The sequence below is a fragment of the Malus sylvestris genome, chromosome 12 (assembly GCF_916048215.2).
Source record: "Malus sylvestris chromosome 12, drMalSylv7.2, whole genome shotgun sequence".
NCBI classification, from domain to species: domain Eukaryota; kingdom Viridiplantae; phylum Streptophyta; class Magnoliopsida; order Rosales; family Rosaceae; genus Malus; species Malus sylvestris.
In genome coordinates this window covers 15,680,595-15,752,683 of record NC_062271.1, presented here as the reverse complement: position 1 = coordinate 15,752,683, position 72,089 = coordinate 15,680,595, and the positions used below count along the sequence as shown (strand labels likewise).

The 72,089-nt window shown below is 37.2% G+C and overlaps 3 protein-coding genes across 5 annotated transcripts in view; all 3 read right to left on the bottom strand.

Annotated features, from left to right (window-relative positions):
* The window catches only part of LOC126593303 (intracellular protein transport protein USO1-like), a 7,194-nt gene extending 2,777 nt beyond the window's left edge, over positions 1-4,417 (bottom strand). The window contains exons 1-6 of one of the 2 annotated variants that reach the window (XM_050259339.1): positions 3,810-4,417; positions 3,196-3,393; positions 2,886-3,008; positions 2,297-2,334; positions 2,045-2,213; positions 1-1,687 (exon numbers count right to left, since the gene is read on the bottom strand). The exon at positions 1-1,687 is cut by the window's left edge and continues 1,607 nt beyond it. In XM_050259339.1, the coding sequence (XP_050115296.1) occupies positions 1-1,687; positions 2,045-2,213; positions 2,297-2,334; positions 2,886-3,008; positions 3,196-3,393; positions 3,810-3,890 (2,296 nt within the window). In that variant the 5' untranslated portion in view covers positions 3,891-4,417. The remainder of the gene's footprint in view (positions 1,688-2,044; positions 2,214-2,296; positions 2,335-2,885; positions 3,009-3,195; positions 3,394-3,809) is intronic. The other variant, XM_050259340.1, reaches the window with a different exon arrangement.
* Positions 4,418-22,220: 17,803 nt separating this feature from the next.
* On the bottom strand, positions 22,221-23,086 carry LOC126592654 (uncharacterized). The gene has a single exon (XM_050258410.1). The coding sequence runs from the start codon at positions 23,016-23,018 to the stop codon at positions 22,221-22,223; it is 798 nt and encodes a 265-aa protein (XP_050114367.1). The 5' UTR covers positions 23,019-23,086.
* A 14,795-nt stretch (positions 23,087-37,881) lies between these two features.
* LOC126593356 (nicotinate N-methyltransferase 1-like) lies at positions 37,882-43,653 on the bottom strand. Of its 2 annotated transcripts, none has more exons than XM_050259398.1 (4): positions 43,003-43,653; positions 41,260-41,605; positions 40,770-40,834; positions 37,882-38,432 (listed from the first exon to the last, which is right to left on the bottom strand). In XM_050259398.1, exons 1-4 carry the CDS (start codon positions 43,405-43,407, stop codon positions 38,133-38,135), a joined length of 1,116 nt encoding a protein of 371 aa, XP_050115355.1. In that variant the 5' UTR covers positions 43,408-43,653; the 3' UTR covers positions 37,882-38,132. The 2 variants fall into 2 exon arrangements, with proteins under 2 accessions (XP_050115355.1, XP_050115356.1); XM_050259399.1 differs by having other exon boundaries at positions 41,260-41,596; positions 43,003-43,646.
* Between the last annotated feature and the right edge of the window lie 28,436 nt (positions 43,654-72,089).

Here is a 72,089-nt window from a genome sequence, read left to right as displayed (position 1 = left end):
TGGAAACATGGGAATTCACACTTCTGCTAAGCACCATTAATTCATGCCGCAAATCATTCAAACACTTAGAGCTGATATCGCTTTCCCTTAATACAACTTCCATGTGTTCCTCTAGCTGTATTTTTTCCTTCTGAAGATCGGAAACCTTAGCTTCTAATTCATTCTGGACCCCTTTTAGAAGACTGATTTCTTCTTCATTGGTTAGCAAGTTTGCCTCAAGTTTTTCTATTTCGAACCTCTTCTCTGTCAATTCTTTACCCAGCTCTGTGACTTTACTTTCTAGTTCCATTTTCAAGCTGTCATGTACTTGAACTGAAACATCATTATTATTTGTAATCTCCCCAAGCACTTTCTTGTTAAGCTTCTCCTCCACATTTTGTATTTGGTGTTTATTTTCAGTTACTTCGGACTCAAAGCTGGTAAAAGAATCGAATAAAAGCTCACTGGATGGAAGTTCACCAGGTGCGTGTCCCCCTGAAGATTTTTTCTTCGATGCCTTAAGCTTGAACAAGAGCTCTAAGTTTTCTTCTGTCAGCTCGTTGCAATCTCTTTCTAGCTCCTGCACCTTTTCTTTCAAGTCCTCAATTTCTCTGATCAGATCTGCTTCACCCCCACTCACAGTGATGGAATCCATTTCTGTAGAATGCCTTTCTTTGAGAGACTCGGATACCTTTGCTTTCAGTTTAACAATTTCTTGTTCTTTCAAAAGCAGTTTACATTTGTATTCTGTCTCAATGTCCAAAACGGAGTGTTCGTTCAGACTTGATCCATTCTCTATCTCATGGTTTTTCTCTTCCACAGCTTGTTCAAACTGTTGCACCGCAACTTGCAACTTGTTCTCTGATTCCTGCAATTGTTGCAGCTGAAGCTTTAAATTTCTGTTTTCCTCTCTGGTTAATTTGATCAAATTTTCCATATCACCAAATGTTGACTGTAGTTCTGAAAGATTCTCCAACTCCACCTTTTGGTTTTCAATTGTCTCTTCCAGCTCCTGGAGAACCGAAACCAGCTCAATATTTGATTCTTGACTTCTCTCCAACTGCAGAGCCAGATTGGCAACGGATTCTTTCTGAAACTTCAGCTCATCTTGCAACGCCTTCTCAATCCCTGGCGTTACTTCATCCTGATAAGTTAAATTCTCACTGGCAGTTTGTTTAACCACTGAATTCTCAAGCAACAATTGCAAGTGTTCAACTTCTTTCTTCAAGCCATTGCGTTCTGCATATGCTGCTGAAAGCTCCACTTTCATATTTGCCTGCTTTTTGGACTGATCAGAGAATTCTGTCCTCAGTATATCCAAATCAAGCATTAGCTTCCTGGCGTTCCTCTCCCACATCTTAGCTTCCGCATGTAATTCTTCAATCGTAACTTCTGCCGCGTCCAGAAGGTTTTTAGAAGAATCAGTGGCTTTTAAAGATGATTCTTTAAAATCTTTCCGAGAATTCTGAGAATGATTTCCTGAACCATTAATCCTGGAATTAAATGATGAATTATTTGATGGAGAAGGGATATCAGCAGGAAAGTTTCCATGAGTTGTACTAATTAGGGAGGTGATTGAATCTTGTCTTCCTATCAGGTGGTTGCCTTCAACACTAAGGTTGCTTCTCGGGGACATATTATCCCTTCTTATGGAGCCCTCCGCTGAGTCATAGCTGTGATGTGAACCTGATGCAGAGAAACTGCTACCCTACAAAAAGTGAGGAAGACATATTAGTTTCATGGTAAGGATACACCAGTGCACAGCTTGTTCATAAGCATTTTAATCCATCGGGAGGTTCTGCAGCATGCAAACTAGAATGTTAATATGGTCTAGATATCAGCAACATGAGTACTAGACAATTGAATTAAATTTCAATGAAATCTTCATTAGTTAAATCGATGTGTCAACAAACAGAACGTTATTAAATCCAAGATCATTCTCTGGATTGAATGAAGCAAACACAATAAAGCCACCAAATGAAGCAGGTAGTGCTATATAGTATGAAAAGGTATGATTGAACAGTAAATTGGAAATAAATATTATTACGGAAAAGTGTAAACATACTCGACTCCCAGGCTCTCCAGGATTTGAGATCAAGCCAAAATCTTTTCCGAAGGAAGATCCAGCACTCTGTACAAATGAGGTATTAGATCCATCTGACTTGCTGTCTGCATCATGACCATTTGCATTTGCTTCTTCCAAATGATCCCTTGTCTCTTTTGACTCTTCATCACTGAAGAAAGTGCAGAAAGTCTTCACCATCAAGTAGAAAACTAAATATCTAAAGACTAACGCAATCAATTGTTTAATACTAACCTGAGCCTTTTTCTTGGTGTGAGGCAGTTAATTTTTACCTGCAAACAAGAAAGACAACCAAACACCGCTGAAAAGGCAGCTCCGAGGTGAATTTCTAGTGCAATGAGCGGGGAGAGAGAGAGATGTTGAGAAGAAAATAAGTACTCAAATCCTTATATTCATGTTCTTATGTAAATAACTTCAATATACACTTGCATCCACCCTTCTAGGTGTAAAATACAGGCCATGTGGCCAGTATCCTCATATAACCAAATATGGTATAAATTCGATAAGAATTATTCATAGAAATTATCTAAGTATCAAGCTCCCGCATTCAGTAAAAGAGAGGAAACACGACCATGCTTTCAAGATGATAAGCATCAATGTTTTTTAAAGATATAACAGAAACATATTCAGGTACTTTCAACATTTAGGTAGATGGCAGAGACCGTTATGAATTACGCATACTATGTACATTGGAAAAATAAGAAGCGCATTTTGACTCAACCCAACATACGGCTTTCTCATACCGAATGAATGAAAAGGGCGTTTTGTGCAACTTGTCAAACATCCACTGAACATAAATAACAAAAAAAAGGGTAAAACGCACCTGCAGAATTGCCCCAAAACTGCATTTTTTCAATGGAAGAGAAACTGGAGCAGAAGAGGTTGAACTTATGTAATCCGACATATTGACTGAAACCTCTCCAAGGATACCGGATCTTGCTGATCCCTACGATAAAAATTTCATTTAGAACCGATAAGCAATTAACAACAAAAAAAAAACAAAAAAATTCGATTGTGGAAATGAGTCATCACATCAGCAAGTAGATAAACCAGATTCCTCATTGATTCACATAAAAAAGAAAATTAATTGCCAAAAACAGCATAGTGTGATAAATCAGTGACAATGACGGTACCATTGAAATAACAAGCTTGATGAAATAATCTTCCATCTCCTTGGACGACTCATCTTGGGAAATCCATATAGATTCGCAGAGAGTCTCAGTCCATTGACAGTTTCCGTTGCGCACCACTGCTTTGCTTGATTTCGCAATTGGTTTCCCAGTTTCTACAGAGACGATAGACACAAACAGCTTGTCCCATCCTCTGGGGACCTGCAACCACATACATCATCAGCAAGCAAGCAAAAACTCATATCTACTTGCTGATAGAAATACATCGAAAACTCCATCCACTCAAAGAACAAACCGATACAACACAACATAATGATACATTCCTAGATATCTGACGTGTTATGTTGCACGAATTAGGTTAAGATTAACACATGATTCCACACCCGATCAACAGTCTTGATTCACAGTCTGGCAACATAATTATCCCGAAAGCACAAAATATGGTTCTTGTACAATCCATATCTAGAAATCAAACACAATAATCTATTGTTACTTGTTAATGGATCATTTTACACTCTCCAATTATAGACCTTGAAATAAATGCTACATTTTACACTAAATTGTCAATAAAATTAATCAAAATATATGCAATTAAAGAGAAGGAATTAAATTAACACCTGGAGGGCCTTAAGGTGGGAGAACTTGAAATCAACCCTCTCCCCTGACTTAGCAGGCCTGTTCTTGTGCACCCTGAACATTTTCTCTCTCTAAATCTCTCTCTCTCCACTCCTTGTTGCTGATAACTAATTGATTCCCCCCCCCCTCTCTCTCTCTCTCTTAATTCATTCTCTCTCTCACAACCACCATTACCAGCTAGAGAGAGAAAGCAAAGGATGTCTGATTGCTCAATTTTTCAATGAAGCGAGAGTTACAAAGAAAGAAGAGAGAGAAAGCAATGAGAGAGAGAGAGAGAGAGAGAGTGCGTTAGCTAACTGGTCATTGTTGCGAAACTTGCTGTTTGTTTTCCTTCCAACCTTTTGGCGTTTCTTCAATTTCTAGAGAGAGAAAGCGTAGAATCGAATTAATGCGGCCTGAAACTGCAAATCCAGAAACAGCTTTCCCTCGTTAATTGCATTTCCTACTACACAACTACTACTCTACACACAGTAGAACCCCTCAGTCTCAGTGTACGCGCTCAGGGATGATGATCCCTTCGGATCTTCTCTTTGAGGATTCCGAAGATTATTCAATTCCATTTTACCGTTTATCGTACATTGTACGATCAATTTTTGTACGATCAATTTTTATCGCGTATATTTTTGGTTCAATTTAAATAAAAATTTCAAAATACTTTTTAACAGTATAATGACAATGAACGAATCAGATTTACACGCGAAGTTTCTTTACTCGCACTCTCCACACGACACGTTGGAAATAGAAATCACCGATGCATTCGGTTTTTAGCGTGTCAGGCGTTCATTGGTTAGGAGAAGAAATGTACTTTCGTGTTTGTAACGGCAAATAGGAATACAAGTACAAGTGGTGGGGACTTAGAATTTGATATTAATGTAACGGAGGATTCAGAGCTTCTTTGTAAACAGAAAAATTAAAATTAACGAGTTTTATTTTGTATTATTTTATATATTATAATTAAAGATAAAGATATAATTAATATATCTTATTTTAAAGGTATAATTGTTTTTTTATCAGGCGTCTTCTACCTCGATGCTATCGACCTCTGGATCTTTCCCAGATGTTGCTGTGTTGTGCTCAAGGAAGAAAATATCGGTAATATCGGAAATATCGGTAGTCCGAAAACACGGAAATATCGATGGAAATATCGGTAAAATATCGATATCGATAAAAATTACATGGAAACCACAGAAATTGTAAGAAAAACTTAGAAATTTTTAATGAAACTTTGTAGGATGTTTATTTAGTCAATTATCTATTAGTTTATCACAAAAAATTGGAAGGAAATGCATTGCATGATGGATTTAACTGATTTAAGTTGATTATATAGCGAGCTGGCAAACATTGTGAGTGTAGAAAATATGTAGTAATTAATGAAAGAAGTTTAAACACACCATAATCATTTATATATAATTAATTAGTACAATATTTGGAGGTTTTATTTAGGATATTAAAAAAAAAAAGGGAAGTGAATAAAATGATGAAGAATAATGTGTCGAATTTGACACTTTAAATTTCTTACACATAAGAATAAGACTAAACTTTAATTTGGATGCCGATTATGTTTTTTCAAGTTTATATAAAGTAAAAGAATTGAATTTTGGAAACCAGGAGTGTGTCAATTGAATTTTGGCCGGCGTGCAAGGTATCAATCTCTTCGTCTCGTCGAGTAGTACAACTTTCCTTTTTGTTTCACTCAATTTCGTTGAGTATTGAAAAAGTTATACTTATTTGAATCTTACCCAGTTTCCGGCGACCTCAGTGGATTTCGAGGCAATTTCCGGCCAAACCACAATGAGTCAGACGTTGTGTAAGGTACCATTCTCTTCGTCTCTTCGAGGGCTACAACTTTCTTTTTCGTTTCACGCAATTTCGTTGCGTATTGAAAAAGTTATACTCATTTGAATCTTACCCAATTTCCGGCGACCTCAGTGGCTTTCGAGGCAATTTCCGGCCAAACCACGGCGAGTTGGCCGGCGTGCAAGGTATCAATCTCTTTGTCTCGTCGAGTAGTACAACTTTTCTTTTTGTTTCACTCAATTTCGTTGAGTATTAAAAAAGTTATACTCATTTGAATCTTACCCAGTTTCCGGCGATCTCAGTGACTTTGGAGGAATTTTCCGGCCACACCACGACGATTCAGACGTCGTGTGAGGTACCATTCTCTTCGTCTCTTCGAGGACTGCAACTTTTGTTTTTGTCTTGCTTGATTTCGTTGAGTTTTGACAAAGTTATGGCCGTTTAAAGTGGGTGTAAATATTCGGCCGAAATTCTGATTTTCTTCCTTGAGTGACTGAGTCCCACATCGCCCAGCGAGGGCAGTGAGCAAGCCAAAATTTTCTATAAAAGGCACATTCACCTCCTGAGAAAGCTTGTCTTTATGTCTTGGTTGGCCTTTGGGCTTTGATCAAGTGTAGTATGTTGAGATTTCTCAACATATTAAGTATTTTTGAATATTTTATTATGATATTATCGATAATTTTAAAAATATCGTGATATTATCGATAATATCGCGATATTTTGATGAAAATTATTTGGATAGTTAAAAAAATATCGGATCTTAAAAAAAACGATAATATTGGCGAAATATCGTCGATATTATCGATTTTTTATTCCTTGGTTGTGCTCATTCCGGTGGGCCCACTTATGTAGACACTGCCTTCACTTGTGAAGAGAGAGGACAAAACAACCACCTACGAGTATTTGGAAATTTTCGTATGTTAAAGGTGCTGGAATGGAATTTGGAATGAAGATGGAATCAAGCAACGGCTTCAAATAATTTTATTGTTTTGGTCAGGCCCGACTCTCAGATTGTAGAGGCACTGTGCAAGACTCAAACAAAGCCCATTATAAAATCTAACATTTTGGTTGCTGTATTTTTTTATATTTTTAATTGTGCATAAATTGATTTAATGTAAAAGAAAATAAATAAAATGATGCGTGGTGTGATGGCTAAGTATCTATCTGCATCCTCTGTATTTTTGGGTTTGAAACTCCTTGCTTTTAAATATAAGAGTAAATTATAGCAATGGTTCTTCAACTTTAATCAAATTGGAGCAATGATTCCTCAACTAAAAATTCATTACCATCTATTACTACAATTAGGTTAAAGTTGGAACTCATTGCTTTTAAATACAAGAGTAAATTGTAGCAATAGTCCCTCAACTTTAACCAAATTGGAGCAATGGTTCAACTAAAAATTCATTACCATCTATTGCTATAATTGGGTTAAAGTTGGAACTCATTGCTTTTAAATACAAGAGTAAATTGTAGCAATGTTCTTTCAACTTTAACCAAATTAGAGCAATGATCCCTCAACTAAAAATACATTATCATTCATTACTACAATTGGATTAAAGTTGGAATTCCTTGCTTTTAAATACAGGAGTAAATTGTAGCAATGGTCCCTCAACTAAAAATACATTATCATTCATTGCTACAATTGGGTTAAAGTTGGAACTCCTTGCTTTTAAATACAAGAGTAAATTGTAGCAATGGTCCCTCAACCTTAACCAAATTGGGGCAATGGTTCCTCAACTAAAAATCTATTACCATCCATTGTTACAATTGGGTTAAAGTTGAGGGACCATTGATACAAGTTTTCTTATTTGATTTTCCATATTTACCCCATTAATCTAGCCTCATGTGCATGACAGGTGACTCGTTTCGATGAGTTGAGGGACCAATGATATTTGACTTTTAGTTGAGAGACCATTACTCCAATTGGGTTAAAGTTGAGAGAATGTTGCTACAATTTACTTTAAATACAAACGAACTTTAAATAAAATAAAAAAATGTGTTGCAAGAGGTATTCGAACCCAGTTGGAACTACAAAGATAAGAAGCGAGAGAACACTTATGCTAAGAACTTATTTGACCTTTAAGTAGATATACTTTATATACATGTAAAATAAAATCATAAATCGAGGGCCCTCTTGAACTAGGGATTTGTGCGGTGGCACCACTTGTACACCCTTAGAGCTGGCTCTGATTTTGGCTCTGTATCTTCCAAATGTTTAGAATTGTTGCACTGTGATGTATAGGGACCTTCACCTGTTCTTTGAGTGAGTGGTTATAGATACTATTTGTTTATAGTTGATTACATCAAATATAGTTCGTTTTTCCCTTTGCAATCTAAATATGCAGTGTATTCAGTTTTTGTTGAGTTTAAGCGTTATATTGAGAAAATTATTGGTAATAAAATAAAAGTTGTCTGATCTGATTCAAAGAGTGAATTTACAAGCAATATTTTCAAGAGTTTTCTTAAGTCTCATGATATTATGCAACAATTTAGTTCCCCCATACTCCTGAGCAAAATGGTTGTGTTGAAAGAAAACACATACATTTAGTTGAAACAACTAGAACTCTTTTACTTGCATCTCAAGTACCACACCTCTATTGGGTAGAAGCATTCTCAACTGCAGTTTATTTGATACCTATTGGGGGTTTACTTAAGTCACCTTGGGAACTATTCTTTCTTACTCATCCAGATTACTTAAGACTAAAAGTATTTGGGTGTAGCTGTTTTCCTTGGCTTAAACACTATATTGCTTCAAAATTGGATAGCAACAGTAAACATTGTGTTTTTTTTTTGGGCTATAGTCTTCGTCACAAAGGGTGTCGATGTCTTGATCCTATTATACAAAGGATTTATATCTTAAGGCCTGTGGTTTTTGATGAACATCAATTTCCATTTCAAAATAAGTCTTAAGATCTTGCAACTAAGTCTCAACTTGATTCATCTCAAGCAAGTCCTCCCATTGATTTGGCATTCTCTATACCACCTTTTGTCTCTTCATTAAGCTTAAATCAAACTACAATATGCACATCATCATCTTCTATAATTGATTCATGTCAAGTGCCTCAATCTCCCATAATGGAGTCATCCAATGCAGCAGCTTCAACTCCACTCCCTGCTACCACCGTTACTATGTAACCATTTATTAGTGTCGCTATGATAACTGACAAGAAACGTATATTATTGTAAGATATTAAGCAAAATTTGATAGAAAATGGATGCAGTGGCGGATATAATAAGCGACAGATTTGTCAATGTCAAGAAATGAACTTTCCGACCAAAAATATTCCAAAACCGATAGAAATTGTCACATATAACCGACAGATAATATATTAATAATGAATAAATAAGAGCATTCTCTGTCGGATAAAACCGACAGAAATTATGTCGAATATAACCGACAAAGAATTTATTAATAATGAATAAATAAGAGCATTCCCTGTCGGATAAAACCGACAGAAAATATATTAATAATAAAAAAATATAAACCACTTTCAAATCCAATCATTGTAATTAGGTTCCAGGTTGGTAGAACAAGTTGTTTGAGGCTTGGGTTCTACAAAGAAGCGAAAATCAATACTAGTCACGAATATCAGCATTATCAGAAAAATTATGTTTCAAAACAAAACGTTTGTGATGAATACAGAGAAATGGAAAACCAATATCTTTAGGCTGCATAGATCAAGTGGTCATTGTTTATTGATAAAAAGAAACGGAGGATAAATTTCCACTATTGAAAAGTAAAGCTTTCTCCAATATTCCCCTCGGTCTTTTGCTTGATTCATCATGGAACAAAGTTGTAATGCCCCAGCCCCGAAATATTTATTTTCAGTGATTAATTTTGTTTATAGGCCCAAACTTAGGGCATTTGGGATAACACACACAATTAGAAGATCGTTATTAGAGTGACACAATAGCTAGGTCACAATTTTTTTTCCTTCATTCTTCCACCACTAGATATTAAACCTAACATAACCTCGATTTATGGTTTCCTTCAGCTTCGGTTGTGATTTCATTCCCTTTCGTAAAATCATCATGATTTTTATAAATATTAAAATTTTCAACCATAATTATCATTGGCCATAAGATTTTAAAATTTCTAGCCATAATCATCTTTGGCAAAACAAAGATTTCTACCATCGATTTACAAGAAGTGATTTGAACTACTCCCACCAGTCCTTTTATAATGAATAAAGTTATAAAATCATTCTACGAGTTTATTCAAACTCAAAATAAAGAAATCAACGAATAAATCATCGTGATTTCCACCCACATTCATAGATTCCCAGCCACAAATAACATAAATTAGCAACTCACACTTCTAAAGCACCATTCGCATTCTATTAACCAAAGAAGATAATATATATATATATATATATATATATATATATATATATATCACAATTCAATTGGCCAACACAACTAAACCTTGTTAATCGCATAGCCATGAGAATATGTGTTCTTCATTGGTTCAGTTCATAATATCGAATCCAACAACGACGACTCATGAATATAGCAACCAAAGCAATAAATTTTGTAATTACAAGCTTTCCCCATTCATTCTTTCCATCAAACATAAAAACACAACTGAGGAAATCATTTATATTAAACGAATTCAAAATCTCATTCCATAATTTGTTTTTTCACCATTAATTCAAAAAGGAAGAATCTCCATGGTCTTTCCACCATTCCAATTATAATGACCAAACCATAACTTCGATTTTATGGTTTTATTCTCGTTCCATAAACCATCATCACTTTCATAAATATTAAAATTTCCAACCGTAATAATCATTAGTTATACTATTTTAAAATTTCTGTCTGTACTTATCATTGACAAAACAATGATTTCATCACTTTTTCCTTTTGCCCCAAACAGTGGCTAGTAAACTGGAAAAGATTGTAATATACTTTGCCAATACATTTTTTTCCATTCTCTTTGTGCCCATTCAATTCTCACATTCACGGGCCTTTTTCGCTCAATTCCACATCCACGGGCCTTTTTTTCGCCCAATTCAATTTCCTCAATCGCCCAGGTATAAAACGACTTTTCCATCTATTGGTCACCATTTCACTATCATCTTTAAATTTCCATAGTTTATAACATAATATCAATCCACTTCAAGATTAATCCAGGATTTTAATCAAGTGCTCATCTTCAAATCTATAACATAAATATGATTTTAAAATTTTCCTACTCTCACTCAATTCAACTCAACGCATAATAATTCACAATATACATTCCACATAAATTCCTTCACTTTATAGAACTTATGAAATAGTGCAATATCAATGCAAATAATAATTCCTACTATAGGAATGCCATAATCACCATGGAGATTGCACCACCAACACAAGACCAATCCTATATGTATCTCACATATATATTTGTCACATGCATGCCACTTTATTCACAAAAATTATGTAATCATGCAACCACAATGCATATCATAATTCACACCAACAAGAATTTGAGAATATTGCATATTGTAAAGTAGGATCATTTGCTCTGATACCATTTTGTAACGCCCCGGCCCCGAAATATTTATTTTCGGGGATTAATTTTGTTGATAGGCCCAAATTAAAATTTTATTTAGTTAACTATCTACAATTACAATTCTCTACTTAAGTTTTATGATTCCACAAACTTATTTATGCCAAAAAATTTACTCACCAAAACATAAGGGTAATCTCTTATTTTTATTATTCCTTACTTAGCTCAATTTCCCAACCAAAGATATTGTCTCGAATTATTTAATCTCATTTATTTTATGACTGCATCTAAGGTCTCGTTAGACTACCTACGTACCCTAACCATGGATCAAGCCATTCGTAGTTCGCCAATTCAATTTCAATTAAAATTTTGAATTTTCTAAAAGAGACGAACAATCACCGTCTAGTTTCAAACAAGTGAACCACACCAAATGCTTATCAAATTTGGTTTCAAAACATTAAAATTAGCTTAAAAATATGGCATCGGCTCACTGGCCACACGCTACCGCTAGTGGCGGTTGGCCGCCCCATATTGCTGGAAAAGATCAACTATTTTAAAAAATTACCAAATTTTACAGGAAAATAGATCTCAGTGAGGGGAACAATTTTCATACATGTGGTCAAATCCAATTTGGCCGGGAAACACTTGAAAACTGCCTTGAACCGTCGGAAACACTTGAATTTGGGTGTGTTCGATTCGACCTCAAACGTACTCTGACTCCCCCAAACTTGTTTGGGCTTTGTTCCTAAGCTCAAGAGGGTACTAAAGGTGGTGGTGATTGAGCAAAAATGTTACAGATTTGGTGGATCTCCACCTATGGCCGACGCACCCACCGTGGGTATTTTCCTTAAAATTGAACTTCCCTCGTCGGTTTAAGTGTAAAAATAGAAGAGGGATCGATTGGTCTTGGTTTGCGCCCAGGGGTTTGTGAGATCGAGCTCTATTCAAAAATATAAATTGTGACCTCGATTGGTTCATGGATTTTAAATAATAAATTTTCAAACTTCATACATTATAATAATTTCCAGAATTAAAACTTTAAAAATTTCCTAATTTCTATCTTCATAACCATAAATCGATTTATTTTTTCAATCTTCTCCGCATTTTCATAATTATGAATATATAATTCATATATTTAAATTTTCAGGGTATTACACAAGTAGTCAATCTTCGAGGAGCATTAAAGAAGTTAAACTTGAGCACATGTCAAGTCAAGCTTTATTCAATGGATTTTTTTTAGGAAAACTAATGAAAAGGGCTTGAAAACTTTGAGTTTTAATGATAAGGACAAAATAAAGGGTAAAGTGAATAGTACCAGGATTGACTTTTTAGTGTAAAAATATGGTTTTTCGTTAAAGTGAACAGTACCGGGTGCTTTTCGTTAAAGTTTCCATTTTTTTTAGCATTCATCTATTCACCTCAGTATGCTTTCAACTATCCATTCATCACAGCTTTGCATTCAACATCAACATTGCGGTGCAGAAATTTAAAAGGAAAGTCAACTGGAGTTTGAGAAACGTTACAGTGGGTTTGCAAAGAAGATTCTGTACTACTTGGACCCACTCCACTCATTCGCTCTCATTTCAATTAAAAAAACATATATATACTACAATACAAGTTTGGGGGTGGACCGAGTAGCATAGAGGAGACTAGTACTCAAGCTAAGTTTAGATCTCGATTTTTGCACGAATTTTCCTTGGCATTCATCATCAGGAGACATGCATAATGCAAAAATACAGATTCATGAGCATGCATGTATTATGGTAAAGCCATGGAGACTAACACGAAGAAGTTTGAGGGTTTTACCTTTGGAATCTCCAGTTTACTTGTTCGATAGGAGTAAGGGCTTGCAGCCCCTTAATGGAAGTATAATATTAACTCCAAGTGTTTGTTTAATCTACGTTTTGATGCGATATGCATTATATGAAACTTTTTTCAACGATCCAACCGTCAAACTTATTTGTACACACTCTGAGATTTCATACGTAAAAAATCGTAAAAAACAAACATTAAAAGATTACGTAACAGAACAAAAGTTTTCAACGATTATAAACAAAAAATCACAATTTAATGGTTATTTTAGCTCTGATTTTAATGATTTTTTACAGCTACACTCCTCAACCCTATAAGAATGCAATGAATAAAATTGATCTTCAATTTAAAATATTTACACTAGTGGATACCACAAAATCTTATTTTATACTTAATGGAAGTATAATATTAATTCTAAATGTTTGTTTAATCTACCATTTTGACGCAATATGCATTATATGAAACTTTTTTCAATGATCCAACCGTCAAACTTATTTGTAAACACTCCGAGATTGTGATGCGAAAATTAACTTAACACACAAATTTAACCATCTTTTGACAATTGTAGTATAAATGCAAGTAGGGATCGTTCTAGACCGGGGATTATGAGGGCTTGCTAATAACCTCTAAACTGACTCAAAAACATAAAACTAAACTTAAAAACACTTAACAAGATTCACAAGACTCAAAGCAAACTTTAAATACTCAAAACAACTTAAAACAACCAAATAAACTTAAACTAGACACTAGGAATGACTTTGGACGAAAATTGACTTTTACTTGAATCAAAACACTTAAAAATACAAACTAAAACAGATTTGAAACACTTTGAAACAAGAAACTAAAAGGGGGGGTTTTGGTTTGGATGAAGTATGAAAAACTAGACAGATTGTAAGACGAATGTGAGAAATAAGATGATGGATGAGATAGCTAGAGGCTTTTTCTCCACACATGACATGTATGCAAATAATTCGATTTCCAGTTACTACTTCATTGAATTATGAACGACAATACTCCAAATTAACCATGACATCACTAGTTAACTCTCATATTTTCCTTATTTTATGGGATTGGATGACATCATTCGACAACCCAAAACATTCTTCAAAAGTTCCCTACATGACATCATAATAGAGATACAATCAAAGATCATTACGTTTAATGAAAATCATAAACATTGACAAAGCACTTGCAACTATGACATCATGTCACTCATGCTAGGAATTGAACTTAACGCGATCGTTTATAAGCGACCTCCACTACTTATGAATATAAGTTTGTAACGATTATGTGAAACTTTCTTATATTCTAGCATCGGATTTATGCATGCTAATTAAGTGTCGACCCTTAATCAACAAATACAAATAGTTAAGCCAATTGCATTCACGATTCAAGAGTTCATAACTGGAATTTATCAAATCATATTACACGCATAATCATGGCTTTGAAATCGCCCCTAGCTAAGAGGGGTTTAGCCACTCATATTCACAACAAAACGAAAGAAAATGAATTTAAACATTGGAAACAAAAGAAAGAAAACACCTAAATGCTCCAACGATCCAAGTTGGACAGCAAGCACGTCCAAGCACTTTCCTTCCCTTCCTTTGCTACGGCACAAGGTGTTGGTGAGTGTTTGAAGGTTTGTTTGTATGGAGGAATGGATGTAAAGATGAATGGATGTGTTTGGATGAAGGTTGTATTAAAATGGGGATGAATGATCAAGCAAAAACTAAACTATATGGCTACCACACACACTTCCTTTTATAGAGGAAGTGCACGGCAAGGAGGGGAAAAATGGTGGTGTGTGCAATGATTCAAGGGTGAAAATGAAGTAATGATGCAAAGCATGGGGGTAAAATGGAGTGGTGTTGCAGCAATGAGTACATGGAGTGGTGTTAAAATGATTCAAAGGTGAAAGTGAAGTGATGATGCAAAGCATGGGGGGTAAAATGGAGTGGTTTTGCAGCTATGAATGCAAGTGGGGAACATGAATGATTGTGCACATGGTAGAGAAAGGAAAGGGAGGTGGAATGGTGCAGAAATGAGTCAAAGGTGCAGCAAGACTCATGATGCACGGCATGGGATTCCAAATGTGATGGATGGTGCATCAATGAGTGCATGTAGTGGAGGTAAAAGTTGTATGAAATCTGATGGGTGAAGGGGACAAGAAATGTGCAGCAATTGAGTGCAATGATTCAATGTTTTGATGCATGAAATCAGAAATAATGAAGGAGAAAAGGGTGGTGCATGGCATGGGTGGATAATGAGTGTAATGGTGTATGACATGAGCGTGCATGAAAGGGACAAGGTTGATTATGCATGGCATGGGTGGAAATGTGAGTAAGTGGTGATTCGATGAGTGCAAGGAGGTGAAAGGATATTGTGCACATGGTAGACAAAGAAAAAGAAGTGGAATGGTGCAGCAAATGAGTGCAAGGAGGGAACATGGATGAATGTGCATGTCATGGAGTGATTTATGGCAGAAAATAGGAAAGGAATGGCTCCCTTGCACGACAAGGAAGATAAATGGTGAAGGATGGTATGGCTTGGACTTTTAAGACAGGTTTAGGACTTGTAGAATATGTAATGAAATGTCCCAAAGTATTTAGGAACCCTTCGTGTGACCAAATCTTTGGTAATTTAGGATTAGGAAAGGTAACGACAAGATAAGGCAAGTTTGACTAGTCTTTCCTAATTCTTAATGGTTTCCTTGTCTTCCTTGGTCCTCAATTTATTTTCTTCCTTTCCTTGGCACATTCCTAGCTTCTTTAGATCTTTAATTTCGTCCAACCACTTTGCTTTGTATGCATGCAATCTATTTCAGCCCAAAATTGCTCCAAAATGCACCAAAATGCACTTTCTTGCCAACTTTGTTATTAGGATCTACAAACACACAAAAATAGCTTAAAATACATAATTGACTAAGAAATAACAACATAAATGCACAAGAACGAGCTAACTAAGTCGCATAAATATGCTTCTATCAGATTGTATACATAAAAAATCATAAAAAACAAACATTCAGAGATTACATAATGGAACAAAAGTTTTCGACGGTTATAAACGAAAAATCACAATTTAATAGTTATTTTAGCTCCGATTTTAATGATTTTTTACAGCTACACTCCTCAACCCTATAAGAATGCAATGAATAAATTTGATCTTCAATTTAAAATATTTACACTAATCTTATTTTATACTTAATGGAAGTATAATGTTAACTCTTAAGTGTTTATTTAATCTACTGTTTTGACGCGATACACACTCTACAAAACTTTTTTCAATGATCTAACCGTCAAAGTTGTTTGTACACACTCCAAGATAGCATACGTAAAAAATCACAAGAAATAAATATTCAGAGATTAGGTAACAGAGCAAAAGTTTTCGACAGTTATAAACGAAAAATCACAATTTAACGGTTATTTTAGCTCCGATTTTGATGATTTTTTACAACACTTCTCAACCCTATAAGAATGCATTGAACGAATTTGATCTTCAATTGAAAATATTTACACTAATGGATACCACAAAATCGTATTTTATACTTGATGGGGAAATGCAACATTAACTCTAAGTGTTCATTTAATATACCGTTTTGATGCAATACGCATTCTACAAAATGTTTTTCAACGATCCAACTGTCAAACTTGTTTGTACACATTCCGAGATCGCATTCATAAAAAATCGCAAAAAATAAACATTCAGAGATTAGATAACAGAACAAAAGTTTTCAATGGTTATAAACGGAAAATCACAATTTAACGGTTATTTTAGCTCCAATTTTCATGATTTTTTACAACTATACTCCTCGACCCTATAAGAATGCAATGAACGAATTCGATCTTCAATTTAAAATATTTACACTAGTGGATAAATCTTATTTTATACTTAATGGAGGTATAACATTAACTTGTAAGTGTTTGTTAAATCTATCAATTTGATAGGTTATGCATTCTACGAAACTAGTTTTAACGATCAACCGTCAAATATTTTTGTATACACTCCGAGATAGCATGTGTAAGAAATCGCAAAAAAAAAAAAAAAAAAAAAAGACATTCAGAGCTTAGGTAACAAGACCATGAGTGAGAAAAAAACATTTAGAGATTATTCTGGCAGTCGCCCAAAATTTTGCTTTGTTCGTGTAGGTTATATCCGACAGGGTGATGAGTGAAACAAAATTATTTAAACCATGTGTTTATTTATTTTTAATCAATATAACATTTTAAAATAATAAAATAGTCAATTTCTGTCGGTTAGAATTGTCAGAATACTAAAATAATAAAATAGTCAATTTCTGTCGGTTATAACCGCCACCATTAACTTAAAAACCATCGGAATATGTTAAAAATATTTTAAAAAAAATTCAATAATACTGGTGGTTATAATAATTTTATGGTGGTTGCATTCGACACTAAAAATGCGCCAGGAATTTATGCCGGATATAACCGATAGGATTTCATTGTTATGCGACACAAACTGAATGATGTGTCGGATATCTTTTATCCGACATAATGTCTTATTAAACCGCCACCATCATCCGACACCTAAAGCTAATATTGTAGTAGTGCACTAATATTCATTCTATGGTAACAAGATCGAAAGCATGCATTTCTAAACCTAAAGCTTACTTAGCTACCACGCACCCACTTCCAAATTCTATAGACTTTGTTCCTACAACCTATCTTCAAGCTTCAAAGTATTCACATTGGAGATCTATAATGCAAGCTGAGTTCAATGCTCTGCAATCTACAGGTACTTGGACATTGGTTCCTTCTAGTCCTCATGAAAACATAGTTTGTTGTAAATGGGTATTTCGGATCAAGGAAAATCCTGATGGTTTCATTGATAAGTACAAGGCTTGGCTTGTAGCCAAGGGGTTTCATCAACATGAAGGCTTTGATTTCAAGGAAACCTTTAGTCCAGTTGCTAAGCCAGTAACCATCAGAATTTTATTATCATTAGCAGTTCAATACAATTGGTTTCTCAACCAATTAGACATCACCAATGCATTTCTTCGTGGAGGCCTTAAAGAGGAGGTTTTTTTATGCATCAACGACCTTGATTTTGTGATTCAAATTACACTACTCATGTTTGTAAGCTCAAAAGTCACTTTATGGGTTAAAACAAGCTTCTTGGTTTGATAAGCATTTTCAAGCCTTGCAGTCTTTTGGCTTCACTCAATCCTCATCTGATGCATCACTTTTTGTTCTTAAGGCATCTATTCCAATCATCGTTCTAGTGTATGTCGACGACATACTTGTGACAAGACCTAATCCTTCTCTTTGTCAACACTTCATTCAAAATATAGGTATAGTCTTTCTTGTTAAAGATATAGACCATATGCACTATTTCTTGGGTTTTGAGGTTCAAGGGTCTTCTAAGGGCATTTTTCTTCATCAAAGCAAGTATTTACTTGACTTACTTCAAAAGACTAACATGGAGGGTGCTAAACTATGTTCCACTCCTTTAAGTATACAAAAGCTTAATCACTTAGGTCCACTTCTCACCAATGTTACTGCATATTGGTCAATTGTTGGCGCTTTATAGTACCTAACTTGGACACGCCCTGATATCTCATTTGTTGTCAATCAAGTATGCTAGTTTATACATGCTCCTAGAGAACTTCACCTTTAAGTTGCTAAACACATACTCAGATTTCTTAAAGGGTCAGTCAAACATGGTTTATGGTTCAAGAAAGGTGTTATTGATCTTATTGCATAATTTGATAGTAGGTCTACTAGTGGCTATTGCATCTTTCTGGGTTCTAATCTAATTAGTTGGAGTGCTAAGAAGCAACCAACTGTTGCTCGATCCTCAACAGAAGCAGAGTATCCTGCTTGGCTCACACTTCAGCAGAAGTAACTTGGAATTAAGAAATCCCGCTTGGGCTAACCAGTGATCTGGTTCTACTACTGTGCAATAGAGCTAGGTTTAATTTTTAAAAATTTTTTTTCTCAAATCCAAGCCAAAACAATGTTGTTTTGGTCCGGGTGAATTTTTTTTTAAAAATTCCTAATGAAACGACACCGTTTTGTTTAATGGTTTGAAGAAAAAATAAATAAATATAAGGGGACCATTATCCCCCATTTCCTTCATCCAATCCCGTTCCTTTCTTCAGTTTCCAATCAAAGAGCAACAATGTGTGTTGTTGCCCCTATCTCTCAACAATGGAATCCCCAAGCCTGTTTAGCCCCTTTGCAACCTTCAAGCCAGTCTAATTGCAGTCAGCCTTTAGCCATTCCAGCCGTAGCCAGCCTTCAAGCCACTCTAGCTTCCAACCTTGAAGCCACTCCCCAATTTTAGGTAAATATTTTAATTTCTAATCTATAGTCCCCAACCCTAATTAATTATTTAATACGAATTTTTGTTTAATTGGTGTAGTATAGAAATATAATCATATGGTGGTACACTAATATGGTTATTGGTTATTGATTGTTGATATGAAATCTATGATTATTGGTGAATAAAATTATTGTTTAGGGTAAAAATTGAATTCTTGATTATTGATTTTATTAATTGAATTATTGAATAATGTATATGATTATTCATATAGTCCTCCTCCTTCTTCAAATATTCTGAGTAGTCCTCCTCCAAATATTCCAAGAAGTCCTTATTTGAATATTCCTTGTAGTTCACAACAAAGTGAGGGCAATGAGCTGGATGAAATATTATATATTCTTCACGAAGACCCTAGACATAGACGTCGAATGCTTGATTATCCACCTAATTATCATGAAGCATGTTGATGCACAAAACCGGAAGGGTCTTGGAACAACATAAACCCGACCGTGAATTTGCAAGAAAGTAAATAACACAAGATGTATTGTGGTTCACCCCAATGTTTAGGCTACGTCCACACTGATTATTGTATTTCTCTGAGATGTTGAAAAGGGAGAGAAAGCTTCTCAGTGAGGATGAGAGCTCTGAGAAGGTGAGGGTATGGCCTAAGAATTAGCCTCCCTTAATGAGGAGAGTAAGGGGTCCTTTTATAGAATAAGGGCTCTTCACTTATTACATATTTACCCCTCCATTTATTACATAATTACACTTGAGTCCCCCAAGTATTTATACGAGATCTAAATACGGAGACCCTAAGTATGATACAAACAGTAGTCCCCCAAGTCTTCAGTCAGGAGAGTCTTTTGGCTGGAGATTTGAAATTTAGTCCATGTGTGGGCTGAAGTAACTAGATGTCATCTTGAATTGATACTTGATATGAGGCGGTGCTCAAAGTGAAATGATGCTCAACTATAAGTAGCACATGTTGCGAGGCTGCTCGGCTTGTGGCTTATGTTACCTTGGTCGGCTCGGCTTGTGGCGTTGAAGGTGAGGGAGTCCCTTTTATAGAATAAGGGTTCGCTCCTCAATACATAAATGATGGGCTAAAGTTGATGCTCGCGGTGAGGCAGTTGCTCAGTAGGCAGCGATGCTCTCTAATGATGGTGAGGGAGTCCCTTTTATAAAAATAAGGGCTCGCTCCTCAGTACATGAATAATGGGTGCTCTCTAATGAAAGTGAGGGATTCATTTTTATAAAATAAGGGCTTACTCCTCAGTACATGAATAATGGGTTAGGAGTGATGCTCGCAGCGAGACGGTTGCTCAGCAGGCGGCAATGCTCTCTAATGAAGGTGAGGGAGTCTCTTTTATAAAATAAGGGCTCGCTCCTCAGTACATGAATAATGGGTGCTCTCTAATGAAAGTGAGGGGGTCTCTTTTATAGAATAAGGGCTCGCTCTTCAATACATGGATAATGGGCTAAGTCCCCCAAATATTTTTCATGAAGCCCAGTTGAGGCCCAATATATGGTACATAATGTAGTCCCCCAAGTCTTCGGTCAATAGAGTCTGTTGGCTGGAGACTTCAAATTGAATCCATTTATGGGTCGAAGTGGCGGTTGTTCGGATGCGGTATTTATATATCCTGCACTTAAGCTTTGTAGGTGAAGCTTTGCAAGTTGAAGCTTTGAAGCTAGAGCTCTGTAAATGAAGCTTTTGAAGCTAGAGCTCTGTAAATAAAGTTTTCGAAGCTGGAGCTTTTGTAAATGAAGCTTTTGAAGCTAGAGCTCTGTAAATGAAGCTTTTGAAGCTGATTGACATGAGTGATGCTCATGAATGTTTATGTTGATTGACATGAGTGATGCTCATGGATGTTGACATGAGTGATGCTCATGAAAGTTGACATGAATGATGCTCATGAATGTTTATGTATGATTGATATGAGTGATGCTCATGAATGTTTATGTATGATAGACATGAGTAATGCTAATGAATGTTCATGTATGATTGACATGAATAATGCTCATGTATAATTTGAAGTACTGGGCGTACTTTTGACCACCTGGTTAGTGATAATAGCGGTAGGCTGCCGAATAATTTTGGAGTACTAGGCGTACTTTTGATCACTTGGTTGGTGATAATAGCGGCAGACTGCCGAATAATTTTTGGAGTACTGGGCGTACTTTTGATCACTTGGTTGGTGATAATAGAAGGCCGGGCTCTTTTGGGCATATAGGCATTCGCCCTCCACATGACATTCCAACCCATTATTTTGGGCTTGCCCTTTTTTTTTTACCCTCTGATGGGGTTATACAGATATCTCCAAAAGATAAGGAAAATAAATTACATCATTCAAAAATAAATCTGACCCTCTGCTCAATGGGTCACGCCTATAATTCCCTCTTCTGCATGCCATCACCACCGCAATTATGTCTGTTTCTTTTTATCTTCTTTTGCTTTCTGCTTTTACTTTCTGCTTTTTCTTTTTCTTTTCCCTTTTGCAGATGGCAGACAAGGAATGATTAATAGAATTAATAATAAGAAAAGAATCTTATCTCTGCTTTTGCTTTTGTTTCTGTTTCTTCTTTTCTCTTTTCCACCACATCTCATTTTTTGTCTGTTTGTGAGTTGCTGTCATGCATGTGCACCCAATTAATCTTTATTGTGTCTCTGTGCCGAGAGGAATGAGTAGAACCAATGGAGTCAGATCAGAGACCCCATCGCACCAAAAGCTGCAACTTTATCTTAACCTCCACGTGAAGCCCACCCTGTATCTGTGACTTTGAGAACATTGTGATCAGCATCATATCTCCTGACATTCTTTATCTTTGCTGCTCCTTTCTGGTGGGTCGAATAGTGGCTTCACAATATTCCAAATCGACGAGCGAAGGATAACGTCAACGATAGGAAAGATATATCCTTTGGAGAAGCGAAGGATAACATCAACGATCAAGACATGTAAACCACATAACAAATGTTGCATATTGGAGGAGAACACAATTCCAAGTCACTGCTTTAGTTTGTACAACTGAAAATCATGTGATCCAACAAAGCCAAAACCTTCTTCACACCCTCTGATTCATCACCATTCGCCCCAACCCTACCACACCCTAAAACCTCATTCAACTCCACTGCCTCCTTAATCCTAGCCTCCCTCAATAATCCCCTATAAACCCACTTCCCCCCATCGCCTCCCGGCACGATATTTACACCCAACATTGCCCTCAGAATCTTTAAACCCTCACAAACCATCCCTTTCCTACAAAACCCATTAACCAAAACCTCACAAACTCTCTCATCGAGCACACACTGGGACCCTAGCCTCACCAACCAGCTAAACATCTTGAATGCCTCTCTGGATCTATTTTTCTTAAAGTATGAGGCAATAACCATGGTTGCGATGGGCATAAGGTGAGTATGCGAATGCAGGTTGTGCCTGAGGCGGGTCAACAGTAACATGGGTCGGGCCAGGTCGGGTTGGGAAGTGAAGGAATGGATGAGGACGGAGAGAGAGACAGAGAGAAAGACGGATTCGAGAGGTGGGTTTGCGAGCAGGGCGATGATGGCGAGGTGGGTTGTTGTGTCGAAGTGGTTCAAGAGGCAGATGCGCAAGAAGAAGAGGTTGATCTTTGTGAGATCTTCTTGGGTTAGGCCTTCAAGTTGGGGTTGTTTGGTTGGTTTTGGTGCAGTGATTGACTCAGAAGTTGAAGAGGAGATGGAAAATGAGAACGGTGTGGTTGTGAATTTTGAGGCACAGGAGATGATTTGCAATGGTTTCTGAACTGATTTCATTGTCTTTTTTGCAACTCTCATCGAGGAAGTTGATAATAAGGAAGAAAGGGAATTGGAATGAAGGAAAGGAACCTCTCCGAATCCCTTCCACTTAACAAGAAATTACCAAATGACCTAACTCAGAGAGCAGCAGGCTCTAAAAATCTCTGCCAAAACACAGTAAAATATGAAACGAAAGGAAGAAGAAGAAGTGAAAAAGGAACAAGTAAGATGAGTGTTTGGTTTTCTCAGATAGGTCGTAAGCTCGAGCCTCCATGTCGTAAGCTTGGGCTGACTCAATCAAATTGGAAGCAGCAGCACTTGGGTTATGAGCTTCAGACTCTGATGTGTCCATTACTTGAGGCAGATCTGAGACGGGATCTTTGGCGATGTCCATTGAAGCGGCGCCGGTTTTCTTTCCCCCTCGAAAACACCTTTACAAGTATGTCCATCTCCTTCCCCCATAGCTTCGGGGTCGAATTGACTTTCATGTTACTTTGCAAATTCTCAATGTTGAGGAATGACACATCAAATGCGGCCTCGCTAGTTTTCTTCTCAGACACACCCATACCTTCTTCTTTCTACGAGCTGAGAAATAATTCAGTGAGGAGCGATCATATGCTTACTGATGAGCTCTGCTCTTCCAGTCTGCAAATCGAATGAGCTTTGTTTGTGATGCAGCTCCAGCTCAGACAGCGGTTCAGGGTGGAGATGGATCGATGTCGGTGGCTCCGGCAAGGACTTCGGAATCAACACCATGGCTGAGCTTACCATTGTTGCGCTCTCTGAGGGTTGAGGTTTTGGTGCTTCGATTCTCCTGGAAAAGTGAGGGGAGAAAGAGATGAGGTTTTCCGTCCTCTCTGCACTTTGAATGGGCGACAAAGATAACGGCTTCATGTCCTTCACCAGCTCTGCCATGGCACTGAACTTCAAGGAGGAAAACAAACAAGGACAGGAAGAGCTCTGCTGTCTCATAGAGACCAAGCACAGCCGAGAAGACGACGATAAGAAGCAGTTTTGGATTGGCGATGGGCTGTGCGCTTTCTCTTTTTCAGTTTCTGTCTCCTTTGTTTTGGTGGGTTATGGGGAAAGGTATGAGTTCAGAGGTAGAGAGAGAGAGCCTTAGCATACTGCATATTCTAGAGAAAGAGCTTAGTTTAGAGAGAGCTTTTCTGAATCTGGAGTTTTTAGAGAGAGAAAGTGAAGGAGGGACGACTTTGTGTTTATGGGGGTTTTCTGGAAAAGCCCAAGGAGGAGGTTCTGGGTTTCTGCATATTCACGATGGAATGTGGTGAGGTCTCATGGTGGTGAGATGAAAATTTGAGAGAAGACCGACATAGCTTTTGGTGTCGATTCCCACAGACGATGCCAAATGTTGATGTACAAAACCGGAGGGGTCTTGGAACAACGTAAACCCGACCGTGAATCTGTAAGAAAGTAAATAACACAAGATGTATCGTGGTTCACCCCAATGTTTGGGCTACGTCCACACTAATTATTGTATTTCTTTGAGATGTTGAAGAGGGAGAGAGAGAGCTTCTCTGTGAGGATGAGAGCTTTGAGAGGGTGAGGGTATGGCTTAAGAATTGGCCTCCCTTAATGAGGAGAGTGAGGGGTCCTTTTATAGAATAAGGGCTTCTCACTTATTACATATTTATCCCTCCATTTATTACATAATTACACTTGAGTCCCCCGAGTATTTATACGAGATCTAAATACGGAGGCCCTAAGTATAGTATAAACAAAGCATTTCATAGACCCTATCTCCAAAATAATCATTGTCAAACTAAACACCACATCATGTTAAGAAAAACTAACAACAATTGATGTTTTATCACCGGTTGGTTTGATAATTTTAAGTGGTTGGAGTATAAATGGTAAAAGATGATGCATTTTTTTGTTATTGCTATCTTTTCAAATGTGATTTTGATAAAAAGGGTATTGGAAGTGATGCCTTCACTGAAAAAGGATTTATAAATTAGAAGAAATGACCCAAAATTTTTTGAGTTCATGAAGAAGGTGTTGGAAGTCTTCATAATAAAGTTGTACAACAAGCTAGATATTTGATGACACAAAAGCAACACATTGAAACATTTGTGATTAAGCAAACCAATGAAGCTTGCATTAATTATCACACTTTATTGAGTGCCTCACTTGAGTGCACAAGATGGTTGTTCAGACAAGGTTTACCTTTTCGTGGTCATGATGAATTGTTGAAATCAAGCAATAGGTGTAATTATTTGGTGCTTATGTAATTTCTTGTCGATCATAATGAGAAATTTAGAAAGGTTGTGTTTAAGAATGCTCCCACGAATGTTAAGGATACTTCTTCCGATATTCAAAAAGATCTTATCTCAAGAATGTTATGGATACTTCTTCCAATAATCATTGTGTAGTTGAAACCATTAATGCAATCACTTAAAATATGGAAGGTATATTTTTTTTCTCTTTTGGTTGATGGATCACATTATGTTTCAACTAAAGAGCAAATGACGATGGTATTGCGTTATGTGAACAAAAAAAGAGAAGCAATTGCAAGATTTTTGGATGTACAACATGCCTCATCTACAACTAATAGTTCGCTTGGAGAGGCTATTGAGAGATATTTGCTACAACAAATTTGAGTATGTCCAAATTACGGGGATAAGGCTATAATGGAGTTAGTAATATGAAATGTGAGCTAAACGACCTTATAACAAAGATTTTGAACAAGTATCCTCAAGTATTTTATGTTCGTTGTTTTGCACACTAGCTTTAATTAGCTCTTTAGCCGTTGCAAAAGGAAGTGAGGGTGTTGCCATTTTCTTCAACACTAGTATTTTGGTCAATATTATGGGATCATTGTGTAAGCGTCGTGATGCATTTAGAGAGAAACAACAATAACAAATTAAGAAAGTTCTTGATATTGATGATCTTAAAATGGGAAGACGGTTCAATAAAGAGAATACTCATGCATCCTTATGAAACATGGTGGAACTCACATTATGGTACTATAGTTAGTATTATTGTATTATTTTTATGTTTGGAGCCGTGGTGGATGTGCTTGAATGGATTAAAGATGATGACAACTAAGACAATTTCAGTGAAGCAAGTTATTTCATGACGTACAAACTTTTGATTTTGTGTTTCACCTTTTTTTGGGGAGAATCATATTAGGAATTACAAATGAGTTATCACAAACATTACAAAAGAAAGATCAATATATTGTGAATGCAATGGCACTAGTAGAAGTATGCAAGTAAATACTACAATCTTTGAGAAATGATGACTTTGGGGACTTGCTTGATAATGTACGAAATTTTGGTGAAGAGCATGATATTATCGCTCTTAACAAGGAGAATTTGCATTTCGTACCTAGAAATCAAGGTGTAAAACTCATAAACTTCCATTACCATCTTGTGGACCTTTATTTTCAAGTTTCTGATATGCAACTAAAGGAATTGAATGATCACTTCAATAAGAGAAGTATTAAGTTTCTTTTTTGTATGGTATGTTTGAGTCTGATAAATAATTTTGCATTATTTGATAAAGCAAAACTTATTCGTTTAGTCCAACTTTATCCTCAAGATATTAATCATATGGACCTCATGAATCTTCCAATTCAACTTGAAAATTACATTCATGATATGAAGATGCATGGTGAGTATTCATCATTGAGAGGAATTAGTGATATTTCAAAGGAGTTGATTAAGACCGAAAGGTGTGCAAGCTATAAGTGTATAAGCTTTTTACATTGGTTTTGATGTTACCGGTTGTAAACACTTTGGTGGAAAAAGCTTCTTTTGCTATGAAAATTGTGTTTTCACAATTTTATGCAATGGTGGTTTCAAAATCTTCAAAGTAGAAAAAGTTCTCTCCATCAAAGCGGTTGTAGTTGGTAACACCACAGTCATTGTAAAAAGCTTAAGCACTAACATATAGCTTGCATGCCTCCTGGTCTTCACCTACTCCTTTGCAAGATCACTACTTTCTCTCAATAATGAGTCTCACTATGCATCTTCATATCATGAATGTAATTATCAAGTTGAAATGAAAGATTCATGAGGTTCATACGATCAAAATCTTGAGAATAAAGTTAGACTAAACGAACAATTTTTGTTTTGTCAAAAGATGCAAAATTATTCACTGGACTTAAACATGCCATACAAAGAAGCAACTCGATGTTTACCTTATTGAAGCGATCATTCAATTCCATGACTTCAAAACATAACAATAATACTAACTATAATACCATAATGTAAGTTCCACCATGTATCACAAGGACGCATGAGACTATTCTCTTGATATAACCCTTTACTCATTTCAAGATCACCAAAATCAAGAGCTTTCTTAATTTGTTCTTCTTGTTTCTCTCTCAATGCATTACGACGCTTACATGATGATCCAATAGTATTGACCAAAATATTAGCATTGTTGAAGAAAATGACAACGCCCTCACTTCTTTTTGCAACGACTACAAGAGCTAGTTGAAGTTGGTGTACAAAACAATGAACATAAAATGCTCGAAGATACTTGTTCAGAATCTTTGTTTTAAGGTATTTTAGCTCACCTTTCATACTACTAGTTGCATCATGGTCTTATCCCCGTAATTTGGACATACTCAAATTTTTTGTAGCAAATAATCTCTTAATGGCCTCCAAGCGAGCTACTAGTTGTAGATGAGACATGTTGCACACCCAAAAACTTTTCTATTACTTCTTCTATTTTGTTCACATAACGCAATACCACCGTCATTTTCTCTTTAGTTGAAACATCACATGATCCATCAACCAAAAGAGAAAATAATGTACCTTCCATATCTTAAGTGATTGCATCAATAGTTTCAACTGCACAAGCATAGACAAGATCTTTTTGAATATTGAAAGAAGTATCCTTACGATTCTTGGGAGTATTCTCATACACAACCGTTCTAACTTTCTCATTATGATCGGCAAGAAATTGCATAAGCTCCAAATAATTACCTATTGGATTCATCCAATATAAATCAACCTTAAGTGGTCTACTACATGTAATAGGAATGTAATATTGGAGAATAATGTTAATTGTGGTTTAATCTCCTAAAGAAATTATTTTACTTGAGAGCCAAGAAATGAGAGTTTTAGTTTTCCCTTATGGACGGAATCTAAGACTTTTTGGCTAGTATACAAACACCGGTCCCTGCTAACCCTAGACACGACAACTAAGGCTTCCCATAGAGCATTGTCATAAAGCTAGGAGTTTACAGAAGAGTTGGTGTTTCTGTTTGTCACGGCAAACATAAAGATTGGAGTTTTATCGATCACGTCTTGCTTGCATGGCTGCTACATCTTCAATAACTACCATTGGAATCAGGTCTGTCACTTCTTCGTTTGTGTTTTAATTGTATAACCTTATGAGGCTAACAATTGGTATCAGAGCCATTGGTTATATAATTAAAACCTTTTAAGATTGAAGTTTGATTAAAGTTGTCGAGAAAATTGATGAACTGAGATTTAAATTTTTAAGCAATGCGTTGAGAGTACATACAATTGTCTTGAAATTTTGTGCAATTTGTCAACTCACATCCCTCCAATTGCCGTGAGTGCAACATACACTGCAGTGATAATTCTTGAGCAATTGTATAATTAATATATTGTCGTTATGACCTACTTCTTGGGACCGCATGCCTCTCTTGCAACCAATTGAATTTGGCTTTGATAATTCATGATAGTTTCAACTAAAACCATTATGTATGAGGTTTTGGCACATTAATAATTAAGAATTGTACCTTGCTATTGATTTGTGATATGATTTAGACTTGTATATATGCTCCAAATCAGTTATAGTCCTAAAATATTCTACGGAATTGGGATCTCTTTTGCATGCAACAATTCCTAACGGCTTATTCCAAGAAAATTATGCAGTGTTGAGTCCTTCAATTTTAAAGAAGGAGAGTGGGTTAGGTTTGGAACCCATTGCAAGTATGCAATGATTTTATTGTAAAAGTTGGCTTTTCTGCATATGGGGCGTAAAGTTTATAAAATCTGAGCCTGCATCATGACCCTGTGATTACATGTTGTTTTGATTGCCATATCACTCTTAACTATTCTACATGAATATTCATGTCAATTGCTTCAAGTCTCTAACTATGGAATATTTCAGAGTTTTTATTTCAATATTAATGCTAATATTTTGGTTGACCATGTACTACTATTGTATAAGTTGAAGCCATGAAGGTTAGGGTTCTTTTTGTACACAATCAACAGCTGCAGCCTATCACCTCAAGGGCTTCAAGGCGGGCTTTATTATATTACCTCGTGATAGACCTCTTATGTTATGTGCGTCCAAGGTGGACAGCACAACGGCCACACACGGGTATTAACACTTGTTCTAACCTTGCATTGGAGAATTTCTTGAGATTCTTCAGTCGAACAAGCCCAATGAAGAGGTTCGTATTACATCGGTATATGAAATTCTGGTATGATCTTTCCTTTTGGTCTTCATGATAAATTATATAAGGAATGGTTATGTAGGATTCATAAGGTGTTATATTGTTCCCACAATCCAACCATGTCGTGACGTCTTACTGATTGTAAGAGACGGAATTAGTCATATTCTATAATTTATCAATACTATTAGGATATGTTGTGCCTATGATTGTGATAACATATGTTAAAGTTATGTTGCAGGAATGCATATGCTAAGTTTATATATGTCTATATTTGAAAGTAGAACAATATAAATTTTGGCAATTTTTTGTTATTGCATCTATAGCATCACGGATATGTTTCAAAGATGTGTACGGTGACAAAATTTCTTCCATGACTGTGGAATATGATAAATTGTAACTAATTTGCTTGAACCAAAATTTTAATATTGTTAAGCAAATGGCATGTATAGTGTTGCTTGTATGGCTAATTTGGTTCAAGCATGAGATAACATATTTTTAATATTGCCATGGGTTTTGGACTATAGTGAATTGCAGTGTTGTTTTCACTAATTTTCACGAGATGTGAATGAACTTTTACGCCATTAATAGCACAAGAAATATGCATGACTAATCAATCAAGTTTGTCTACAATTTGCTTTCTTATCTCAAAAGTCATTTAAATTATACATGACTAGTTACTTGTGAAAAATTGATGTGTAATTTGTGAATTGACTGAGAATGACAGAAAGCATCCAATGACAAGAACAAGGGTATTATACAAATGAATAAGGTTTGTTGTAATTATGTGACAATTCTCATTTGTATTTTGATCTATTCTTATATGAGAATTTTAGTTGGTCATGTGATTATACATATGTTTACAAAGAAGTGATGAACATATGAAGGCATGAGGTATGTAATCCATTCAAAGTATGGGGCTTAATTGTAAGCAAGAATTTTCAAACATGTATTATTGTTTGTGGTTTTTCCCTATGCCTAAAGAATTTAAACAGTGCTTTGATTAGTAAATTTTTATGTGTCATAAGGGGAGAAGAAAAGAAACTTATACAAAGCTAATGTATGGCATGTATTGGAGATGTTTCTTTTGAAAGAAAAGAATTTTGGTAATTCCTTTATTTAATTTGGTATTTACAAGACTAATGCACGATTTTGATGCTAATGTTTTAGGAGCCTTGTACTACGGAAAGAAAGGTACAAAAGAAAAGGAACCCGTTTGACTTAAGAAAACATTTGAACAATTTAGTCTTTAAATTAAAGGAATGTATTGTTCTTTTGCATTATGTAAAGTATTTCTATTTTAAGCAATTGACTTCGTAATGATAAGTATTGATGTTCTTGTGGTGGAATAAAACTTGTTCTATATGTGATTAATCTCTTTCAGGTAGGTTGTCAGGTTTCTTGAGATTAATTTAATGTCAAAGGGAGTCATGAAGGAATTAGTGCCATTTGTTGGCAAGACTCGAAACTCGAAACTCGAATCAGGTTATCATAATTTTGTCACTTACAGTTAATTAATCCATGTGACTTCTTGTATTGTTTTTAAGGGTGGAGTTGACCAATGCCTTTTCAACTAAGCAAGACGCAACGGCTTAGTTGACGATGAGACTATGTTTTTGAGTTACTTTGGTCAACTTTGCATCTTAATTAGAATAAAATGGATGATCTTCTTGCCTACAGGTGTGAATTACTTCTTTTAGTTTAATTAAGATGGCATAGTATGAGTTTTATTTCACAGAAGTTGTCAAAACCTTCATCTTGCCTACATGTGTTGAAGTTTTTCATGAATGAACTTTTGTGACATAAAATCTAGTACTAGAAACTAGTTATTTTTCTTGCCTACAGGTGTAAATTAATTTAGTTTCATGAAGTTTATTGCGATAAAGTTCCATGCCATTAGTGACAAATATTTCCACAATGAGCCCCATAAAAGGTTGTGGTTTGAAGGCATGGAAATCGGTTGCATCATGACGTATTTTGTGTCTCTTCATGAGACTTGTTGATGCAAAGTATTGGACCCATGAAGGTTAATCAAGGATTGCTAAGGTACGCATTGTTTAAGTCTTATGCTTGTAAATCTTTTCAATTTGAACTATGATGTTGGTTTAGAGGATGAAATTTGACTAATAAAGTTTCATCTGGACATTGAAATTGAAATGATATGAAATTGAATTTGTTATGGATGCATAAATTCATGATAGTAGCACATAATTGTTTCTGGCAGATTATGTGTCTTGATTTAAATCGGGTGAATGACATGTCTAATGGTTACCAAATGACCTGAATTTTGGATATGTTTAACATATAGATGTCTAATATGTGTCTACAAAGTTTCGTAATTTTTTGCCATGTATGTTAATTATGGTGAATTTACTAGTAACCCATGCTTATATAGGCGGTTTTTACTGGCAGATTGTGTTGTTTTTTTGAGACGTGACTTTAGACTATTATTTTGACCCAAAATGGCTCTGTATTTTTATTTTATGAAGATTAGTATGTCTATTTTGATCAGTATAAATTTGGTAGTAATCAAGCTTGTAAATTAATTATGATAAATTCTAAAGTAAGTGTAACTCATTGCTGAAATTCTGTTTGACAACTTTATGTTGGTTGTGATGTCTATTTTATTATGTCTGATATATAAAGAAATTTTCTTTAGGTATATCTTTGAAAGAATATATTAACGAGTGTTTGCCCAAGTGGGAGAATCAGTGAACGAAAATTGGGCTTCACACTCATTAACTTATTTGCAAGTATAAACTCTGAAAAGTTAGTGGGAGTTGTTCTAAAAGTTTGAGCACTAAGTGGACTTGCATGAATCTATTAAAGCATTATTCTATCTTCCATGAATTTGTGTTACTTGAATGTCTATAATATGTTTAAGTTGCACGAAATGGATACTTGGTATATGCGTACATTTTCTATTACTTGCAATCATTTAGATTTCTCGATTGATCATATTGTTTTGGGGGTCATAAGGACTTAGCATAAATGTGGACTTATTAATACATATAAGATGATTGTTGGATGCACGTTTTTTATGTAAACAGCAGTGAATGCTTTCATGCTTAGTTGTACCTTTCATTGAGGTAATATGCATTCATTGACTAAGTAAGGCTATTCCCAAAGGTATATTTTCAAAAGTATGATTTAAGTATTGATTTGCAAATTAAGTAACAATGTTGCAGATCAGTGGGAGTTTGAGTTTCATGTTAGTAATGGCTTACATTTGCAGATGACCTATAAAGTATGTATAGAATCCATGTATTCATATTAATCTCCAGTTGGATTCATTCAGTCACATTTTTCGTGTGCTAGTCAATTATTTGATGAAATATATATCAGATATCAAGTTGTTATCAAATTGCATATTAAATGGCATGACATGGTTTGTGCACTACCTTAGTTATGAGGATTTCCATCTTGCCCGCATGTGTTGGAAATCGCTATGAAAGTAATTGGTATGGTGCATAGATTAGTGTCAAAAACATATTAATTCCTCTTGCTCACAAGTGTTGAATTAATTTATTTTATGAAGTTTTTGGGATATTTTACTTGGACATGTGCCTATTTGGTATTTTCAGTTGTGTTCGTTGGCTACAAACATCGTTTGTACTATTATTGATCTGATGAAAGTGATGCATGATTGTTTTGGAGATGTATTCACACCTACAGGTTATGGTGGTTTCATTAGATGAAGGATATCTGCATTGGCAGATTTAAGGCTTCGAAAAAGCATAAAGTGTAACTTGTGAGTTACAATAAGGTGGACCTGAGATGATATAAAGTAACACATTTTAGTTAATTTAAAGTTTATTTAAAGTTTCATCTCTTGATCATAATTTGTGTTTCATGTGAATGAGGATCTTAGCATGTGTGATTATGAAGGTTCTGGGTTGTGTCAATCCTACAACCTTGTTAGTTCCATGTTAAGAAATGCATTTGACAGAAGCTGCATTAAGGACGAGATGTAATCACTGTTACATGGCCACTAAAGTGACATTAGTCTCCAATCTCAAGTATAAACGTGAATATTACATTTTGTAGACCAAGTGGGAGAATGTTGGATTTATCCAATATAAATCAACCTTAAGAGGTCTACTACATGTAATAGGAATGTAATATTGGAGAATAATGTTAATTGTGATTTAATCTCCTAAAGATTTTATTTTACTTGAGAGCCAAGAAAGGAAAGTTTTAGTTTTCCCTTATGGACGGAATCTAAGACTTTTTGGCTAGTATATAAACACCGGTCTCTGCTAACCCTAGACACGACAACTAAGGCTTCCCATAGAGCATTGTCATAAAGCTAGGAGTTTACAGAAGAGGTGGTGTTTCTGTTTGTCACGGCAAACATAAAGATTGGAGTTTTATCGATCACGTCTTGCTTGCATGGCTGCTGCATCTTCAATAACTACCATTGAAATCAGGTTAGTCACTCCTTCATTTTTGTTTTAATTGTATAACCTTAGAAGGCTAACATTACCCCTATTGCTTGATTTCAACAATTCATCATGACCACAAAAAGGTAAACCTTGTCCCAACAACCATCTTGTGCACTTAAGTGAGGCACTCAACAAAGTGTGATAATTAATGCGAGATTCATTGGTTTGCTTAATCACAAATGTTTCAATGTGTTGATTTTGTGTCATCAAATCTATAGCTTGTTGTACAACTTTATTATGAAGACTTCCAACACCTCCCTCATGAACTCGAAAATTTCATGTTCCTTTCTTCCAATTTATAAATCATTTCTCAGTGAAGGCATCACTTTCAATACTACCAGGTTTATCGAAATCACATTTGAAAAGATAGCAATAACAGTAAAATGCATCATCTTTTTACTATACTATACTCCAACCACTTAAACTTATCAAACCAACCGGTGATAAAACATCGATTGTTGCTAACGTTTCTTAGCATGATGTAGGTTTGGTTTGGTATTACTATTCTTTGAAACAAAACTGCTTCTGTTGTGCTATGAGAATAAACAGTTGTAAAATAAAGCAGCAAAGTGTTTGGTAAACTTTTTTGTAAAAGTGCTTTTGAAAAAAAAAAAGTAGTATGGTAGTGTTTGGTAAACTTTTATGCAAAATAGCTGTGATTGTATGAAATGACCAAAAAGAGTATAATACTATATTATTATTATGATATTTTATTTAATATTACTATTTTTATGTGAGGATTTTGTGTGGCTGTGGGGCCTACACCCCCATTTCCCTTATCCCCGTGTCTTCTTTTCCCTCTGCACTGCAGAACTATCTCAAAAACTCTCAGCTCCCTCTCTCTCTGCACTCTCTCCTCCATCGAGACAACCCCACACTCAACTATCTCTCTCTGCATTTTCCTTTATCCCCGTGTCTTCCTTTCCCTCTTCGTTTCCTCTGCTGCTTCTCTATCATATTTCTTTTTCTTCGTTCCCCAAAACCAAGCTTATCCATGGGACCCCAAAGAAGATCAGGAAGAAGAAAACCCAGAAACCTGATTCCACTCCTCATTCACTCTGCTCTTCGCAACCTAGAAACCCGATTCCACTCATCCCTTACTCGCCGCAAGGTTGTAGGAAAGACCTTTCCGCCGCAATCTTCCTTTGCGAATTCGTGGTTTCTCAAATCTCACAATCTTCCTATGTTAATTCTGATTTAGTTTCAAGCACATTTGAGTATAACAACTTTGGTTAATTTGTGATGATAGCAGTCTATGGCTGTCATTGTGGTGACCCTTGTGGGTCTCTGGTGGTAATGATTCAGATCTTCACGGGGAAGGACGAGGTAGATTCATAGTGGGCGCGACACAAATCTTCAAAGATCTTTGGTGGAGATGAAGCTGGGAGGAGCAGAAAGGAGATGATAGAGATGAAGGGAGGGTAAGATTGCCATAAACTTTCATTAAAGGGTCACTATTCACCCTTGTTTTAGAGGTTTGCGTAGAAGCTGAAAAGCCAGTTTTTCAAAACTGCCTTTTGCTGCTTCTTTTTTTTGGCTTTTTTTTTCACCCAAAACTGTGAAAAAAAAAACGGAAGTTGGAAGTTTACCAAACACAAAAATGCCCCCAGCTTTTTGTTTTTAAATCATCTCAACCCCAAACCATACTGTAGTCTTTAGGTTGACAATTATCATTTTGGAGATAGTGTAACGAATTGCTTCACAATAATTAGGTGGATAATTAAGCATTCGACGTCTATGTCCTGGGTCTTCATGAAGATTAGCCAATATTTCATCCAACTTAGTGGCTTCACTTTGTTGTCAACTACCATAAATATTCAATGGAGGACTTCTTGGAATATTTGAAGGACGAGGACTATTCGGAATATTTGAAGAAGGAGGACTACCCGAAATATTTGGAGGATTTAAGCATTGTTTCTTATAGTGTCGTTCCATTACATAATTGTAAAATAGAAAGAAAAACAAAATTCTTAGACTCTTAGTCCTAGAGTAGACTACACTAACTTGACTAATAACTAATCTAACCAAAATTTCAATTAATCAATGCCAATAATCATACACATTATTCAATAAACAAAAATTCAAATCAACTAATCATACGAATAATTGTATACATTATACAATAATTCAATTAATCAATTAATCAATCAATAATCAAGAATTAAATTTTTACCCTAAACATAATTTTATTAATCAATAATCACAGATTTCATATCAATAATCAATAACCAATAACCACATTAGTGTATGATTCTATTTCTATACTATAACAATTAAACAAAAATTCATATTAAATAATTAATTAGGGTTAGGGATTATAGATTAGAAATTAAAATATTTACCCAAAAATTGGGAGTGGCTTCAAGGCTGGAAGCTGGGGTGGCTTCAAGGCTGGCGACGATTGGAGTGGCTGAAGGCTGGCGGTGGCTAGAGTGGCTTAAAGGCTGCAAAGGGGCTAAACGCGGTTGGGGGTTTCGTTGCTAGGAGATGGGGAGCAGCAGCACACTTCGTTGCTCTTTGATTGGAAATTATAAAAATTTCCTAATTAAAAGATTCCGTTTATTTAATGATTTGAAAAAAAATAAAATAAATATAGGAACCAAAACAAACGGAATGTTTTAATTAGGAGATGGGGGTTTAGGTCCCTATATTTATTTTATTTTTTTTCAAATCATTAAACAAACGGAATCTTTTAATTAGGAAATTTTTATAATTTTTTTACCAGGACCAAAATGATGTCATTTTGGTCTGGATTTGAGAAAAAAAAGAGTATATATATATATATATATATATATATATATATATATATATAACCCTGCGCTGCGCATCAGCACAACCAGATCACTGGTCGCCCCAAAAGGGATTTCTTAATTCTGGCGAGAGCAGAGGGGCTGAACCAGGGCTCATAGGCATGTTTTTCGGCGATGTGAGGGGTGGCTGCCACTCATCACCCTCATGTAGCTTCACCACTATCTATACTTAATTATCTATAAGTCATTCTATTTTTCAATTTATGTATCTCAATACAATTATGTATTTTCTTAAGTATAAGTGGACATTATTTATATATTATACAATATACTTAATTAAAGTAAAATAAAATGCCTAGATTCTAGACTCCTAGGCACCTAGGCGTTAGACCCTTACCCTTGCCCTTATCTGACTAGCGTCTAGCGCTATTTAGAACCTTGCCTTTACCTATTCAACTTTCTTATTCTCAAGCACAATCAAATTTTTGGAGATCTTCACATTCTTCTTTAGTGGTAGACCTATTACCATACTTTCTTTCAACCACTCATTGGCACTGAGATCGAAAGAAAAACTCGGGCCAAATCATGAGTGGACATAAATCGGACTCTATCTGATTTTTTACGCCAACAACTTTAGCTGTTAAATTTAATTTTCACAACTATTTTTTGAATAAACGATATTATCTACACTAAGAGGAGGGGTGTGGGTTTAGCCTCACAAAGAGCTAGCAATAATGTGTTTCAAATTCGTTTTTTTGCGAGAATCAAACCTAAAATCTCTCACTTACAAGTGAAAGAAGAATATTACTAGACCATAGTACTAAATGGCTCCACAACTGTAATATTTTCTACTTTCAATCTTAGACATTTATTTTTCTTACACTTTAATTTGGATTGTCTAACCCCACGGTAAACCGAACCAACCGGGTATATAATAATTTAATAGAAAAGTAATTTTACATTACACATGTCACCCTTTTATACAATTTGGAATATAATTGCTGTTATTAGGTTGATATGGATCAAGTTGAAATAGAAATATGAGGAATTTGAAAATCGTTAGAAATTGCTAATTTGAAGCCCAATAATCAAGCATAGGCGTTTGGCCTATTAGTGTTGGTCATGAATAGAATTAGAAATTTAGTATGAATGAAATTTTTTTATTTGAACAAATGATATTACCTACACTAAAATAAGAAAATGAGTTAAGCCTCACAATGAGCGAGCCATAATAATATAGTACAAATTTGCTTTTGGCGAGAATTGAACTAGTACAATTCTTATTCTTCTTAATCAAAAGACGCTAAAAGCACAACAAAGTTGAATTTAAGCCAAATGGAAGTTTTACAATTCTTATTCTTCTTTCAAAAGAAGCTAAAGCACAACAAAGTTGAATTTAAGCCAAATGGAAGTTTTACAATTCTTATTCCTCTTAATCAAAAGAAGCTAAGCACAACAAAGTTGAATTTAAGCCAAATGGAAGTTTTACATTTCTTATTCTTCTTAATCAAAAGAAGCAAAGCACAACAAAGTTGAATTTAAGCCAAACGAAACTTCACTTTTGGAATTCTATGACGGTGTAGAAATAATCGATGTAGAATGGTTTGAAATGGGAGAAACCAGCGGAGAGACCGAGCTGCCGGAGTTCATCTTCGCTCCTATTCTTGCCCTTGGCCCGGTAGATGGTCATCACAAATATGTCGTTTTCTAGAAGCGCACGGGTCCTATGACTCTCGTCTGATTTCTTTGGCAATACCGGCTCACAAGCTATAAGCTTCCCTCCTTCCGGAAGTGCTTTGTAACAATTCTCCAGTATCACCTTGCATTCGCTATCCGTCCACGTTGATAAAATCCACTGCCAAGTTTTGACATATATTAATTATGTTGGAAAATATTAGTATTTAGTTTATTTGAATGTTTGGTTTTCTGCGCTTAACCCGTTAGCATTAGGGTTTTGATTTCTTACATTTTAGGATTATGATTAGTTTATTATAAATAGCATGCTTGTTATTCATTTGAGAACAAGCCCTTCACAATGTAGCCTCTTAGGGTTTTGTAGCCGTTCCGGCATTCTCGCTTGTTTAATATAATTCCTATTATTTTGTTAGTCTTGTTCGTTGTGCACTCTGATATTCAATTTGGTATCAGAGCAGGTTTCATCCTTCGGGATTTAATCTGTTTTGGGTGTCAAGCCAATCAAGCATAATTAGTGCATAAGTTAGAGCAAATTAGGACAGAAATTTCAGTTTCTAATTCGACATGCTTGCTAGGGGACCATAGATGAACTTTTAAAAAAAGGAAAAAGAATGGTAGTGCGCATTTGATATTGGTTTTAGAGGAGCTAAAAATGTTTACTGAACTAAAATTACTTTCTTAATGCGTTGGACATTAAAATCAAAATAAGCAGTTCTATGTTGTAGAAGCCCTTGTAGGCCGTAAAAATGCTTTGCAGAGAAACACTTAAGATTGAAGAGCTTTGCAGAGAAACACTTAAGATTGAAGAAGAACTTACAATTGAGTGATTCTCCAGGACACACTTGATTTTCTAATAAAAAATTATACATGTTTATAGTAGAGGCACATATAACATAAACACTTACGAATAGTAGAGTTATCAATTCCGAATAAGGGGTAACATATATGCAGCTTTTTTTTTTTTTTTTTTTTTTTTTTTTTTAATTTTTTTTATACAACTATTAGTATGAACCCACTTTAAACAATAATTTGTAACTGAGGGGTGTGAATGTTACAAGCATTTATTTGGCAGAGGTGTATCCAACTGAAATTTTGAAGGATTTTAATTCTTTTAATGAACCTAAGGGTATTCAATCATGATTTTAAGTGATTATTTGAAATTCAACGTGTTTTCAATCAGGATTTTAAGATAGTTTATTAAAATCCTTAGAAATCTAAGTGTATTCAATTAAGATTTTAAAGAAGTTTATAACATTCCAGGTGTATTCAATTAGAATTTGATTTTAAAGAATTTGAAAAAAGTTGAGGAATTAGAGTAAATTTGAGAGATTTTGTAGTGTATTTTAAACATTCACAAATCTCACATCTTCCCCTGAGATTTTGAGAAAATTAAATCAAAATTTTAAATGAAATATTTACAAATCAATTAAACTCCTAAAAAATCTATGAATTTATAAATTCATTGAAATATCTCAAATTCCCATTTGAATACACCCGATAATAAGAATTGGATTAATTTGGTTTGGATTGAGTCATGTCCCATGGTATATCTCTGGACTACGAGAACAATTTTTTATTTGGTGTAGGGGTCTAATACTTCACACTTTTTCTGTCATTATTCTATGGACTAAGAAGACAATTACCAAAGAAAAATGAATTTTGCACTCATTTTTTATTTTTATTTTTACACACTTGTGTTTATTTTGGTTTATTGATTTTATCTGTTTATTTAATCTAAAGTTAAAAAATAAAACAGAAATGTCCAATGAAAGAGAATAAGTCAAATCCAAAACTGAGAAGTAAAATACTAGAAGTATTTGAATAGACTCATTCATGCATCTAAATACAGTTAAATAAGTCACCAATTATAAAATAGTGAGAGAGATGCTTTCAAGTTTCAAGTTTCAAACAAAGATAGCAATCTGATATTGATGTTCTACCAAACTTACTAAATTAATTTTTGAAAGTATATGCATCTATTAATCATACATTAAATATCTGTGGTCAGTAAGTACTCGTCAGTAATATTTTTTTTAGATAAACAAAAAAAATATATAAAAAACTATTATTAACATTTAAAAAATCTAAGTGTGCACTAGAAAAATATAAAAAATTTAAACTGCACGATTAGATTTTGAAAATGTTAAATTGTCACATCCCGGTCCGGGTCCCCATCACATTTCGGGCTCGACTCTACCATAGCACGACATTATCCGTTTTGAGCACCAACCACACCCTCATGGTTTTGTTTCTGGGAACTCACATGAGAACTTCTCAGTGGGTCACCCATCATGGGATTGCTCTCCCGCGAACTCGCTTAACTTCGGAGTTCCGACGGAACCCGAAGCCAGTGAGCTCCAAAAAGCCTTGTGCTAGGTAGAGATGAGAATGTACATATAAGACTTACAGGATCATTATCCCTAGACGATGTGGGATCTTACATAAACAATTTTCTAAATATATTTCTTTAATAGAGGTTTGTAGAGTTTGCACAAACCTTCAAAAAAATAGCGTCACCCCTAGGAATTGACTTGAACATGTCACCACCAACGTGACTCACTCCTGCACCACAAACCATTAACATAATACTCGTATCTAGCAACATGATTATAATTCATCATTTTTCTTCAATAATACGTAGGACTAGATAGTATTAAAAATGAATACGTAAGATTGAGTAATACAAAAAATGAATACTTCAAATTAAGAGTAATGAAAATAAAATTTAAAAGCTAAATTACATGTATCACTCAGTGATACGTAGCATTAAAGGTGCACCTCATGATTAACAAAAATTTTGTTATTATCCGATGTATTTTATAGATTGAATTTCTAACTCGTTAAACGGTTCTCAATTGATCGTTCACCAAAATCTAACTGCCAGAATTCCTAATATATAAAATTTAAGTGAACCAAACTCAAATAAGTCATGACAACACATGCATTGACTAGAAATTGTTACTAATAAACCCGGTCATTTATCTTACCAGCTATGGTTGGTGCCTTGGCAACGACCTCAGGCAAGTCGAAATTAATTCCTTCCCTCACATTAGGATGCTTCTGTAGGATCATCCGCAGGCAATCCCCTGCACTCCCTCCCACATCCACCAGCCTCTCCACCCCTTCAAATCCGTCGTAGCCATCCAAAATCGCCTTCATGAACGGCACTGACACACCCGACATCGCCTTTTGCATTAGGCCGTTCATCTCCGGCTTCTTCCCGTAGTACTCGTAAGCCAGCTCACCGTTCGCCTTCACAAATGGCTCCACCGTGGAGTCCACCACCGCCTCGTGAACCATTGGCCACGCTCCCATAAGCACATCCTTGAAAAGCTCCAATATTAAATAGAACAATTCTAGAGAAATCAAAATTTTTAAATCAAATTTGTAAATCAAATGATTTGACTATAAATGATTGGATTATTAATTAAATGTCGATTAATGTACTTATTTATTATTGGTAACACATTATTTAGTTTACAAATTTAGTTTAAAAATTCGGTCTAGTGCTTCTACGCTTGCTTATTTATTTATTTATTTTCCACATACTTTATACCTCAAATATAAAGTTTATTATATTAACACCCAAAACATTGTTGAATCCACCCCACATTTTCTTTTTCAATTAAAATTTTTGTTAATACACTCCATATACTTTTTCATAATACCCTCACATCCCACACTTTCAACATACACCTTTACATTTTCTCTATACATCTCACACTCTTCACAATGATTCTGTTCACTTGTTTTGTTGTCTGTGCTATGTACTGTTTGATACAAAAGCATTCATGTCACTCAAATATAGAAAAGCAGAAGTTGCTTGTGGATCGTTACAAAAGTGAAAGGGCAAAAGTTTCGACACAATTGAGAGGGTTAAGAGCATAGATGGTGAGAGCAATCTGTTTGATTTTTTTTTTCTTAAATTATTGTATAGCAGCTCAACTTTTTTCCATCTAATCAACATTGATCAGTGGGGGGTGTATCTCAAAAATGATAATTTAGGAAATATAAGATGATGATGCAAGGACCTTTAGGCTCTCTATGTCCATTTGGTAGTTAAGTTCAACAGTATAAAGTATTGTCCTTGGCACACTAAATGATATTTTATGCACCACATAGCATATTCAAACACCATGCTGTAAATGAAAAAATTGTCTCTTGAAGGCAAATAAGCAATTTAGTATTATCTGATCATCATGTTGTTTTTATAACATGGCTTTGTGAAATAGCATCACCATTGTCTACATTGCGAAAGAAGGCGAGGACTATAATTTGACACCAATGAAGTTTAACCTTCATTCATCTGTGACGGTACATTTTGAACAAGGTGAAGCTTCTGAAATATCAATTTCAAGTTCTATTCGTCAAAAACAATTTTTCTCAATCAATTTGTTTGTAGTTTGATTGGTTAGGCTTTTATTCCACAATAGAGAATGAGAGTGGTTTAGAGTTGAAGAGGATAAATAATCTTGTGATATACATGTTAAAAGAGATTTTAGGGTGTATTTAGTATTTTTTTTTAAATTTTTTTTTAGACCTTTTAAAGTTAAAATTGTCATTACATATTAGAGTATATAAGTTATTTAATACTAAATTTTAAGTGAATGCTAATATAATCTTTACTTTTCTTCAGAGGATTCGTAAATTCAATCTTCACATACAGCAATCATGGAATTCATTTTACTTATTGAAGAAATTAAATGTCTAATAATTAAGATTATAAAAACCTGGTGGTGTTGGAGGACGTAAGGGCCGTACGACAAGCCGTTTTGGTCCGTGACGAGGGTTTGACCAATTGGAGTGAGGGAGAACTTTCTGTCGTCGGAGCCGTCGTCCAGGTTGCTCAGATGCTCCTCAAACACACCGTAGCTGGTGAGCATGCGGAGGATGCGCTGGAGGTTCTCGGCGTCGCCCCCGCCATTAGGGATGACGCGTGCGAGCACGTCAGAGGCGGAGAGAGGAGTGTTGCAACCGCCCTGCCAGATGGCGTCGGGGACGTTAAGTCGAACAACGGCGTTTAGAGACATGGGGACGCTAATCATGTTGGCCAGCTCCAGTATAGCCAGTCTTGCTTCGTTGTTGCTGCTGCTTGGCCCTGCGGTCACGTTACTCACTTGATTATTCCCCTCCATGGCCAGATGGATGACCTAGAGGCTATATTTCAGTTTCTCCTTTTCTTCGAGTTCTTTATACTCTTATTATTTCAGAAAAAAAAAATAGTCTCATTTTTCTCTGGATCTTTAAATTACAACCATATTTTAGTAAATTTCTTCCTGACACAACAAACGTCAGAGGTGGTGTCGGCTTCTCACAGGGGCTGCATGTGATGAGTCTTGTGAAAGGATGACTGGTTCTTTGCTTTTTCTTCGTGGGTGCAAAATTATTTGAAAAATGTAAAGTCAGGAATGCACTGTAAATTTTGTCTTATTATCACAAAAGTCGATCCGTGATACAATTGTTTGATTGATATACGGGAGTGAATCGCAATATCGGATAAGAATGAATTTTACATGTTCTTATGAATAAGTAAATTGTCCTTTATGTTATCAATTAATTTTATAATGGAATTAAAATTTTTTTTTTGTGGTAATAGCACAAATTATCTCACGTGCAAAGTACCACGGCAACACATGCTTCATTTCACCTCGTTTGTATTGTTCATGTGTTAGGTTTGAAAATCGCCACATGTGATAGAACATGTTAAGAGTGAATCCCATATCAAAAAAAGAATAAACCTTGTATGTATTTATAAATAATTAGTATACTCTTATATTATCAATTAATTTTATAACAAACCTCAACTTTCATTACTAATCATTCCATTTATTAAAGGTAGGATTGGTCTCTTCCAAACTTGTGAAAACAGTGATGTGAATGTGGTATCTTCAGCATTTTTTTTTTTTGAAAATATAAAAAGCTCATACCGATTAACTAATCGAATTTGTACTACAATATTAATTTTATTTTAGTTAATTATCTTATAATTAAACTTTTATAAATAATCTATTACTCCTCCATCGTCAGATTATTCAAAATTTTGTCCAAATTAGTTAAACTGTTTGCCATGTGATTTGAATTCTCCCTTCAGTTGAGGGTAACACGACTTTTGCGCCAGTAAAACTCACTACACGTGAACTTTGTTCGTCCTCGAGCATGTCTGATTTATTGAACTCTATATAGCAACGACTCATCTTAATGCGCAAGATTTTTTTCACCCTTTTAAGTAGCTCCTGTGAACTCCGCCGTGTAAGTAACTCCGCCGTGTAAGTTTATCTTACATTGCCGGTCCCAAGCCCGGATAAAAGAGGAGGGGGAGGGCGTCAGGTAGTCGACAGCCGGCACTCCATGATCACGTCGAATCCTTATGAAAATGAATCCAGAACGAAATCGCGCTAAAGCTAGGGCGTCACCCGTAAGTGGCGCGCTGTGTGGCCTGAGCACAGTGATAAGTGAGCAAGGGTCGCTGTATCTCCATCGGCACCCGGATGCAGTGTTAAATGAGTAAGGGGGCTATAGAAACTTCTTTTCGAACGACTCCACTCAAAGTTGTTTGGGAGCATATGCTCCTATCAACTTTACACGGGACACACAAAAGAAGTACTTTGATCCTATTAGACGGGGAAGGGTGAAGAAGCTAGGACAGAAGGGTAGAGTTCAAGAGAGCAAAATGCGTTTAGGAACGTGGAATATAGGAACCTTGACGGGAAAATCTATGGAAGTAGTAGAAGTTATGGTGAGGAGAAGGATAAATATTATGTGCCTACAAGAAACTAAGTGGGTTGGTCGTAAGGCAAAGGATCTAGAAAACTCAGGGTTTAAACTATGGTATTCGGGCACAAATAGAACGAGAAACGGTGTTGGCATCATCGTGGACAAGACCTTGACACAAGATGTTGTAGATGTCAAGAGGATAGGAGATAGAATCATGACAATCAAGATTGTAATAGGACAAGAACTTATCAATGTGATTAGTGCGTACGCACCTCAAGTAGGGTTGGATACGAGTTCGAAGGAGAAATTTTGGGAAGACCTTGGAGACTTGGTGCAAGGAATTGCTCAGACGGAGAAGTTATTTATAGGAGGAGATTTAAATGGACACGTGGGCAGGGAGACAGGCAACTATGGAGGTTTTCATGGTGGCTATGGTTTTGGGGAGAGAAACGAGGATGGGGAAGCTATCTTGGATTTTGCAATGGCATATGATCTCTTCTTAGCCAACACCTTCTTTAAGAAGAGAGAAGAACATGTGATCACCTACAAGAGTGGGTCGTCAAAAACACAAATAGATTTTCTTCTAATGAGGAAAGGGGATCGTATAACTTGTAAGGATTGCAAAGTTATACCAGGAGAGAGCGTGGCTAATCAACATCGCTTGTTGGTGATGGATGTACATATCAAAAGAGTGAGAAAAAAGAACAAGACTTGGAAGTGCCCAAGGACTAGATGGTGGAATCTAAAAGAAGAAAAACAAGTCATTTTCAAAGAGAAAGTAATCACCCAGTGTGTGTGGGATAGAGAGGGGGAAGCTAACCAAATGTGGGATTCCATGGCTAGTTGTATCCGAAAAGTAGCAAAAGAGGTATTAGGAGAGTCCAAGGGCTTTGCCCCACACCAAAAGGAATCTTGGTGGTGGAATGAGGAGGTACAAGCAAAGGTGAAGGCTAAGAAGGAATGTTGTAAAGCCTTATACAAGGATAGGACCGATGAAAATGGTGAAAGGTATAGAAAAGCGAAGCAAGAGGCGAAGAAAGCTGTGAGAGAAGCTAAGTTAGCGGCTTATGACGATATGTATAAGCGACTAGATACCAAAGAAGGAGAGTTGGATATCTATAAACTAGCTAGAGCAAGGGAAAAAAAGACAAGGGACCTAAACCAAGTGAGGTGCATCAAGGATGAGGATGGAAAGGTTCTTGCTACAGAGAACGCGGTTAAAGACAGATGGAAAGGTTATTTTCATAATCTTTTCAATGAAGGACATGAAAGGAGTGCTTCTTTAGGGGAGTTGATAACTCAGAAGAGTGTAGAAACTACTCTTTTTATCGTAGAATCCGGAAGGAAGAAGTGGGTGTAGCTTTGAAGAAGATGAAGCATAGAAAAGCAGTAGGCCCAGACGATATACCAATCGAAGTGTGGAAAGTTTTGGGAGAGACAGGTATAACATGGCTCACTGACCTTTTCAATAGGATTTTGAAAACGAAGAAGATGCCGAATGAGTGGCGAATGAGCACTTTAGTGCCTATCTACAAGAATAAGGGCGATGTACAAAATTGCATGAACTATAGGGGTATTAAGCTAATGAGTCATACAATGAAGCTTTGGGAGAGAGTCATTGAGCATAGATTGAGGCAAGAGACACGGGTTTCGGACAACCAATTCGGGTTCATGCCAGGGCGCTCAACCATGGAGGCAATCTATCTCTTACGAAGATTGATGGAAAGATATAGAGATGGGAAAAAGGATTTACACATGGTCTTTATAGATTTGGAAAAAGCGTATGATAGGGTCCCAAGAGACATTCTTTGGAGGATTTTAGAGAAGAAAGGAGTACGAGTAGCATATATCCAAGCTATACAGGATATGTATGAAGGAGCAAAGATTGCCGTAAGAACTCATGAAGGACAAACCGAAAGCTTTCCCATAACTGTAGGATTACATCAAGGCTCATCCTTAAGTCCTTACCTTTTTGCGTTGGTAATGGATGAGTTAACAGGACATATTCAAGGTGATATTCCTTGGTGTATGCTTTTCGCAGACGACCTAGTGTTGATAGATGAAACTCAGGAAGGGGTAAATGCAAAGCTTAACCTTTGGAGAGAAGTGTTGGAATCTAAAGGTCTTCACCTAAGCCGATCAAAGACAGAATATATGGAGTGCAAGTTCAGTGCAAATGGAGGCCAAAACGAGTTAGGGGTGAGGATCGGAGATCAAGAAATACCAAAGAGCGACCGTTTTCGCTACCTAGGATCTATCTTGCAAAAGAACGGAGAATTAGATGGAGATCTCAACCATAGAATACAAGCTGGATGGATGAAGTGGAAGAGTGCATCCGGCGTGTTGTGTGACCGCCGTATGCCACTGAAGCTCAAGGGAAAATTTTATAGGACGGCAATAAGGCCGGCGATGCTGTATGGCACATAATGTTGGGCGGTGAAGCATCAACACGTACACAAAATGGGTGTAGCGGAGATGAGGATGCTTCGTTGGATGTGTGGGCACACGAGAAAGGATAAGATTAGGAATGAGGATATCCGGGGTAAAGTAGGAGTAGCCGAAATTGAAGGAAAGATGAGAGAAAATCGGTTACGGTGGTTTGGACATGTGCAAAGAAGGCCTACTGACGCTCCGATTAGAAGATGTGACTATGGGACAGAGGTTCAGGGCCGAAGGGGCAGAGGAAGACCTAGGAAAACTTTGGAAGAAACCCTAAGAAAAGACTTAGAGTACTTGGATCTAATGGAGGACATGACATAGGACAGAACACAATGGCGTTCTAAGATTCATATAGCCGATCCCACTCAGTGACTTGGATTTTCCAAGTCTCCAACCGAGAAGTTTTCCTCACTCGGGAAATTAAGGGAACACTATCTCAACCTATATGCTCCACTCACAAAGCTTCAACATACAAGCTTCAACAAAAGAAAATTCAAAGAACTTAGCGAAGAAGGCTTTGGTGTATTTAACACAATACGTTGAAATGAAGGAAAGCTTATTTATTGATATCCCCGATAAGTTACAAATATGTACATATACTTGAGTCAAAATAAACAAACAAGAGGGAGCCTTCACAAAGGTTGCTTAGGAGAAGTCTCAGCAGTCGGTAGAGCCCCAGAAAGAGAAGGCACCGGAGGGGGATCATGCCTCAGTACTGGACAAAACCCTAGAAGGAGGAGGCATCAGAGGTTGATCATTTGGAGATTCATTACGCGGTACAGCCCCAGAAGACGAAGGCAATAAATGCCTTTGGAACAAACCCACAAATCTCTGATGATCAAGTAAAACCTGACCATCAGATTCCTTCATCTGGTCAAGCTTCCTCTTCATGTTTGTAGCATAGTCATGTGCGAGCCGGTGCAACTGTTTATTCTCATGCTTGAGCCCTCTAATCTCCTGTTTGAGACTCATCACTTCAGCCGCCAATGATTCAACTTGGCGGGTTCGAGCAAATAGGCGTTGGGCCATATTAGACACAGAACCTGCACACTGAACACTGAGAGCCAGAGAATCCTTAACAGCCAACTCATCAGACCGTTTGGAAAGTAGTCTGTTATCTTTGGGAGTGAGAAGGTTCCTGGCCACTACCGCAGCGGTCATATCATTCTTCATCACGGAATCCCCAACGGTAAGAGGACCAGTAGGGGAGACGAAGGATGGGCGCCATATGTTGTCTGGAGAAGGCGGGGCTGCCTCTTCAACAAGGTTCAAGTCAAAACGACGGTCGGATGGGCCAGACATTTTCAAAGGGTTGAAGAGAGAAGAGGTCGGACAAATCAAGATCTTAGAAGTGAAAGAATTAAGCTTCTACTGGTGGATATTCAAGTGTGCTTTGGAACTTAATGTCAGCCTCTATAAAAATCTGCACTCGACGAAGCTTCGGAAATCGAAGAGGCGCCTGCTCAGAAATCGAAGAGGCGTTTGCTTTCTCAAAAGCTGGGCTGTTCAGAGACCACGAGGGTCGATCTCAGAAATCGAAGAGGCGTTTGCTTTCTCAAAAGTTGGGCTGCTCAAAGACCACGAAGGCCGATCTCAGAAATCGAAGAGGCTTGCTTTCTCAAAAGCTGGGCTGCTCAGAGACCACGAGGGCCGATCTCAGAAATCGAAGAGGCACCTACTTTTCCAGCATTGTCAGCACCTGTCACACGCACACTCAGCTTTGCGGAAATTATGGGCATTCTGTCGAAGATTTCTGGCGAAGAGAAAGCACATGAATCGTACTGTTCAATCACCCACTTCCCACACGCAACAGTAGCTCATGGGTACCACAGATAACTTTGCCAAAGTTCTCTGACAAAGTTGAGACACGTGAAGCTTGCAGCTCCCACTACATCGCTCTGACCAAGAAGGGTAAAAGAATTGCAAAGAAACAACACTAACAAAGTTTAGACACATAAATTTTGAAGGTCTAGCTACCATATTATTACCCACAAGGGTAAAAAAACAGTACCACTGCTGGATAATTGGAAAGTCCCGGTGTGTCAACCTCTGTGCTTCGTGGCAAGGTAGACTAGCAAACATGCCTAACCTTTACTCACATTCGAGAAAACACTCCCAACAAGATTGCTTGCTCCAAAATCGAAGAGGCACCGCCCTCCGAATCTCGAGAGCCAGACTCCCAACATGATTACTTTCTCAAAAATCGAAGAGAGGGTAAAGGAACAGTACCACTGCTGGATAATTGGAAAGTCCCTGTGTGTCAACCTTTGTGCTTCGTGGCAAGGTAGACTAGCAAACATGCCCAACCTTTACTCACATTCGAGAAAACACTCCCAACAAGATTGCTTGCTCCAAAATCGAAGAGGCACCGCCTTCCGAATCTCAAGAGCCAGACTCCCAACATGATTACTTTCTCAAAAATCGAAGAGAGGGTAAAGGAACAGTACCACTGCTGGATAATTGGAAAGTCCCTGTGTGTCAACCTCTGTGCTTCGTGGCAAGGTAGACTAGCAAACATGCCCAACCTTTACTCGCATTCGAGAAAACACTCCCAACAAGATTGCTTGCTCCAAAATCGAAGAGGCACCGTCCTCCGAATCTCGAGAGCCAGACTCCCAACATGATTACTTTCTAAAAAATCGAAGAGACAACGCTCTCCGAATCTCGAGAGCCAGACCCCCAGCAGGATTGCTTTCTTAAAAATCGAAGAGGCATCGTTCTCCGAATCTCGAGAGCCAAATCCCCGACAGGATTGCTTGTTCGAAAACCGAAGAGGCACCACTTTCCCAACTTCAAGAGCTGGATCTCTTTGGATAAAGCTTGTCTGTAATCTTCACACGCAACATCAGCTTTCCAGATACCACAGACCACTTTTTCAAAGTGCTCTGACAGAGTTAAAACGTGTGAAGCTGGCAGCTCCCACTACCGTGCTATAACCAAGCAGGGCAAAGGAATAGCATTATTACTTGATGTTAGGGAGACTCCTATATATGTCGACCTCCATCCCTAACGGACAGGCAGACCTGCAAAAATGCTCAACCCTTTCTCTTATCTGAGAGGGCACTCCCAACGAAGCCTTTCGAAATTTTCAGCTTTCTTTCCCCCCGATAATACCTCTGTAAACAAGCTATACTAGAGCAAGAATATCTCATATCATCAGGGTTAAAAGCAAGAGTATCCCATATCATGCTTTTTCCCTGTCTTTTCCTTTGGCCTTGTTCTTACCTGCAAGACAAGGAGAAAGAGAGCAATCAGTCAGCACTTGGAATCAAGCTTCCAGCCAGGAACTGACTGCCTGGAACCCCTTACCTGATTACTTACCTGGCATTGCTCTCGAGTACTCATCTTCAACATCTTATGCTTCCAGGGAAGATACCGCATCTGCTTGAGGAACAGATAGGGCAAGTGAGAAGGATACAAGGAAGCATTTGGAGACAAGCGTAACAGCACACGTACCGATACATCCACTACTCTGTCAAAAGCAAAAGTATCCCATATCAGCAGGGTCGAACGTACTCTAGATTTGATGGACTTATTTTGACCCTCAAATTCTTCAGTCGGCCTTATACTCTGGAGGAAACCAGAAAACCCTCCAGCCCAGTTCAAGAATAAGCCTGTGGAAAGTTACTTCTTCAAAAGCAAAAGTATCCTATATCATCTCTCCTCATTTTTCTTCTCTTTATCCTTCATGCTGCCTGCAAGATAGGGAGAATGTGAACAATCAGCCGGAGCTCTGATTGCTTACCTTGTCTGTCACCTCTTTCAGCAGATCCCCTAGCTCGGCGACTTGGGGGACTCCTACTACATGGTTTGTATCGCGCTTGACCAAGCATGAAACTACAAGTAAGCTTCAAGTGAAATTGATACATTACCTTGTGCATCTCCACCAGTTACAGATACCACCCCTGGATGGAGGAAGAGTACTTCCAGAGAAGATGCCACATCTACCTATGAGACAGATAAGGCAAGTTAAGACGATACCACACTCCGGTACTTAGAAGTTTCGTGGCTACGAGATCATTCTCCCACAATATTTCATAATGTCATTTGTACTAAATCATTCACTTGTACTCACTAAAGGAGAGCTTGAACCTATGTACTTGTGTAAACCCTTCACAATTAATGAGAACTCCTCTATTCCGTGGAAGTAGCCAATCTGGGTGAACCACGTACATCTTGTGTTTGCTTTCCTATCTCTATCTATTTAAATACTTATCCACACTAATGACCGGAGCAATCTAGCGAAGATCACAAAAAGTGACCGTTTTCGCTACCTAGGATCTATCTTGCAAGAGAACGGAGAATTAGATGGAGATCTCAACCATAGAATACAAGCTGGATGGATGAAGTGTAAGAGTGCATCCGGCGTGTTGTGTGACCGTCGTAGGCCACTGAAGCTCAAGGGAAAATTTTATAGGACGGCAATAAGGCCAACAATGTTGTATGGCACAGAATGTTAGGCGGTGAAGCATCAACGTACACAAAATGGGTGTAGCGGAGATGAGGATGCTTCGTGGGATGTATGGGCACACAAGAAAGGATAAGATTGGGAATGAGGATATCCGAGGTAAAGTAGGAGTAGCCAAATTGAAGGAAATATGAGAGAAAATCGGTTCTGGTGGTTTGGACATGTGCAAAGAAGGCCTACTGACGCTCCGGTTCGAAAATGTGACTACGGGACAGAGGTTCAGGGCCGAAGGGGTAGAGGAAGACCTAGGAAAACTTTGGAAGAGACCCTAAGAAAAGACTTGAGTACTTGGATCTAACGGAGGACATGACACAAAACCGAGCGCAATGGCGTTCTAGGATTCATATAGCCGACCCCACTTAGTGGGAAAAAGCTTTGTTGTTGTTGTTGTTGTTGTTGTTGTTTTAAGTAGTTCCTGTGACAAATATAAACAAAAAATAGATAAAAGATTTGAAACTTTGTTTTTTGGGGAAATAATTAAATATTTATAAAGGTTTGAGAGATATAATTGGCTAGGAAAAAGGTTCAGAGTGAAAAATGACAGCCAAGCTGTTGTGAAATTGGTTGAATGCCCACATAAAACAAGGATGTGAAAGATAGAAGAATGGAAGTCGAAATTATAGGCTTAAATAGATGTATGGTTTTTTGCTATTTATATGTGTGAATTTTCAACATGTATTAATTGGTATTGTAGACTTTTGCATGTTAAGAGCTCTATATAAAGAGTATGCGATCTATGACCAAAACACAATAAAAGCTAATTATATTAGCACCTCACAAGTTGTTGAATAAACTCCACATACTTAATACACCCCACATTTACTTTTTAAATTAAAAATTATCTTAATACATCCCACTTCCTTCCCCATAATACCCTCACATCCCACATTCTTAATATACACCTTACATTTTCTACATACACCCCCACATTTCTCAAATCTTATAACACTCATTTTTAATTTTGCCGAATTATTTCAAACCATCTAAAAGTTAGTTTGCCGAATGATTTCAAATTGAATGATTTGAAAAAAAATGTTTAGGTTCATTTGAACGTTTTTCAATAACAAAAATAATGATTTCAAAGCTACCATGTTGTTTCCATTTTCTTGTGCATATTTTGGTCGAACCAAGTCAACCTGCAAGAAAGCACCTTATGAACTCAATCTGCAATCAATTTGCATGCCATGGTTTTCGAATTATGAGATTCATAAGTGCTAATTCTTGAATTATTAGATTGAGTGAGATTAAATAATTATCGATGTCGTCGAAATCACTAAAACAAAGAAAAGTATTAAGTCTTATCTCATGTAAAGCTTTCGAAACACTGATTTCATGTTCCGGTCAAAAATAATTTTTCTCAATCAACATGTTTGTAGTTTCATTGCTTAGGGTTTTATTCAACAATGGACGATGAGAGGGGTTTTGATAGTTGAAAAGATAAATAATACGTTAAAAGTGATTTGGGGTGTATTTAGAAATTTTTTATTTTTTTTAAAACCTAATAAGGTCAAATTGTAATTGCATAGTAGGGTAAATAAGTTATTAATATTAAATTTTAATGTGGGGTACATTCAACATTTTGTGGGGTGCTAATATAAAATGCCTAAAAGAAAACACAACACAATAGAGAAATTCATGGAAGGTATGCCAAGGCTAGAGAGGAGAGAAAAATAGTAAGAGTTATCTTTATACTCTTATTAATTCAGATAATGAAAGAAACTACTGTTGCTACCCCGATAACGTAGGCACACTTGCTAAACTTCGTAAATATTGTACCTTATTTACTTTATATGCAACTACATATATCGTCTATTTTACAACAAAAACCTCCATATAATATTTAGCTATTCCATACTTGAGCTACCATACATCTCCTTTCGAGAAATGCTACATCCATTAATAGATTTATTGTGATACTCTATGCAGTAATAACCTCTATCTATTTATGAAATGTTACATAATTTTTATATTGTAATAAGTTATAATTTTTTTAGATTTTGTTATAAAAAAATTTGCCTCTACATAGTATAACTGTTAATAACGCCAAAATAATGTAATGTCACAAATAAAAATTTAAAGGAAAGATACTTCTCTGTAATATAATTATAACTCGTCAAAATAGGCTCCTTCTTGTTGAGGTAAAAATGTTTTCAACTTTTCAAGCATGCTTACAACTTTTGACAAAACAAAAAACATGCTTACAATTTCCTGACATAAAACTTTTGGCATTAAAGGCAAAACTACTGTACATACATACATTAGAGCATCTTTGATGGAGAGGTGCATAGTTAAGATGTGAAAACTATAATTACATCACATTTTTACATTTTATGGGGATGTCAATGTGACATGTATTTCAATGGGAGAGATGCAAACTTGAGATCCCATGTACTATTCTCCCTTTATTTGATGGGGTCCACCTCCAAACAGATGTAAACAAATATGTAAATTTAGATTTTTATTTACATCTTTCGGCTAAGTTGAGAATTTTACATCTTTCTATTAGAAAGATTTACCAACTAAAAATATAAAATGTTCATTTCAAGACATTTTACATCTCCCATTGTAGATATTGTTAGCCAATATAGCATCGAGCTATTAGAGCATTTGCATTGGTATTGGCAAATGGGTAGGCAAACCATATTTGATGAGTCACGTAAGCAAAATGTTGCACGTTGGCAATTGAGTAGGTAAAATTGCACTCTTCCAAATTAGGCAACAATATTGCCTACTGTTGGGCCCACAAATCTCATGTACAAGCCCAATCACATCTGGAAGCCTGATTATCATAAAAATACCTTGAGCCAAGCTTAAGTATATGCAAAGATGCAAAATCGAGAAGGAAGCATATTTATAATCATGCCAAATAATCTATGAGCCGGACGGTTATATGATCACGCCAAGCCCATGCATATCTATCGCGCCAAGCTTTGTCACGATGTTGTAGACAAGTCATGTTAACCACGCTACACGTTAATATGAGCCCATGCCATGTATCAAGGGTTAACCAACTAGATCATGGTGTGGATGATTACGGAAGATTATCAAGCCTATGTGAAACGAATATTGTGGAAGACTTTGGGCTGCTTAGGAGTACCAAAAGTCTAATCCCATGATTCTTGAGTTCCACGTAGGTAGGTTTGGGAGAGAACAAATCAAGTTTCCCTTTCCATTAGTAAGCCAACCAGCCTGTTTAGGGAGAAACAAAAATCCAAAGTTTCAGGACCATGTGAAAACCTAGTGCAAAGCGTTCATTAATGAGGAGGAATGGGATCTTTCCCTTCCCAGCTTATATAGAAAAACAAGAAATGAAAACAAGGAGGGGTGGTGCCAAAAGAAATGCTTGTGGAAAATTGACTAGGGACTAAGACATTCTAGGTAGAGTGCACGACTAGTCTTCATAGGAGCAACGATCTATGTTATGCTAAAAAGGAAGGTCATAGATGTACCAAGGGAAAGAAATATGAAGACTAAGCCAAAACGAGAAGAAAGTAGGAAATCAAGGGATTCCTTTAGGCCATCATCTCCAATCGAAAGGGCTAAACAGAGCCATGCAAAAAATTATTTTTAAATGATTAGTATCATGTCATACTCATATATCATTTCTATCCAATTGGGCTAAACATTGCCTCTCAATAATTTCTTAGTTTTAAGTTTATACTTGAACTTTATTGATTAATTTAATTAAACTACTGTTGGATATTTTCAAATTTAGTGGTTGGATATTTTCAAATTTAGTGGTTGGATTTGAATTAATTATTGCAACTAAGGAGCTTGGCCCCAAAAAAATGGCTAAGAGGAGGGCTACAATTGGCCATCCTGACGCCCCTTTGGCCAAATAATGGTTTGGTGGGCTCTATAGAATTATAGCTCAACCATCGGTTGGACATGAATTTTTGAGCCATTAGTCCAACCGAGACACTTCAGATGACACTCTAATTCTTTTGAGTTATTTAGGGACTTGGTGTTGAAACAAACTAGGGGAAGCAAAAAGATTTCCATTAAGGCTCAAGTCCAACTCAACCTAAAAGTCTCCCAACATAAAAATGGCGAGTCCATTAGGGACCAAATCGCAACTTTGATTCATGGCTCTAAGATTTAGAAGAAACGACATCAGGAGTGGCAAAGCCTTGGAAGAGGAAGGCGAGGCTGATTCTGTTTGAGTTCAAACTTAAACTTTGGGTTTAGAAGGGAGTTGGCCCAAAAAGAGAAGGAAAAGCTCGAAGCTCAGCCCAAGCCCAAAAAGCAAAAAAGGGCCTTTCTCGACTAGGTGCAGATCATTTGCACCACTTGCTCACCTACCAAAGGGCCAAGTGGTATAGACCAGCCAGCTAATCAGCCCAAAAGTACTTTATGATGGCAGTACAAGTAAATAGCTGATGAGTCACTATCCTTCAAAACTGCATTCGGGCAAGATTATTGCTACAGGAGGCCAAGCCAAAGTGTCTATAAAAAGAGAAAGAGAAATCAGAGTCAAGGACACTCAAACAAACAAACAAAAGCACAAACTCTGCTAAAGGCCAGATTTGCCTTCAAAACGAAGCTGTAGTCAGCCCAAGCCTTCATCCCTTTCGAGATAAACCCTTTGTAATAGCTCTGCTACCCTGTTCAACTCTTGCTGTAGTATCGATTTCTTTCTGTAAACTCACCTCCCAACCCCTTTTCTAAGCTCTCAAACCTCCTGATAAACCACAAAGATAGGAAGTTGCAAGACGATCAGCCTTGCCCAACAAGGTTAAACCTTGCCCAACCCTTTTTGTTTTTGTCTTTCCATTCATTAGCTTAGCAATATGTTGTATACTACAAGTTGTATCCAAGTTATTTCTAGTAATATGGCTATTAAAAGACTCTCTCAGTGCTTGAATCCGATTTGAATATGTCTTCATAGTTCAAGCCAGATCTAAGTTTTAAGCCCTCGGGCATATAAGATTTGATTACTCTAAAAGTCCTTGGCCTCAAGGCATAGAAAAGAACCTGATGTGGACTTAACCCATCCACGACAAACTTTGATAACAAGAAGTCCGAAGTTACTTGAGGCGCAAGTAATCGACCTGTCACTTAGTTTTATTTCTGTTATATTATGATTACCATATAACGTTCGAGTATGGGATGAATTATGATGGGAAGCCTCAAGGCCATTTCAAGGCCCCACAAAGGCACCTATTTGGATTCATCCTATTTCTCGGGCGAGAACATTGAGTATAGAAGGAGTTCTGATGGGAAGCCTCAAGGCCTATTCAAGGCCTCACAAAAGCACTCATTTGGATTCATTATGCTCGTTGGGCTCAGGTAATCAGAAGTATGATGGTTATAAGACTCATATAACCAACAAAAGGAACCTTATGTGTTCGAGTACTAAGTTAGTTATTTATGGGAAGTCTCAAGGCCTACACCTAAGGCCCCACAAAGGCACCTGTCAATAACTAACATAGTCTCTTGAATATATATAATTAAAATTCAAACATCCGTTCTACATCTGCCATGCTGAAAATGGCAGTGGCACGCCTGAGCACTTAAAAGTTAATCTTGATTGTGAGCCTCAAGGCCTACACCTAAGGCCTTACAAAAGCACCTTTCAAAGTTCACTCTGTTCTTCTCTTTCAGCCTTGCTCGACAGGCTTTGCCCGACAAGCCTGCCAGTAAAGCAGGAGCCCGACAGAAAGCATCAACCGGCGCCAACCTCTCGGGGAACTGTGTGCTCGTCGGCCAAGAAGCATCCCCCACAAAAATTTCTGCCACGAACATAGTTTTGGCACGCCCGGTGGGATCTCATTTGTGTGGATCTTGTATGTCCAAGAAGAAAGGCCATAAACTTCGCAGAAAGAGTACGAAGAACGGTTCTTCTCAACTTTTACTACCAATGACAGATCAATCAAGAAATCATTCTTCCCCATCCGGACAGGTAGTCCTAGAAAGCCCATCTTCATCCGGGAAGTCAGAAGGGAAATGAACTAATGAAGAATTACAGGCTACTATGATACAAGTATTGAGAAGTATGGAAAAAATCTCTTTGGAGACCAAGGGGGAAGTCAGTAGACTGTGTACCTTAACAGGGAATTTATAGAGGAAGCTAGATCTGGAGTTTTCCACTCCAAAAGGAGCTCAAGGGAGTGGGATGAGCCAGGTTACCATCAGAAGTGAGCCAATCATTCCCCTATTTCCATTATTAGAAGAAGAAACGGATAGGGGAAAGAAGAAAGCAGTTCTTGAAGAAAGTCAACCCATGATAGAGCCGGTCCTGGGGAAAGAGTTTCCTAGCTTCCCATTATTATCATTTAATAATAGGAAGCAAAGCGAGCAGGAAAGGACAAAGTATGGGATGCCCATAACAATAGGAAAGTCTAGCAAAAAAAAAAGCTATGCGGCTTCGGATAAACCTCCTCCTTATAGGCCACCCCTATTGGCTCATAAGGGAAGGGGAACCAACTGGAGAAAGCCTGAATCGAAGAAAGAAGCATTCACAGGCAATGATCGAAGCCCGAAGAACGAGTCCGCTCTTCTATTTCAGAATAATACAACTACTCAACAACTGAGAGATGAGTTAGCTGAATTGAGGAGGGCAATGGTTCAAAATGCTCAACCACGAGCTCGTCCAGTATTCAGAATTACTTATCAAAAGCCTTATCCTAAATACATTGATGAACATAATCAATTTCCTCTCAACTTCAAGATGCCCGCATTCCCAACATTCACAGGTGAATACAGCAGTGTGTCCTCCAGAGATCACATTTTCAAATTCCCTAATCACTGTGTGGCATATGAAGACAACCCAAATTACAAGTTAAGGTTGTTTGGGAATTCGTTGTCAGGACTTGCATCCCAGTGGTATTCTCTATTACCCCCTAATTTTATTGCCAACTGGGGGAAAATAGAGATGGCTTTCCATGAACAGTTTTACAGAATAGAACCAGAAATGACTATTAATGATCTAGTTGAAGTCAAACAATATGAGCATGAGTCCACAGAGGACTTCATGATGAGGTTCAGGAAGACAAGGATGAGGTGCCAATTCCCTGTTAACTAAGCTCAGCTCATATCAATTGCTCAAAAGGCTCTGAAATTGCCTTTGAGGAAAAGATTTTATGATACACAATTTAACGAGCTACATGAATTAGTCATTGCTGTCACAAGATATGAAAGGTTATTACTAGAAGAACAACAAGTGAAGCATACTTCCAAAACTCCTCCCTTCTACAAAAACAAAGCTGCAATTCATCATGTGGAGGTAAGAGAAATTGGACCAGAGCAAGAGGATGACCATGATAGAGAGGAAATCGAGGTGTGTGCTGCTGAGATGACTACGCCTTTCAAACCATTAATGGTGAAAGGATTAGTTCAGCCCATAAAAAACCAGAAGATTGTGATGAACAATGGAGGCTTTGTCCCGATAAAACCTCATAAATACCAGAGCTATTCGTTCGATCTGGCTAAAGCACCTGAGATTTATGAAGAGCTGGTGCGGGCAAGAGTGATTATACCTGACAGTACGAAAAAGATGCCCAAACCAGAAGAACTGAGGGGAAAGAAGTATTGCAAGTTACACTATACCTTCAACCATTTTATAACCAATTGTGTCCAGTTTAGAGACTGGATACAAGACCTTATAGTGAAGGGAAAGTTGTTACTTGACAAGCCACAAGCTAGTATGATGGTGGATACCAATCCTTTCCCGGAAGCTCCTATCAACGCGATCCATCTGGTTTAGATGGAGAGGCCAGTGTCATCAATTGTTACGACAAAAGGGAAAGATGGATCTCAGGTTGTCACAACACCCTCGCCCAAATGAAGAAGAAGTAAACAAGGGGGCAAAGAGTTGCCCGAAAGAAGTTCAGACAAGGGCCAGAAGCAAAGCAAGCAAAAGAAAAGTACTTGTTCATTCCACTAAGATAGGGATTACAAGTAATCCCAGTCTAATAATTTTACATCTTCACTTAGGGTGATTATTCGGGAGTGATATGTCTGCATGATTGTAAAAATCCTACTAGGTTCGGCCAGGACAGTGTGGCTATTTGCAAGCTGAGATCTAGAATGCTCTAACTCCAAGTTCGTCTTCTGCACTTCTTCGATTTGATGTTCGAGGGTGTCAAGAAGAATTGCTTGGTTAGCCTTGAGAACAACCAGTTGCTCTTCTAGTTTTTGGATTTCAGAAGTCACCACTCCAATTCTTTCTTTTGTCAACGAACCAACATTCATCAACCTGTCTACCTGAGCAGAAGTACTTGATTCCTTCTCCTGGAAGCATATTACACGATTGGCTTGTCTTTCTGCTCTCTTATGTTGGTCCCGAAGAGCCTTCAGATTCTCAAAGAAAGAGAGAAAGGAATCATGTTGGGTTTTTGACAGTTGGCCGACTTTAAAAAGCTCACTCGTAACCTTTTCCAGATCATAAAAGGCCTTAAGGCTAAATGAAGCAGAGAAATCCTTCCTTGCCCATTCTTGGAAAACTCGCTTCTGCTCTGGAAAACCTGAAGGTGAAGAATGCGTCGAAGATTTCAGCCTTGTCTCGAGCTGCCCGAATTTTTCAAACAGTTCGGGCAACTTAGCAGTTTTTGCAAATAGAGAAACAGGAAGGGGATTTCGTTCTCCAATTTCCTTTAATGAGGTAGCGCCTACTGATTGTTGGAAGTATGCCCACAAAGCCACTTATTTGATGTAATAGCTTTTTGGAATACTTAATGTATTAAACTTTTATATGTTTAATGAAGGGCAAAACTTATTGACAGACACTATTTATTGTATCATGTGTTTATGCAATAAGGGAATCTAAGGGATGTATTTGATCTAAGAGACAAGTGATCTAAGTGAGTTAGATTATCGAGACCATTCTCTTATGTTCATTCCTAAAACGTTCCTAGCCATAGGATTGCCAATTGGGTATTGACAATCCGCTAAGGTTAGTATGTGTTATGTCAACTCAAGCTTGAGTATGACTAGTCTCAAGTCGTTTGGTGTTGGACACTAAGACAAACACATAGGTGCTCGAAAGAGTAATCGAGTACACTAAACAACGATCAAAAGAGAGTTCGAAGATACATGTCATGTAAGAACTCTAAAGTTGCAATATGCAAAGTAGTCCTTTGACCTGAGGCATCATAGATGTCTAATGGTTAGGTCCTTGATCTTTGATCATGTCAACGGCATTCCATCGGAGTGTCCATGGCATTGTTGGGATCAAGCTATCTAGTCATGTAGGCATATGAATGCACAACAAGGGATCTCTAACCTTCCATGGTGGAAGAAGAATACTCTAAGATATGATTCTAAAGTCTTTGGCCAAAGCAAATGAATATGACTTAGGAAGTTTGTTCCAAATCATATTCAAGGGAATCATATATAAAAGTATCACATTGGATAGTAGACATGAAACAAACTATCACTTAAACAATGTGATTAAGGGTATAGTATTAGAGAATGACCGTATTGCATTGTAGTTGTAACTGGATAGGTTCTCCAACCAATTCTACTTAGCTTGGGTAACCATGACATACTGCTAGGTGTCACTCATGGTTTGTGGAAGCCCTAATGATTAGCAAACACTAATCATTAAAGGGAGAATTGAAATGTGGTTTCAATTCACAATCGATCGTTAAGAGTAACAATCGCCCACTACCTCGCTAATTGGAACCTAATGGATCGTACACCGAGTAAGGGCGATAGTGAAGAAATTAAATGAAATGGAAATGCAATTAAATGGTTTAATTGAAGAATGGTCAAGATTAATTAATTAGTTAATTAATTTTACGAAAGGTTCGTATTGGGCTTTTAATTTGGTTTTGGGTTACGGGGCCCAAAATCGTTTTGGTCCACAAGACCCATTATGTTTAGGTTGTATGACAACTAAAACAAAATGGGCAAGTTAGCCCAATTACAAGGAGAGGCCGGCCATTAGGGTGAATGGAGCAAACTTGGATTAATTACAAGTTTGCCACTCACTTGTAATGAAGTATAAAAACAACTTTATGGCTTTATTTTCATTAGGGGTTTTCTTTGAAGAAAAGAGGTGAAACATTTTCTCTCTTTCTCTCTACAAAGAGGCCGGCCACTTAGAAAGATTAATCTAGCAATCTTTTCTTCTCTAAGTCATCCATTTCATCTTCACACTTAACCCTTGGTGTGGAGACTTAGAGACACCAAATCTTTGGTGTTTTTGGAGATCCTTTCCTTACATCCTCAAGGACCAAAGGAGCACAAAAGGAGAAGGAAATCACAAGCAATATCCAAGGAGCTTGGAGGTGACTTGAAGGCCCTCCACTTGGGTGAATCCCTTGTGTAATCAAGGATGAGCTTCAAGGGTAAAGAAACTCTAAATCTTTACTTCTCTTTAATGTTGTTAAAGAGTTTATTGGTTCACCATATACTAGGCTTTGAAAGTCATGGGTTTTATGAATTGTTTTTGAATGCATGCCTACTTTAAAGTGTTTATAGTATGCATATGTATTTAAATGTTCTTACTTGTTCTGAGCTAGGACAAAATTTTTCCTTCAAGTGGTATCAGAGCCTTGGCCTAGTTTATGGTGAATCCTTTTGGGTTTTGTGATTTTCATGATTTATGATTTAAATGTTGTAAATGTTACAAGCTTTGTTCTTGCTTTTGAATATATAAATTTTGCTAGAAAATTTAGCATCTCAAATGTTGTAGATGTATTTCATTTAAGCATGAATATTGGAACTAAAATTTGGTGCCATGTATTTTGGGAAATTCGGCCAAATCCAAAGGGTGATTTTTTGGGTTCATGTTTGTCTTGTTAAAATGGTTTTAAGGTGACTTTTGGAACCCCTAAGTACCCTAGGATATTAGCCCTCTTTTGAGTGGTGAAAAATTGAGTTTTGGTGAGTGAAAACATTCATGGAGCTATTATGAGTTTTCATGGTGTTCTTCAATGTTCTTGAAGTTCTTGCCAAGAACAAAAAAGTTTTGAAGTTTTGATTCAAAAGTTTTATGTTTTTCATAAAGTTTTGGTTTAATTTTGATGGGTGATGGTTATTGGTAGGATATTATTATTGGCTTTAATGTTTGACAAAATTTCTTTAATGTTTGCAAAATATCTTACAAACTTATCCTTATCACCTTTAACCTCACCTACCAAAATCAACTTGCAAAAACTTTTTAGAAATTTTTTCCATATCTTCTCAAATGGCCGGCCACCCCCTAGTGGGGGTACTTTGGGGCCTTTTATGCAATTACATAAAGTTTTGATACTTTTGTGTATTTGCACTTTAGCCCAAAAGTTTACGTTTTTACGTTAAGGCCCTAAAACTCTAAGGGACAAATTGTTTTGATCCTTTAATGATGTTTTTTCATTATTAAAATTTTGGGTTCTAGTTGTAATTACATGAAGTTGTGAACTTTTGTGTTTTTACAAAGTAACCCCAAAAGTTTTTGTATTTGCATTGTGGCCCAATTGTTGTGGTCATAGTTTCCTTTTGGCCCAAATAAGATGAGAACAAAATGGTTTTGTCTCTTTAATGAGAATTTGATTTTCATTTCATTTAGTTCCATTTAAATCAATTCTATGGATCCAAAAACCAATTGTTTAAAGTTGTTTTCTTAGTTCATGTGATTGATTAAGAAAAGGGTGATTATGAACCAAAGGCCTCGATAATTGAGCTATGTGATTGGCCGATTTACATTATGAATGTTTGGGTTTAGTAGTGTAGATTTGAATGTAATTTGATTAATTCAATTTGTTGTAAATGGACATAAGTCCATCATTTGTGTTGTAAAAGGGCATAAGCCCTTATTATTATTTCATGTATTCCTTTTTGTTTATATGTATGCAAATTGGAATAGTTGGGTCCAACGCACAATAGGAAATAACGGTTTAATTGGATTAAACGCGTAACTAAAATCAACAACTATCTACCTTAAACCCAAGGTCCAACACAAGGCTCGTGTTGGATCAAATTAAACGGTTCATAATCATCCTAAGACCTAATATGACTATATAGTCCATATGAGGATGCAATGCATTCGTTAGTAGTTCCATATAGTCTCGCTTGTTTCATCGAAATAGTGGGAGTATTATAAACTACTAATTCATATTAAACTTGGACCAATGGTTGTGATAGGCCCAAAGTTCTTTTAATAAGATTAAAATGATTTTGATGTAGCCCAAAACTACTCCCTCAACAAACGAATATTAAGTTGATAAACGAGAGATGTTTTGAACATCTCTTCGTAGGCCTTCCACCGTGGTGGGCTCCAATCGTTTGTGACTCATGCACCGACTTCACCCTATCATGGGGGAGTTCAAAGTATGTGCTTACATCCAGGAGGAATCCATAAACATATGATGAGGTGAGTGTAGGCAACGAGGATGGCCGATATCATATCATTGTGAGACTATTCTTGAACCCCTTCACGAACTAAGCATGGTGGGAATGACTTAACTAAGTGCAATGGTGCCGCTATCGTATCATCGTGAGGCAACATTCTCTAGAGGCCAAACGGATGGGTAATTACAAAAGTTGTAAATGAATAAAGTGTTATTCTCTCATCATTATTTTTGCTAACCAATATCGTATCATCGTGAGGTGGGCTTGGTAATGGTGAGTCTCCCATACCCCGCTTAGAGTTCAAAATAACTCTCGAATTCCATTGAGGGATGTGGAATTTGCCAAAAATAGTGGGTGCTACTATTTGATTTAAGACCCAATCAAATAGTTTTTTAAAACAAACAATCTAATACGATTTCTGTTATGTTATGTAGTTAACGACATGCCTAAAATAATACCCACCATTATACTTGACAAAAAGGGACTTAGGGGCCAACGTTTCCTTGCTTGGTATCGCCACATTGAGAATGTCTCAAAGGTGAGAAACATATTGTATGTGCTTAAGCAATCCCCTCCTCATGTACCTCCTACAAAACTAGCTTCAAAGGAGGAGTGTCAAAATTATATTAGACACTATGAGGATGACTTACAAGCCAAATGCTTAATCCTCACTTCACTTAGTGAGGAGCTTATAAAGCTACATAAGCACATGGACACTTCATGTGCCATGGTTGAAAGTTTGCATAAGATGCATGACAATGAGACTAGTAATGTACGATTCTCAAATGTTTGTAGTCTAATGAATGCCAAAATGGAAAAGGGGACATCGGTCCAGAAACATGGACAAAAGATGGAAAGGATCTTTCAAGATCTTCAAAGTTTAGGAACTTCCATAGATGGGAAAATGGCCCAAGACTTTTTCCTTGCATCTCTCTCGGATGATTTCACTAAGTTTATTGTAAACTATAAAGTGAATAGATTTGATCATACTTTAAACGAGATGATTGACATGTGCTGTAAATTTGAAAAAGGTTTCAAAATGGACAGTGGGAGTGAGAATGCAAAAACAAGGAAAAGGTTGCATAAGAAGAAGGCAAAGAAATCCAAAGGAACATGCTTTCATTGTGGAAAGGATGAACGTTGGAAGAAGAAATACAGGGTGCGCATTGCGAGCCTTATGACACGAACTTTTGAAGGGACTATTTCTGTCATAGAGAGTGCTTTTACAGTGAGCTCCAATTCCTGGATATTTGATTCAGGCGCTAGTCAACATATCTGTAATACGATGCAGGGACTAGCAGGGAGCAAGTCACTGCGCAATGGGGAGATGGTTGTGCGAGTTGGGAACGGCACTAAAATCTCTGCAAAAGCAATAGGCACCTACATGCTTAAACTACCCTCTGGGGAAGTCCTGGAACTTAAAAATTGTTTATATTTTCCTTCATGTATAAAGAATTTGATTTCTATCTCTAAGCTTTTACGAGATGGGCACTCAGTATTGTTTGACAAAATGAGTTGCACTTTATACTTGAACGGTCGTATTATCTCTCATGGTAATATGATAGAGGGACTTTTTCACCTAGAGACGAATAGTGGGATGCACTGTATTCAAAGCGGGAATACCTCAAAACCCAAAAGGGCTAGAGAAGAAGTTAACCAAGAAAAGATGTGGCATCTTAAACTTGGACATGTGAACCTTGATAAGATTCGCAAGATGTCGAAAGACGGATATTTCCGCCCATTAGGTAATGAACGGATGGGTACTTGTGAATGTTGCTTGAAAGGGAAAATGACCAAATCTCCATTTACTGGAAAATGAGAGCGTGCCACTGAAATTCTAGGGTTAATCCATACTGACGTATGTGGACCTATGTCTACTACGTCTAGAGGAGGCTTCTCGTACTATATCACATTCACCGACGATCACTATCGGTTTGGCTATGTGTATCTTATGAAGTACAAGTCAGAATCCTTTGAAAGGTTCAAAGAATTCAAGAATGAAGTTGAGAAGCAAATTGGGAAACAGATAAAGATCCTAAGATCGGATCGAGGGGGTGAATATCTGAGTAATGAGTTCCTAGATTATCTCAAAGAGTGTGGAATAATATCACAGTGGACTGCACCGGCAACTCCACAACTTAATGGAGTTTCTGAAAGGAGAAATTGAACCTTGATGAACATGGTTCGTTCTATGATGAGTTCCGCTGATCTACCAGTAACATTCTGGGGATACGCTCTATATACAGCAGCTTACTTGCTTAATAGAGTACCTTCCAAGTCAGTTTCACAAACGCCCTATGAGATATGGCATAGAAGAAAGCCAAGTCTTAATCACATTAAGATTTGGGGTTGTGAAGCATATGTCAAGAAGCTTGAAGCTACTAAGCTTGAAGCGAGATCAGTAAGATGCTATTTTGTGGGATATCCCAAAGAAACTATGGGATATGAGTTCTACCATCCTAACGACCATAAAGTCTTTGTCGCCAGAACTGCTATGTTTCTAGAGGAACAATTTGTTCTCAAAGGAACTATAAGCAAAGAGATGGAAATTAATGAGATTAATGATGAACCACAAACAAGCACTCGACAAGTTGACAACCCTGTTCCTGAACCCCTAGCTCCACGTAGATCTGAACGGGTTAGTAAGCCACCTAAGAGGTATGGCTTAGACAATGACTTTGCGGAATTGCACCTTCTAGGTGACAATGACACAAAGCAGGACCCTAGGGACTACACTGAAGCAATGTCCGACATTGATTCAAAGAGATGGCAAGAGGCCATGAAATCCGAGATGGATTCCATGTATCAAAATCAGGTCTGGACTCTTGTAGACCCTCCAGAAGGTATAGTACTTGTTGGAAACAAATGGGTCTTCAAGAGGAAGATAGGCGTTGATGGGAACGTGGAGGCTTATAAGGCTATACTAGTAGCCAAAGGTTACAGGCAAAGAGAAGGGATTGACTATGAAGAAACTTTCTCTCCTGTAGCCATGATTAAGTCCATTCGAATTTTGCTTGCTATAACTGCGTACCATGATTATGAAATCTGGCAAATGGACATGAAGACGGCTTTTCTGAACAGCTACCTAAAGGAAAAGCTCTATATGACTCACCCGAAGGTTTCGTGTCCAACTCTGAAAAGACTAAGGTATGTAAGCTTCAAAGGTCCATTTATGGACTTAAGCAAGCCTCCAGGAGCTGGAACATTCGTTTCGACACTGAAATCAAAACGTTTGGTTTTACTCAAAACGAAGACGACAATTGTGTTTATCAAAAGGTCGTTGGGGAAGCAGTAGTATTCCTAGTGTTATATGTAGATGACATATTACTATTCGGGAATGACACTGCAATACTTTCTTCTGTAAAAGTGTGGTTGTCGAAAACCTTCCACATGAAAGATTTAGAAGATGCATCTTATGTACTTGGGATAAAGCTCTATCGTGATAGATCCAGAAAATTAATTGGATTATCCCAATCTATGTACATTGATAAGGTGCTAAGTAGGTTCCAGATGGAACAATCTAAGAAAGGTTTTCTTCCTGTGAGACATGGAATTCACCTTTCTAAGTCCATGGAACCTAAGACTCCTGAAGAGATACAGCAAATGAATATTATTCCTTATGCTTCTGCCATAGGGAGTCTCATGTATGCCATGATGTGCACAAGGCTAGATATCGCATATGCTGTGAGCATTACTAGTCGATATCAATCTAACCCAGGACCAGAACACTGGGCAGCTGTCAAGACGGTCCTTAAGTACTTAAGAAGAACTAAGGACATGTTCCTCGTATATGGAGGAGCGACAGAGTTGCGAGTGGAAGCCTATACAGACGCAGATTTCCAATTTGACGTCGATGATAGAAGTTCCAACTCCGGATATGTATTCACTCTGAATGGTGGGGCTATCAGTTGGAAGAGCAAGAAACAAAGTGTAATTGCTGATTCCATAACAGACGCAGAATATGTCGCTGCAGCTGAAGCCGGCAAAGAAGCGTTATGGATGAAGAAGTTCATCACTGAACTTGGAGTGGTTCCAACCATTACATCACCAGTAACTTTGTACTGTGATAATAGTGAGGCGATAGCTCAAGCCAAGGAACCCAGGGCACATCAAAAGAACAAGCATTTTGACGAGGGGAAAGTCAACATCCTCAAAGTTGCTTCAGCCGATAACGTAGCAGATCCACTGACAAAGCCAATGTCTCAAATCCAACTTGACCGTCATATGGAAAGGATGGATATTAGATACATGGGAAGGTGGCTTTGAGTGCAAGTGGGAGATTGTTGGAAGTATGCCCACAAAGCCACTCATTTGATGTAATAGCTTTTTGGAATACTTAATGTATTAAACTTTTATATGTTTAATGAAGGGCAAAGCTTATTGACAGACACTATTTATTGTATCATGTGTTTATGCAATAAGGGAATCCAAGGGATGTATTTGATCTAAGAGACAAGTGATCTAAGTGAGTTAGATTATCGAGACCATTCTCTTATGTTCATTCCTAAAACGTTCCTAGCCATAGGATTGCCAATTGGGTGTTGACAATCCGCTAAGGTTAGTATGTGTTATGTCAACTCAAGCTTGAGTATGACTAGTCTCAAGTCGTTTAGTGTTGGACACTAAGACAAACACATAGGTGCTCGAAAGAGTAATCGAGTACACTGAACAACGATCAAAAGAGAGTTCGAAGATACATGTCATGTAAGAACTCTAAAGTTGCAATATGCAAAGTAGTCCTTTGACTTGAGGCATCATAGATGTCTAATGGTTAGGTCCTTGATCTTTGATCATGTCAACGGCATTCCATCGGAGTGTCCACGGCATTGTTGGGGTCAAGCTATCTAGTCATGTAGGCATATGAATGCACAACAAGGGATCTCTAACCTTCCATGGTGGAAGGAGAATACTCTAAGATATGATTCTAAAGTCTTTGGCCAAAGCAAATGAATATGAATTAGGAAGTTTGTTCCAAATCATATTCAAGGGAATCATATAGAAAAGTATCACATTGGATAGTAGACATGAAACAAACTAGCACTTAAACAATGTGATTAAGGGTATAGTATTAGAGAATGACCGTATTGCATTGTAGTTGTAACTGGATAGGTTCTCCAACCAATTCTACTTAGCTTGGGTAACCATGACATACTGCTAGGTGTCACTTATGGTTTGTGGAAGCCCTAATGATTAGCAAACACTAATCATTAAAGGGAGAATTGAAATGTGGTTTCAATTCACAATCGATCGTTAAGAGTAACAATCGCCCACTACCTCGCTAATTGGAACCTAATGGATCGTACACCGAGTAAGGGCGATAATGAAGAAATTAAATGAAATGGAAATGCAATTAAATGGTTTAATTGAAGAATGGTCAAGATTAATTAATTAGTTAATTAATTTTACGAAAGGTTCGTATTGGGCTTTTAATTTGGTTTTGGGTTACGGGGCCCAAAAGTGTTTTGGTCCACAAGACCCATTATGTTTAAGTTGTATGACAACTAAAACAAAATGGGCAAGTTAGCCTAATTACAAGGAGAGGCCGGCCATTAGGGTGAATGGAGCAAACTTGAATTAATTACAAGTTTGCCACTCACTTGTAATGAAGTATAAAAACAACTTTATGGCTTTATTTTCATTAGGGGTTTTCTTTGAAGAAAAGAGGTGAAACATTTTCTCTCTTTCTCTCTACAAAGAGGCCAGCCACTTAGAGAGATTAATCTAGCAATCTTTTCTTCTCTAAGTCATCCATTTCATCTTCACACTTAACCCTTGGTGTGGAGACTTAGAGACACCAAATCTTTGGTGTTTTTGGAGATCCTTTCCTTACATCCTCAAGGACCAAAGGAGCACAAAAGGAGAAGGAAATCACAAGCAATATCTAAGGAGCTTGGAGGTGACTTGAAGGCCCTCCACTTGGGTGAATCCCTTGTGTAATCAAGGATGAGCTTCAAGGGTAAAGAAACTCTAAATCTTTACTTCTCTTTAATGTTGTTAAAGAGTTTATTGGTTCACCATATACTAGGCTTTGAAAGTCATGGGTTTTATGAATTGTTTTTGAATGCATGCCTACTTTAAAGTGTTTATAGTATGCATATGTATTTAAATGTTCTTACTTGTTATTAGCTAGGACAAAATTTTTCCTTCACTGATGGGGCAGTTTTCAGCTCTCTGGCTTTCTTAGTTCCAAGATGAAGAATCCCGGCATTCCCGATAGTTAAATGAGGTTGGGGGAGCTTTGGCTTACGAACCAAGCGAGGTGGAGACGTTTCTTCAAGAACTTGCTGCAAAGACCAAAAGAAGATCAAATTGTTAAAATATACAGTTTGAAGTGAAGGGAAGTTTTGGGAGGAAGAAATATACCTGACCAAGCCCTGGAGCCTCACAAGGAAGAGTACCAATTCCTGGTTGAGGAGAAGACTCCCTACCACTAACAGGGGAAGAAGAAACTGCGCCTAAACCTTCACCAATACCCTGGAAGTACCCAGGAAGGGCATCAATTGTTAGTAAGCAGATGGTAAGAGAAGAACAAGAAGAAAATATCTCCTTACCAGAGTTCGACCCTGAGGAGATGAATGAGGTTCATCAAGGGTAACTGTCGGGCAGGCGAATACCTGCAGAGTAGTTGCTTTTGAAGTCACAGGAATCTCAGGGACTATGGGTTCATCACTTGTTCTTGTTGCCACTGATGGATTTCTTATTGAGGAAGGCTGAGGAAGAGGTAAATAGAAGTTAGTATCGAAACGATGTATGGGGAATCAATGTAAGGATGGTTACTCACCAAATTACTGTCTGCATCCACGAAGTGCAACATTACTCTCGTGGACGGATCAAATTGAGATGATGGAGTTGCCTCCAGGACGGAAGGAGAAATCAAAGGAGAACCTTGCCTAAGCAAGGGGGCAGATACCTCGACCTGGGTAAAGTCAGAAGAAAGAAAAAGATCAAGCATTACCCCCAGAAATCATAAAGTTACCTAAGGTTCAAGAAAGGGAGTATACCTCCGAAGGATTAACCCGGGGGGGGGGGGAGGTTTGTTTCTTGAGCAACTGGTGAAGAGACCTCGGGCGGATGGAGCTTTTTGTTTCTTGCAGCCTTACTCAAGTAACCATGCTCAGGGTTTTTGTGAAAACAGGAAAGATTATGCAGACATAAAAGTAGACTATACCTCAAGTTCTTTAAGGGTGAGGTTTGTCAATTCTTCAGCCTTTTTATACATTGCAGCTCCTAAGGGTTCATCCTTGGAAGCGATGGTTGGTTTCTTTGATGCTTGAGGTCCTGTGTTCAAGAAAAACATAGGTAACTAGATAAAGAAGAAATGTGGCAGCCTAACACAGAGGGGCACAACTCACTTGAAGATTTTTGCTTCTTTTTGCCCGCCTTAGCAACTAGAGCAGGTGGGTCTGAAGACTTGAGAGTTTGGACGGTTCTGGTTCTCTTACTCTTTCGAGTAGGGGTAGGAATTCGTCGTTTAGTCTTGGGTAGGGATACAGGATCAGAATCTGAGTTCTCAATCACAACTGCTTTCTTTCACTTAAACACTTGGATGGTGGCTTCAGGCGCTTCTTTTTCAGCTCCTGAATCTTCTGAAACATCCCCACCTTCTCCAGCTTCTAACCTTTCAGCCTTTGTCACAGCCCCATGAAGAACTGCTGCATCAGCTAAGTCATCCTCGGACTCATTCGGTACTGATTCAACATTCACTTGGGCTACAGGATTAAGAAGGGAAAAAGTTAAAAGGGTTTAAAAGAAGGATTATGGAATCAAGATAAGAAGAAAGAATACCTATCAGAAGAGCCTGATTCTTCTCTTGAATCATCTCCTTCTAATTTTCAAGTTCGCCCGAGCTAGGGTATGATTTAAGAGAAAGTTGACCGAACAGGCGATCATGAGTCTTTCTCAAGTCTCCTCCATATTTCT

Coding starts and splice junctions, on each gene's coding strand:
- LOC126592654 (XM_050258410.1), bottom strand. CDS start 23,018: ATGAGAGTTGCAAAAAAGACAATGAAATCAGTTCAGAAACCATTGCAA.
- LOC126593356 (XM_050259398.1), bottom strand. CDS start 43,407: ATGGAGGGGAATAATCAAGTGAGTAACGTGACCGCAGGGCCAAGCAGC. Junction 41,606..43,002: donor ACGTCCTCCAACACCACCAG/GTTTTTATAATC, acceptor TTAATATTGGAG/CTTTTCAAGGATGTGCTTAT. Junction 38,433..40,769: donor GTGACGCTATTTTTTTGAAG/GTTTGTGCAAAC, acceptor AAAACTTGGCAG/TGGATTTTATCAACGTGGAC.